The sequence below is a fragment of the Zingiber officinale genome, chromosome 9B (genome assembly GCF_018446385.1).
Source record: "Zingiber officinale cultivar Zhangliang chromosome 9B, Zo_v1.1, whole genome shotgun sequence".
Lineage (NCBI taxonomy): Eukaryota > Viridiplantae > Streptophyta > Magnoliopsida > Zingiberales > Zingiberaceae > Zingiber > Zingiber officinale.
The window spans coordinates 2,609,011-2,679,582 of NC_056003.1; the positions used below are offsets into that span (position 1 = coordinate 2,609,011).

Genomic DNA, 70,572 nt, shown 5'->3' on the forward strand with positions numbered 1-70,572 from the left:
CACGAAGATCCACTTAGGGAGAGAGAGGAGACTCCCGTAGAAGTGGGCGAAGGCGCGGCCAGCCATGCACCGACCGGTGGGGCCACCTCGAGCTCACAGCCTTAGGCGGAGCGACGCCCCCTCCTTCCTGTCGAATAACCCTTGGGCTCGGCCTCTTCCGACGTGCCGCTGACCCGACGCAAAAGGCGCCGAGCGGATCCATCTTCGCGCTCCGCCACCTCGAGTGCTCAACCGGTCGAGAGGGTCGAAACTTCGACTCTGGCCGCTCTCCCAGCGACTGTGGAGGCATCCTCGTCCAATCAGACATCCTCTTTGGCCGAGCTACCGGAAGGGGTCATGGTCGCATCACCCGTGGCCTTCTTGCCGCCTCCAAGGCCAGTAGTCGTCCAATGGTCCGAGATCTCACCGACATCCGGTCGGGCGACCTCATCCCACTCGGGCCCGAGCGGCCGACGATCTATTATGGCGATCCTCCATCTGCCGACAGAGGACTACAGTGAGCCGAGCGCCCAATCCCGGATCCTCGAGCACCAGAACCTCATCCGGGGGTCGCTTACCGATGTCTGGGAGGATGCCCGGGCTCGTGCGGCGATGCTAACTCCGGATGCCCTGGTCGACAGTGACACCCAAATGGCCACCGGGGTAAGTTTGTTAAAGTAAACTCTTGGCTTACCTCCATTTGGCTATAACATTTTCCCCTTTTACTTGCAGTATTGGGTGGAGAGCTTGGCCATGTGCCACAGGCTCGCCTTCTTGGGGGACGAGTTCAAGAAACTCCAGGTCTCGTGCAGCATCTCTTCCTCCCAGGGGCTATCGATTTCTGAGGTTGAGAAGCTGAGGGTCGACTTGGAGAAGAGTAATAAGCTTCTGAAGGTCGAGCAAAAAAAGTCTGCCAACCAGGAGGTGATGCTGGCTTAGTACAAAAAATAGGTCGTGACCTTCGATAAGAAGATAGAGTCGGCCACTGTTCGGAAGCAACGGGCCATCAATGACCTCAAGTTGAAGAACCAGGAGGCCAGGAAGCTCGCCCAAAAGCTCAAGGAGGCCGAAGATTTTATGGTGGCGGAGCGGAGCAACCGCTCAGTCGAAGAAAAGTCCCTCCAGGATCAGATGGCCTCCAAAGATGCCACGATAGCCGCCGCTAAGGATGAGCTGGAGGGCTCCCGCGCAGAGCTACGTATCTACCAGGACGCCAAAGGGAGCATGTTTAAAACCATGAAGCAAGCCTACCTCCGTTCGGATGCATTCTGCGATAGATTCACCGATCGGGCCCTTCGCCTGTTTGACTTGGCGATCGAAGGGACGATCAGCCAGCTTCGTGAGGGGGGCCACTTGCCGACCGCTGTGACGAGCAAAGTCATAAGTCGGGATAAACTTACAGCCGCTCTGCCCGACGACATATTAGACTACTTAGAGTGAGGCTGAGAGCTTGATCTTTGTACTCCTTTTTTTGTAAGCTTTTCCAAGTATTAATGCATGCCCAGCCGTTCGGCGAGACTTTTTCTTATTGTATTCGTATTCCGATCTTCCTTTAGTCATATTGTAGTCCCATAATTCCTCTGTTCGGCCGTAATTTTTATGCGCGTCTGCTCGATTCTAGTGTGTTCTCTCGAACGAGCCTTTCATTTGCCATTTTGGGGGCTTTCGGGCAACCCTCATCTGCAGTCAGCCGTTCGACCACCTGCGTAGTCTTGGGGCTGTCGTTGCCACTTGTCTAGTTGATGAAGCTTCGGACATGCCATCGCCGCTTGACGGTTCAAAGTAGGCTCTCATTTAACGTCGTCGCTCGACGATTCGAAGCAAGCTCGCGTTTAACGTCATCACTCGACGATTTATTGGAGACTCAAGTTTAACGTCGTCGTTCAACGATTTGAAGCAGACTCGTGTTTAACGTCGTCATTCGACGATTTATTGGAGACTCGAGTTTAACGTCGCCGCTTGAGGATTTGGTGGAGACGAGGGTTTAAGGTCGACGCTCGACCGTTAGTGGAGACAAGGGTTTAAGGTCGCCGCTCGATCGTTGCTGGAGAAACGTTTAAGGTCGCCGCTCGACCGTTGGTGGAGACAAGCATTTAAGGTCGCCGCTCGACCGTTGAGGGAGACGAGCGTATAATGTCGCCGCTCGATCGTTGACAAAGATGCGCTTGGAGGCCTTAGTTTTCTTTTATTCAAACTTTGCCTTGTGTTCGACAAACATACAATAGATATTAAATACAAAATTTACTCGCGCACCTCTCACCCAGCCCTGTAGGGTTGAAGATGGTTCGCACTCCAAGGTCTGTCGAGTTGCCTTCCTTCCTCATCCTCCAAATAGTAGGCGCTCGAATAGAGCTTCCGCACGACCTTGAATGGTCCTGCCCATGGTGCCTCGAGCTTGGCGATGTTGTCGACCGACTTCATTTTTTTCCATACGAGGTCGCCGACCTGGAAGGACCTCGGGATTACTCGTCAATTGTAATTCTGCTTCATGCGTTATCGGTAAGCCGTTATCCGAGCGACAGCTTTTGCTCTTTCTAAGTCCACCAGGTCGAGCTCCATTAAACTCCGTTCGACGTTTCCTTCGTCGTAGTGCTGCACCCGGTCGGACTCTACCCCGACCTCTACAGGGATAACCGCTTCTCTACCATATACCAACTGAAACGGGGTTACGTCGGTCGCCTCTTTCGGAGTCGTGCGGAGAGACCATAGCACGTTGGGGAGCTCGTCGACCCAGTTACCTCCCATGTGGTCGAGCCGAGCGCGCAAGACCTTGAGGATCTCCCGATTAGTAATTTCCGCTTGCCCATTGCCTTGGGGGTAGGCCACCAAAGTGAAAGATTGTTGGATGTCATAGCCTTCACACCATTCCTTAAGCTTCCGATCGATGAACTGCCTTCCGTTGTCAGACACGAGTCGGTGCGGGATCCCGAACCGGCAGACAATGTTCTGCCAGATAAACTTGGTAAATATACGCTCGGTGATTCTGGCAAGTGGCTCGACCTCAACCCATTCTGAGAATGTGGATGCTGTCCGAAAGTCGAGGAGGTGGATGCTAGGGACGTGACGCTCCTGTTGACCTCCGAGGGACTTTGCTCCTGCCTGCAACACAAACAGCGTCAGTGCCGAGCCAGGGAATGACCCCCCGCGATGGCCCTCCGACGCTCAAGTCAGTCTTCGGTGAAGCAAGAAGCAAAGGTAACTGTAGCGCAACTTTAGAGATCGCGAGAAAATCATACCTCCGTCGATGCTTGGACCCCCCTTTATATAGGGCTCCTATAGCATATGTTCTCGCTTCTTAAAGCGGGCACATTTTCCCAAGCTTTCCCTGAGGGACATATCCGTAAAGTGTCCCTAACATAGTACCTTAACGGGCCGAGCATATCTTTGAAGTGACAGTGGAAGCTTCCATCGTACGATCTTTTGTCTGACCATGCCACCTATCGGCGGCACTAACTCCCAAAAGGATGTCGAAAGATATCCCGCTGCATTTGTTGCTTGGTCGAATGGAATGACCGCTTGGCTGAGAGCCCCCCATGGTGTCGTTCATTGCGAGGCGAGCGGGGATGACCGCTCGGTAGGAAGCCCTTTGTCTCCCCGAGAGGGAGACCCGCTCGGCTAATTGGCCTTAATCCATGTTGTCTGCCATAGTGCCGAGTAGAAGAGCCACTCGGCTCGGCTTCTGTGTGTCCTTTGAGCGTCGGTTTTAGTCCATGCCAGGGATGATGGGTCGGTGCTTAACTCCCGGTCGGGCTATGTCCCACCCGACCGGCAAAGACCCCTCCGTCCGTCGACTATCTTGACTCTGACCTTCGTTGACCTCCATCGTGAAAGCGGGGCGAGGCCCCTCCGTATCACTACATCATTATACATTGATACTGTACGAAAGTCGATGAGATGGATGCTAGGGATGTGACGCTCCTGTTGACATCCTGTGGACTCCACTCCTGCCTGCAACATAAGCAACGTCAGTACCGAGTCAGGGAAGGGGTCCCCGACGATGATCCTCCGACACTCAAGTTAGTCTTCGACGAAGCAAGAAGAAGTAAAGAGAACTGTAGCGCAACAGTAGAAATCACGAGAGAAGCATACCTCTGCCGATACTTGGACCCCTTTTATATAGAGCCCTGGAAGCGCGCGTGCATGCTTTCCAAGGTGAGCACGCATCTCAAAGCTTTCTCTGAAAAGACATGTCAGTAAAGTGTTCCTGACACAGTACGTTAACGGGTCGAGCATATATCTGAAGTGACAGTGGAAGCTTTCGCTGTATGATCTCCTGTCTGATCGTCCTGCCTGTCAGCGACATTAGCTCCCAAAAGGATGTCACAAGATATCCTTCTGTGTCTATTGCTTGGTCTAGCGGAATGGGCACTCGGTCGGAATTCTACTATCCTTGCGTTGTCTGCTGTCACGCCGAGCGGGATAGCCGCTTGACTGAGAGCCCACTGTCCAAGTGTCGTCTGTTGTCGGGCCGAGCGGGATAGCCGTTCGGCCGGAAGCCCACGTCCACATGCTCGATTGCTGGGCCAAGTGGGATAGTCGCTCGGTGGGTAGTTTACCGTTTGCGCGCTCAGCTGACGTTGAGTCTGCTGCTAGACCGATCGGGGAAGCCGCTCGGCTCAGCTTCTGTACGTCCTTTGAGCGTCGGTCTGATTGCTCCCTGTACCGAAGATGGTGGGTCGGTGTTTAATTCCCGATCGACGTATGACTTGCTTGACTGGTTAACACCGTACACCTGTTGACCGTCTTGACTTTGACTTCCACCGTGACAATACGGTGGGGTCCCTCCTAATCACCGCATCATATATTTATATTTATAAAATTATATTATTATTAAAAAAAATTAATTTAAAAATTTTAAATACAAGAAGGATATGAGTTATAAGAATAGAGGTGAAAGAGAGACAAATGGGAGGTAGTGATATGATCACCTCTTCACAACATAAATATATATATTTTTCCCTCTTAATATTTTCGACTCCATCCTTAAATTTTATTATTTTCTTTTGATCAAAGAAATCCTTACTGACTAGCTCGCTGACCAACTAGTTGTTGGTTGATCCATAGTTCTTTAGTGGGAGTAGTTTAGTTAAACTGTAGGCGGCTTTTGCTTTCATAATGTCTCTTGCTAACCGTGCTGGACGCGTCGAGCTTGCCTTCATTAATTTACCAAAGACAAAAACAAATGTCCACATATATAATTCAGTATATAAATGTAATTATGTGTTTTACCGTATGGTAATTAACTGACTGTTACAAATATCAGGATGCATGTGCTCTGGAATAGCTAGCTGATAGATCATAGAACTGAAATCGACGCATATATACGATATACTTAATTAATGCTTGCTGGCCCTAAGAGAAAAACACTACTTTATTAATTTTGATTGTCTTTTCGTTGGAGTTATCAGCGTTAATTTTGTCATTAATCGTCATGCTAATGAATTTATAAGCAATATTACACAAGTCAAATGCACTCATAATTGCGTCGACTGGGAGTAAGCTGGAATACATGCAAACTAATGGTCAATTCAGAAAACTTAATGCGAGCAGCAATGTTTCAACGCACCATGTAAGCATTTTTCGGTGTAGCTCGTTCACATTCTCATTAAGAAGAAGGAAATTAATGCAATGGTCGGTTGGAGAGTCGGATAAAGTTTAATTACCAGTTAATTTCCCAAGATAAAGACATGCTCCTACTAAGATTAAGAATATTCTTAATAGAATAATAGAAACAGTTATCCTTCGTGTTTAGATTTTAGAATTCAATGCAAACTTCCTTTCTTTCTTGTCTGTCCAACTACTAGCTAATTAGATTGTCCGGTTCTGTGGTATAGGGATGATGGCAAAATATGAATATGTTTACCCCTAGTATTTCCGTCAAGTCATCCCAGGATCAATACGGAAGAGGTAAAGCATGGATGACTATTAACTTTTGAAATAGTGACTAATAAATAAGAGAAGTATTTATCTCGACTTTGTCGATATTCGAACTTCAAATTTTATGATGATAATATTTCATGCGTCGTCCTGGAAACTAGTGAGAAGGAGATTTGAGCGTGCCGCTCTATTAATTGCACCACAACAACCATCTGTCACAATTAATGCATGCATCCATCCACGACCCATGCAACAATCCGTAGAATAACAGCAGCGAAATCGTTGTGACTTGCTCATGCCAATTCCATCATCGATCGATCGTTTGCTAGCTCCTCCTGATCGATCATCACATTATTTATACCTGCTCTGTTTGGCCATCGATCCTCGTGATGGTTGGGCACGCCGTTTTGATCTCCGAGTCGATCACACCTTTTCCGGCACGCCGATCGACTAGTTTATGAGCAGTGCGAGAACAGGCTCGAGTGATCGAGAGATGAAGGCGGCGGCCGAGGTGATGATGGAGATCGAGGCGAACAAGCCGGCGGGGAACGGGTTGGCGGTCGGCCGGGGGCTGAGCCCGCTGAGCGAGACGCTGTGGAAGGAGAAGACGAACGTGGAGCTGATCGACGACGTGTCGGCGAGGCTGACGTGGAAGGACCTGACGGTGACGGTGACGGTCGCCGGCGGAGAGACGCACCGGGTGTTGGAGGGGCTCACCGGCTTCGCCGAGCCCGGGGCGCTGACGGCGCTCATGGGCCCCTCGGGGTCCGGCAAGTCGACGCTGCTCGACGCCCTCGCCGGCCGCCTCGCCGCCAACGCCTTCCTCTCAGGCGCCATCCTCCTCAACGGCCGCAAGGCCAAGCTCTCCTTCGGGACCGCCGTACGTCGAAATCAATCAACAGCACGAACTACTCCAAACGTTGATTGCTCTGTTTTTCAAAATTTTTCCGATTAACACTCTGCCATCACAGGCCTATGTGACGCAGGACGACACCTTGATCGGAACTCTGACGGTGAGGGAGATGATCTCCTACTCCGCCCGCCTCCGGCTGCCGGACAAGATGCCCAAGGAGGAGAAGCGGGCTCTGGTGGAAGGCACCATCATGGAGATGGGCCTCCAGGATTGCGCAGACACAGTGATCGGCAATTGGCACCTCCGGGGGATCAGCGGCGGCGAGAAGAGGAGGGTCAGCATCGGCCTCGAAATCCTCATGAGGCCGAGGTTGCTCTTCCTCGACGAACCCACCAGCGGCCTCGACAGGTAACAGATAAAGCTCTGGCTTCATCATCTAGCTACTTACTAATTTGCAATTGCAGCGCTTCCGCCTTCTTCGTCACCCAAACGCTGCGAGGTTTGTCGAGAGACGGCAGGACTGTGATCGCTTCGATTCACCAGCCCAGCAGCGAGGTCTTCGAGCTATTCGATCGCCTCTATTTGCTCTCCGGCGGCAAAACCGTCTACTTTGGCCAGACTTCAGACGCTTGCGAGGTACAACTAGCTAGCTAGCTAGCTAGATTCTCTGCACATCTTCAACAGATTAACCGCCATCTACTTTCATTTACATGGCAGTTCTTTGCTCAAGCTGGATTTCCCTGCCCGCCTTTGCGGAATCCGTCGGACCATTTCTTAAGGTGCATAAACTCAGATTTCGACAAAGTGAAGGCCACTCTGAAGGGATCTCTAAAGACAAGAGTACCATGCTTCACCCGCCGCCAAAATTCTATTTAGATCCATAGAGAAATCAAACTCACTACGTTCGTGCTTCGATTCTTCAGGTGGAAAGGAGCGACGACCCGCTCGAAAGAATGACGACGTCCGAAGCGATTAGAACGATGATCGAGTTCTACAGTCACTCCCAGCAGTACTACCACGCGAGGGAGAAAGTGGATGAGATTTCGAGAGTTGTACGTGCCATTAATTCTCATCGAAAGAATTAAACTCGTAATAAATTACTAACGCAAAGAGTTGATCGACTGTGGCAGAAAGGAACGGTGTTGGATTCCGGAGGCAGTCAAGCGAGCTTCTTGATGCAAGCTTTCACCTTGACGAAGCGATCTTTCGTGAACATGTCCAGGGATTTTGGCTACTACTGGCTAAGGCTGCTCATCTACATTGTCGTGACCATCTGCATTGGGACAATCTACTTGAACGTTGGAACCGGATACACCTCCATATTGGTGCTCTCCTCTCTTCAGATCACTAGCTTCACTAAACTTTGAGCTTAACATCTATCTCAACATAAGATAATTAAATCTTCTTTAATATCTTGTCCTACGACGACAGGCTCGGGGGGCATGCGCTTCGTTTGTGTTCGGCTTCGTCACGTTCATGTCCATCGGCGGATTCCCGTCCTTCGTGGAGGATATGAAGGTGCATTTAAAATCCGACCTAGCTGTTGATGTAGCATGAAACTGAACAAAATTAATTGCCTCTTTTCTCATCCTCGTGCAGGTTTTTCAGAGAGAGAGGCTGAATGGGCATTACGGTGTCTTAGCGTTTGTCATCAGCAACACCATTTCTGCAATGCCTTTCTTGATCGTGATCACCTTGGTCTCGGGAACTCTCTGCTATTTCATGGTACGCCTTCACTCGGGCTTCACACATTACCTGTTCTTCGTGCTGGCTCTCTATGCCAGTGTCACAGTGGTGGAGAGCTTGATGATGGCCATTGCCAGCGTAGTCCCTAATTTTCTCATGGGGATCATCATCGGAGCTGGGATTCAGGTAACAAACACTTTGTTTTAATTTGGAAACTTAATTAAAAAATTTCTGAGGTGTCTTGCAATTTTGATTCGATAAACAGGGGATATTCATGCTTGTTTCTGGATACTTCAGACTCCCTAATGACATCCCAAAGCCCTTTTGGAGGTACCCAATGACATATATCAGCTTCCACTACTGGGCATTGCAGGTATGATACACAAGTAAACGATGCAATTCATTCATTCTTTCTTTCTGATTTATTTATTTATTTATTTACCATAATTGCAGGGTCAGTATCAAAATGACTTGAGAGGTTTAGTATTCGACAACCAGACACCAGACCTGCCAAAGATTCCGGGAGAATACATACTCGAAAACATCTTTCAGATTGACGTCGACCGGTCTAAATGGCTTGATCTTTCGGTTCTCTTCAGCATGATTGTCATTTACAGGATGTTCTTCTTCTTGATGATCAAGATTAGTGAGGATGTGACCCCATGGATAAGAGGATACATTGCCAGAAGAAGGTTACAGAAGAAGCAAAGTTCTTCCACTGATCTCGCCACTCGGGCACCTTCTCTTAGGAGCTACGTAGTCGAATTGGAATCCAGTTCGACCAGCAGTAGTTAGATAACTAAAGCTGAGCTTATCACATACAATTAAGAGATTATAGATGGAGTTATCAAAGTGTTACTTCTTGTTCATGAGAATACATACAAAAGTTTGTTTATATAAGAATGATATTTGATACTTCATGTCATGACCTAACAATTTATATACAGACAGTAAAAACGCTGAAATTATATGTATGTCAGAAGATTTAAAGCGGCACGGGTGAGATGATGATCTTGAGGAGATCAAATCAATGAAGCCATATGGAAGTTAATGCACTGAAGCTTCAGGTACTCTGATTTAGCATATGTCCCGACAGACTTGCAAGATGCCAGAATTGCAATGGCTAGTTTGATCTTCAATCACGGCGACTACACAGAAGGAAAGGAGCGCGAACTCGAGCAAGTCAAAGATCTAGTAGGCAACAATTCTTGTGCAGTGTGTTTATCCAATTCTCTGAAAAGCATTCATTGCTCATCAACAACTCTCTCAAAGAATTTATGCATGCCTTTACTTCAGTGGACTAGTTACCATCCTTTTTTTCCACTAATTGTGTTATCCTTTTGATTTTGTTTAACTAGTTGCTAAGTTCTTTTTCCCCTAAAAATCTTGAGCTTCTAGACAACAAAACTCCATTTCAACTTCACAAAATTGTTAGTTGGAGAAATGCTTTAATGTTAAGCTGCTCCTTGCTCAAATCATATGACCAAGAATAATAAATATGTTGATGTTAAATCAGCTAATAAAGTCAAACTAACCAAAAGAATTATATGGCTTGGTTGAATCAAACCTTCAGCAAGATGCTATCAAATTTAAGGCTGATTGAAGAAAGATAAGACTCCATTTTTGTTTTCCTTTTATTTTGTAATTTAAAATAGTTGCAAGACATAACAAGCATTTGAATGCATCTACACTCTGCGTGCCACAGATTACCTTCAGAGCAGTTACTTTCTTTAGGTGTAGGAAAAACGGCTAGCTGGAGCAAGAGGAGCAGCTACAACAGCTTAAATGCACCAATAGTTTCAGTAGTTCAGAAGAATTGATTTGCAATCAATACTCATAAATTGAGAAGAGATTCATTGATGGCCATTCTTAAAGGATTGGCAGCATTTTTACCCACACAATGCCCATTCGCTTGAAATAATTTCTGAATCAAAGCCACATATAATGCTTGCATGTGTACCTGTCTCCACTTGATGGCATATAACTAACAAAGACGGCATCACCCATTTCTAATCCAAGTTTACAGATAAGAATGGATCTTACGGTTTTATGGCATGCTCAAAGAGGCAGGACAATCGGCATTTAGAGAAGAAAGCATCGCGACTAACACACCGAAATCATTGTTGCCGAGTTAAATGTTCTTAAGAAATGGTGGGGAAAGGAAATGTTGGCATGAAAGTGTTACATCATGAAAGCTGAACATCAGTCAGGTCCACAAGCAACTCATCAGTTTGAATTGCCTACTCAGTTTCAGAAAATAAAAGGAGAATGAGGTCTTTAAATTGTATCAAACTCATGCAATTTCATATATTTTAATATCAAGCATTAGGTTGGAGAGCTTAGAACAATTTGATATAACAACTGCAAGTCCATTAAGATTATAGGATCTGGGAATAGTGTAGTGGATGAAGGAATGGAAAGGTTCACAACTAGATGTCTTCAATCTTCATCCAGGAATTTTGTGGCAAAACTTACTGAGAAATCATCCATCGTCTGAACAAAAATAGACAGGCAATAAACAAGAACATGCTGAGTTATTGCTGTCCTAATAAATGGCCAAATTTTATTTCTTCACTTTCGGTGGTGCATGCCAACTCTTTAACGGATTCTTTATGGTCCATTTACCATTGGATCCTATTCCAAATCATCAAAATTATGGATAAGGCTGTAAACGAGCCGAGTTGAGCCAAGTTTTAGGATGTTCAAGCTTGTTTGATAAGATAATCAAGTCGAGTTGAGCCGAACTTAAAATGAACCAAGCTTTTGAAATGAGTGTTCAAGTTTGGCTTGGTTTATTGTTTATGAGCTTGAGCTTGTTTGAAGCTTGGCTTGAGCTTGGTTCGTTTAAATGTTATCAAGCTCTCAATTCAAGTTTGGCTTGAGCTTGGTTTGAGCTTGGTTCGAGCTTGATTTGAGCTTGGTTCGAGTTTGATTTGAGCTTGGTTTGTTTAGATGTTATCAGGCTCTCAATTCAAGCTTGTTTGATTGTTTGAAACTTTTAGTTATTTGATTGGTTATTGAGCTTGATAATTTTTATTTATTTTTTATTTTATTTTATTGTTTATTTAGTATATTGAAAAGAATTTTATTAATGAATATGGTTCGTAAACATTATTCATGAACGTTGTTCACAAATATTGTTCACGAACATTAACGAGCTGAACACATATGTGTTCAGCTTGTTTATTTAGCTTAACGAGCTGTTAAGCTTGTTTGTTTAATTAATCTTATGTATATTAAATGAATAAAAACAAACTCTTATCAAGTCGAACACTAAATTTACTCACGAATGCTTAATTTATTTACGACCCTAATTATGGACCATATATTTTTTTTCCTTCTCTTACGAATTATGACATGCTTTGAATCCGAATACGAAAAGTCTTCGGGTCAAACTTGGCCCGATCCATTTAATCTTTTGTGGGTGTGGTGACGGGTGGAGATCATGGGGTCGTTGCCGGTCCAAATGAGCTCCGCTGCCGCTCCCGCCAATTCTATGCCCAACGGTCACCAACCGTCGCACTTCCCGCCGCCGTTTCCCTCCTCCCTGCTCGCTCGCTGCTCCTCCCTCCGCGATCTCCAGCAGCTCCACGCCCTCGCCATCAAGTACCAGCTCCACCATCGCCCTCCCTTCGTCGCCCGCCTCATCGCTTCCTGCCCCCCTTCCGCCTCCGACTACGCCCGCAGCCTGTTCGACCAAATCCCCCACCCCGACTCCGTCCTCTTCAACGTCCTCTCTCGCGGCTACGCCCGCTCCCACCACCCCCTCCGCTCCGTCTCCCTCTTCGCCCAAATGCTCCTCTCCGGAGTTGCCCCCGACGCGTACTCCTTCCCTGCCCTCCTCAAGGCCTGCGCCACCGCCAGAGCCCTGCCGGAGGGCCGCCAGGCCCACGCTGCCGCCCTCAAGCTCGGCTTAGCCGACAACGCCTACGTCCTCCCCACTCTCATCAGCATGTACGCCGAGTGCAGCGACCTCGACGCCGCGCGCGGAGTCTTTTGCCGGGAAGGTGCTCGATGCGTGGTCTCCTACAACTCCTTAATCACCGCCTGCGTCCGAAGCAGCCGCCCCGGGGAGGCGCTAGCCCTTTTCCGCGAGATGCAGGCGAAGGCTCTCCGGCCGACCGATGTCACTGTGCTCAGCGTCCTCTCCGCCTGCGCCCTCCTCGGCGCGCTCGAATTGGGGAAGTGGATCCACGAGTACGCCAAAAAGAACGGGTTTTGTTCGTTCGTGAAGGTCAACACGGCGTTGATCGATATGTATGCGAAATGTGGGAGCTTGGACGATGCCGTCGCCGTGTTCGACGAAATGAGCTCCAAGGACACGCAAGCTTGGTCCACCATGATCGTGGCCTACGCGATCCATGGCCACGGCGGCCAAGCCCTCGACCTGTTCGATGGAATGCTGAAGCAGGGAATAGAGCCGGACGGAATCACATTCCTCGGGGTGTTGTATGCCTGCAGCCACTCCGGGAAGGTGGAGCAAGGGCTCAGCTACTTCCACAGCATGAGGAGTCGCCATGGCATTGCTCCGAGCATCAAGCACTACGGGTGCATGGTGGATCTGTTGGCCCGTGCTGGCCGGCTCATCGAGGCCTATGAGTTCATCGACGGAATGCCGATGAGGCCCACAGTGATCTTGTGGCGTGCATTGCTGTCAGCTTGTGGATGCCATGGGGATGTGGAGCTTGGCCAACAGGTGTTTGAGAGGATACTAGAACTCGACGACACTCATGGTGGTGACTATGTCATTATATCCAACATGTGTTCGTCTCACGGAAGATGGGAGGATGCAAACCGAATAAGGAAGTTGATGGGTGAGAAAGGGGTGGTGAAGGTTCCCGGTTGTAGCTCAATCGAGGTCAAAAATACTGTGCATGAGTTTTTCTCCGGTGATGGTAAGCACCCCCAATCAAGAATGGCACACAGGATGGTGGATGAAGTGGTGGAGCAGTTGAAGTCAGTAGGCTATGTCCCCGATACCTCGCGGGTGTTTCATGCAGACATGGGAGAGGAGGCGAAGGCAGCAAGCCTTAGATATCACAGCGAGAAGTTAGCGATCGCATTCGGGCTTACGACGACGCCACCAGGGACGACATTGCGCATTGTCAAGAACCTACGGGTTTGCGGGGACTGCCACTCCATGGCGAAGTTAGTATCGCTGGTGTTTGACAGGGAGATTGTTCTCCGAGATCTCAATCGATTCCACCACTTCAAGAATGGATCATGTTCTTGTGGAGATTTCTGGTAGTGAAGGAAAATTACATTCTCATCTTGGATCCTTTTGTATCCGACATAATCAACAACTTTACCACTTGCTAAGAAATGGTAGTAATAAATAACGTACTTAATTGACAACAACAATTTAGACGACTAAATAAAACCAAAGTTTTAAAGCAATATGAAACTCAATATATGCAATAAGAATACATTGTAAATCAGATTTATACATACACACTACCACACAAAATAACACTGATCGATCAATAGGATCATGTCTCAAACAAATAAAGAGTTGCCTCCATGAAATACTGATATGTTCTTGGTTGCGTTATTTACAGGCCATTCACTCTCGGTGGACACACCCTGAAATCACTGGAAATTTCAATACATACTACTAGTTTCAGAATTATGAAGGCGAAAGCTTACCTACCCTGCAAAAGATTGGTTTACGTTGCTTAAACTTAACATAGACTGGGATTAGAGTCGGTAATCTACGACATGTCTGTATCTAAAGAATTTGCAAACTGAACTCATGGTTGAAACTGATAAGTATTACTTACATTCCAAGGCTCACTTTTGTATGGAACATGAAGATCAGTGGCATATGTTGCTCCTTGCTGAACCTGGTTCCTTAAGAGGGGAAGCCTTGCATTCACAGAATCATCATCGCTGTCGTAGTTGCTTCCGCTGTTTGAACCAACAGCTTTGAGAATCATGCCCAAGAAGATGGAGATCGCCTAGCATCATGAAACCTCATACTTAGAACAAATGACATAATCCAAACGTTCAATTATCATGCAAAGGGCGAGTAGTATATGGCAACTTCTATATGTAAGATTGTTCAATTTGTGAGTAGGTGGGACAAAGAGAAGTGATCCAGGTATCTTATGTCTATCGAATTTGTGGGTCCAACCATGGTGCAAAATGGAAAACACCAAGAGAAACTGGATTCCATGCTGCCTCCAGCTACAGAAAGTTCAATCTAACCATGATTTCAAATTACAGTTGGTAAATCAACAGTTCTAATTTTTCACCATCCCTAGCAATGATCCACCTAATTTTAATTAAGTCTGGTAAAAACCAAAATAATCCGATAGATTAGGTTGCACATAAACAATTTTCCCAATTAGATAGTAGTTCATTTCGAATATTGCCACCGCTAAAGTTAATCAGCTTTTAGTTAGCTAGGAGTTTAAGTTGATTAAAATAAAAATAATAACCATTAGGTTTGCCATCATTTTTTTTTCATTCTGTAAAGTTTCCTTCAAGCCCTGTCAAAAAAATCTTGACCTATTTTCTAAGGCACTGGAGACATGCTACCTAAGATTGAAGCAAGATATAAGAGAAAATAATTAATTGGCCTGAAAAAAAAAGTAGCTCACTGCTTTAGGGCACTGAGTATAACGCGTATCTAAGTAACTTGTGAAAATTTAGTTTTTCAGTCAAATCTAAAGATAGTTTCAGAGTTAAAGAAAAATGAGATAAACCACAGTTTAAAAGTAAGTTTTCCAATATTCAGTAAACTGTAAAAGAACCATACCTGTGCAGCTACAACAACCAAACCAACCCATTTGCACAACTCAAAGTTTGATCTAATGAAATTCTTAAACTCATTAAATCTCCCAGTTGTGTCTTCGGGAAAATCCTGTAAGTGATAAATCATATAGGTAACAAAAACTTCAAACTATGATCACAATAAAAAGCACAATCTTGATAGAGGTACCTCCTCCCAATCTTTATTCTGAATTACATCTGCAGTTATTGCAGCTTCCAACATAATAAGCAAGAAAATTAAAATCATGTACTGTTACATTTTAAGGATAACAGATATTGAGTCGAATCTTAGATCATGGCCCCCAAATGGTTGGGACTCATGATATTGATTAAACTAAAACAGTTTTATTGGTGATTGCTGCCCAAAAAAGGTAACTTAAGAGGAATTAGGAGCAAAACAAAAGAATTGGTCATAAATAATTCAAATTAGGGAGTATGCTCATGCTTTTCCTTGTTTTTGTCTGAGTCCATAAGAATATTGCCACTAGAATGGAAACAATTATACTTAAAATAGACTTAGCTATTTCCATCAATCAACAGAGGAGTTGTTTCAATATGAGGTACACCATATGCCGACTTCGATAAGTGTTTCAATCTTGTGCATTCACCAATTTTCTGATGCTAGTGATGGAAAATTGACCTGGACGCCCAATGCAATCATTTTCTAGTTAATTTTATTCCTTTTTCTTCTCCATTCTATCTCCTCGTTTCTTCAGTCTCACTCTTCCTTTCCATTTTCCCTTGACTATTTGCCAGTTAATGGAACAGAACAAATTATGTAACAAATTAAACTTTATTGATAGTTTACATCTAGTTTATATAAATTGCAAATAAGTTCATTGTTCAACATTTATAAGAATGTCTTTAGTTGCATTCTAAACTTAGCAGGAAGCAAATCCCTATTCCAGAACAAATATCAGCAATCTAAATATGCTCTCTGTACAGAAGACATGAGAAAATGCACACAGAGCTGAACTCATTAACCAAAAATACCAAGATTTATGTATCTGAAAAAAATGAAATATCAGTCAGCATCAGCAACAATCTGTACTCATTAGTGCCACATAAATATCAACGCAAACCTAAACTATTTTCTCCCTTCAATAGTTGAAATATTATGATGTATAAGGCAGGAGCCATTAAGCGCTAATTTTAAAACTATTCAGAATAAGAATATGACCATGTCTTTTTTGATTCATGGTCAAACATAGAACTAAAAGAACTTTAATTATAATTTGCAAGTAGGATACGAAAGAAATGCAGTGGGCATTAGATGTTTCTGCAGCAATATGACCAAAGCATGTTATCAAGCATAATGAAACTCCTAGGCCAAGAGAGGTGTAAATGAACCTGCAAGTGCATGAAAAAAGCTGAGAAAATAAGGATGTAAACAATTTGTTGAAACTACCTAAATGCAACATGAATGAAGAAGCAGGATTATATTAATTGTCTGTTCACAATATAACATATTCTTAACAAATAACCATATAAGCAAGAAATCCCATTGTATAGTCAGCAAAACTGAGAAGAATAAAACCTTATCTTTGCCTAGTCTTGTTGGATTGATTAATCAGATTCTGGTTCATTAGTTATCAGTTCATTAAATATAATTTAATCATTGTATTCCTAAATTAAACTCAATTCATAATCTTCAAAAACATGGCCAATTAGTGATTAAAGCAACTGCCAACAAATTGATGAACAAATTTGAAGCCAATGCATTAGTTGACAAGGATGACTATAGATATTTTTATTTTTTTTCTAAGACGTTTGTTGGTTATGACATCAAGGGGTTGTTGTGCTATTTTTGAATGTAAAGATGGATATTATAGTGGGGATATTTGTCCAATTAGACAAAATACTTTTTTTCGCATGCTCAATAGTAGACGATCAAAAAATTATTGTTAGAAAATTTGTTTCAACTTGCATGAGACTAGGACGGTACAAAAGCACAGTTAATATGGCAAAGTAGAGAACCGCAGTATTATCAGTATGAATAAGAGAGATGCACAAAGTGTTGTAGCCAACAATCTCTTATACTATAAACCCCTAATGTGCAGTTGCATAATTGCATTTCTCTAGATGGAGGAGCAACTATACCATTTTTTATTTGTATCCCTGTAACCACATTTCAATCATTTAAAGGTAATTTATAAACAGAAAGATTTTTCATTCTACATAATGCCTTAAATCAAATGTGATAGCTGAAATTACATCTTCAACTGAAGGATTAAGAAGTTACTATTTCTTCATGGTATGTAACGACTAAAACTCTGACCACAGCACCAAACGAACCAACGATCTTCCTGTTCTGTCACTCTGTTGAATTCTAGTAAAATCGCAGATTAAAGAAGAAAAAGAGGGATAGAGAGATAAAGAGACAGTTCTCTAGTAAAGAGAGAAAGGCCTAAAGCTCTATTTCCAAAACAAAATGGAAAGGAAAAGGAACAAAAATCAATTTTTCTTATGAAAATTTAAGTTCTAGGTTAAGCGCACAAAAAATGACTTTGAATTCTGAGCTAGACACGTGCAAGAGGACATGTCTCAGATCCCCAGTCGATCGTTCGACTATCAGAAACTCTTTCTACCGAAGAACATCTAATTCTTCAAATGAATCTCAAACAGATCGAACATCAAAAACTCCATTTGTAGTGTTATTTGTAAAAGCCCCGATTCTTCCCCGGACTACATTTAAAACACCAAAGAAAGAGAGAACAAACGGCCAAGTAAGTCTCTAGGAAACCAAAAGCTTCTAAGCGATGTCCAAACATAAAGAATTGAAGCTTAAACAAAATATGGCGAAGGACAAAACGAACCAGGGCAGCGTGGGATCGGCATGGGTTTCGCGGTGCCATACCCTCACCATCCAGAGGCCATAGAGGATGCACGCCACCCCAACAAGTCCCGCCACCGAGTTGACCATCTTCAGCATCGACTGCAGACAGCTTCGGAGGATCCTCCCCATCTCCGACGGAATACTCCCACGAACAATGCTATAGGAATTGAGGAAAGACGACGAAATAAAGGGGGACAAGGTTGTTGTTCATTTCAGGGATAAATTCCTTTCAGCCCTTTATTTTTTCATATTTGTAAAATCAGTCTCATAGTTCAAAATTATTTCTAAGAATTCATTTTTTTATTTTGTTTTTGAGAGTAATTCTAATCTATTATTTCCAAAATGTTGCCGTTCCGAAAGTTTAGAGAATCGACCAGGACAAGATGAAATGAATGCAATTAAGTGCGCGCCATCTGCCCACGTGGCACGGTTGACTGCCATGTGGACAGTGCCATTAGGCACGTAGGCAGACGCATACTCGTGCCGCATTTATTAAAGAATCTACAATGCATCATGGTCATAACCTTCATCATCTCATTATAAAATGTATATATATATATATATATATATATATACACACACGATCCATTAGTACAACATCATTATAACAATATATATCTTTCATTCATATTCCTTTTAACATTAACATTCATTATTTATTATTTATGAATTCCACATTTCACTAATCATCTTAAAATTATAACATATTAAATAAATATATTTTAAATATGTTTAAAAATTTTAAATTATTATTATTATTTTTAATAATAATCTTACTTAAAAAAATAATTTTACTGTTTTTTTTAAAAAAATAAATGTGGGTGAGAAAATGAAATTACAAAATTAGGAAAACGAAATTATAACTAATAACTAAAATTACAAAGTTGGGAAAATAAAATTTATTTAAAATTACCATAAAATTTTAATGTGGGTATTGATAATTTGGTGGAATTTATGATTTTGAGAAGATGAATATTTTTACGAGTTGTTTATAGAATTTAAGAAATTTATAAAAAAAATGTTCTATTATTTTCATCCATTTCGAATAGAAAATAAAATAGATGGAACTAAAAAAATATTGGTAGGTAATTATAAATGAAATTTCGAACTTGCTGTTAAAAAATAATCGTTAAAAAATTAACCATTTATTTAATTTTAAAATTTAAAATTTATGACTTTTTAATAAATAAAATTAAACATGGGTGGGCCCACCCTACCTGACTTTGAACGCGTTCAAGTAAAGGGGTGCTATAACACCATTTTGCAATGCTTTGAATAGCAAAGGGGTGTTATAACACTCCAATAACAGCTGCATTGCAGAAGATAAACACAATGCGTGACAAGTGAGATACACGTTCAATTTTTTTTTTACTATTTTTTATATAAAGAAGGCAATTGAACGCGTTCAATGCCACATTGGCATTAACGTCGACCTGCATTCAATGCCGCGTTGGCATTGACGTCAACTTGCAGTGATTTTAACACCAAAAACTAATTATAACACCGGTTAAAAACAACCACCTTTAACTGTACTACTAATGCTTTGTTTATTCTGAGACATGGATTGAGGAAGGAAAGAAAGAAAGAAACGAAGGAAAAAAAATCCCTATAGGAAGGGAAGAGAAAAGAAAATGAAGAAGAGGGAAAAGAAAAGAATCCCTCGAATAGAAGATAATAAGGAAGAGATCACTTGCCTGCTCGTGGGGATAAGAGTTGAGCACCTGGAAGTGATTCGGGCCCCCTCACTTGGGGTATCCATATCACTTTCGGACATCCCAACTCACTCAATCTATATATATATATATATATATATATATTACGCACCGCACGATGCGCAACTGCACAGTGTGCAACTTTTTAGATTTTTTTAAGCTTACAATTATATTATTTAGGGTTTTACCTTTAGCCTTTAGGGATGAGATTATAATATTAAGAACAAAGAAATTTTCAAGACAACAAAAAAAATTAAGGTGCTCATGAGATGTGCGCCCCCTCAAATATGGATGATCAGGAGGGGCCATGCAAGGAATCAAATCCTTATATATCGGTGGGGATTTGTTGGGCATCCCGCGTGGATGCCTGAGTACATGTGGAGAGTCGGAAAGTGATCCAAACGTCAACTACATAGATGTTCATGGGGTGTGCAGCGCAACACCCCCTATATATAGGGATGATTACCAAGTGCAGAGCCACCCTTGGGTTAGGGTGGGCTCCAGCACCACCTCCTCAAAAATAAAAAATAGCTTTGACTTTTTTATGTGTTAGCCCCATGAAACTTATTAATGGGTCATTCCTAGGTCATTCCGAAGATGATAGATTTTAAAATGTCAAATTAATATTAATTAATTTTTTTAAAAATATATCAAATTAGAATGATAAATTTTATAAAAGTCATTATATTTATAAGTTAATAAATATATTAATTTTACCTTGTTTAATTTTTTTACCCTAAATTTGCAGGCAGCATGATCTCTTTTCCTCTCCACGGTACTGTCTCAATTCACTGCTCAAAGATAACCTAAATTTTTTTATTTCTTATTCAACAAAATAAAATTTCATCATCAACAAAGAGCCAACGAGCATTGGTAGCTCAAGAGGTGGTCGGCGAGGCAACGAGCGACGATCGTTCATGAGTAGGAGGCTGCATCACTAGGCAACCAGCAACCGCTTTACGTGTGGTCACTTGCAAAGCAACCGCACGCGAGGCGGACGCTGCCTCATGCAACCACTTTGCGAATGGTCGCACGTGAGGTGGCCACTGTCTTGCCAGGCAATGAGCGATACAAGTCTGATTATGTAAATATAGGTTATGTCTCATACTTTTATTTAACATATATTAATATGATGTAAAATTTATTTTTTTTCATCCTCTAAAAAATCTTATATAATGATGGCCAATTACTTAATTTTATATGTTTACTCATAATTCTTGATACTTCAACTCTCAAGATTTGTGATTGTGTACTCTTGGTTTGATTGAAAGTTAATTATTTGTATTGTAGTTTTATATAATATGTTTTTAGCAGATTTTATAATCATCTATATTGAATGAGAGTTGGTTGAAAAAATTAATAACAATGTAATAATTAATAAGTTTGATTCTAAAAAAAAATCAAAGAGTACAATTTTAATAGTATTCTTTAATTATAGTCAATGATCAGCCTCACGTAATTTTAAATTCTAACTACGCTCCTAAATGATATCTTACATACCTTAAGCTGCACACCTCATGCATAAGAAAAAAAAAATTCTAATTTGAATTTTTATTCTTAATACTATAACTAAACTCTGAAATCCTAAAGGTAATACCTTAAATGACATACCCGCATGTAAAAAAAAATTTGAAATGAGCGATCGTAGACGATGGCCCGTAGCAAAAAATTTCTATATATACATATAGAAATGATATGGTACTTATCTCTCTTATCCAACATAGGGTCAATCTACGCAAGACGCTCGAAAATGATCTAGACATCTAACCGACATCTAAAAGTATTGAGAGTCAATCTACACAATACGCTCGAAAGTGATGCACACATAAAAGTACATGCATGAATCGTTTGCGGGGAGGTGATGATCGTATTGGGTGGTCACCCCAGACGATACAGAGCAACTGCCCAAGTGGCAGTGCTCGATCATCGCTGCCACGTGGGCAGCTGTTTTCAAAACTCAGCGGTTCCACTATTTGATGGCTCCAACTTTGCCTATTCTGAAGGACAGATGGTAAATGACAAGGAATCAGGATTCAAAATCCATATTCGGCATTTGAGTAACTAGTAATGTTAGGATGCCACTTCTGTTTTTTGAATTTACTTGATGATCAAAATATGAGATTGCACAGACTGTTGTTCATTTTACATTATGCCCAGCAAGGAGTTTCACTTTATATACAAAGAACAAAGGTGCAAATTGCCTAAATATGACGGCTGTTCTCAAAATAAGTAAACAAGTTTAACATAAATCTGAAAACATTTATGGTTAATCAAAGACGATAAATTACTGATGGAAAATAATGGCTAGCTAGAAAAGATCATAACAAACAGGTAAAATATTGTCAAATTTGAAATTATTTATCAACAGATATTATCATGGCAGAAAATCTTGTGGGAAGCACTCTTGATGAAGCATATCCTTTCCCCCGATCCCTCAAGAAGTACAAGTTTGTGGGCTGGAAGTCCATCTGCCCAAGATATTCATTCTTTTTTGGAATTTGGTCAAACAGTTAATGAAGTTGGAGCTTTAGAAATCGAGTTCTTGCTAGTGGTCTTGTTGCTCCAGTTGCTCAAAAATATTGTTGAACCATGTCAGTATCCTCAAAATCTGGAACATCACTTGTAAGCATCTTGATAGCAAACTTGAGGCATGGGTCTGACTGATAGTTGTCAAATTCTGATGCATGGGTCTCAAACTGTTCTGAAGAAGATTCCATGCTGCAATATGTGTTTCTTTCAAGCTCATCCCATGGTGCAGGTTCTACAGATGGTGTGTCATTTTGTTGGTAGATACTTCCTGTATCCAAATTTGATTGAGCTGGTTGATCCAAAACAGCATCTCCTTTTTCCTGATCTGCAGTAGATTCTGCACTATTATGCACGCTTCTTTCAAGCTCATACAGTGGTACAAGATTTACAAATGGTGTGTCTTTTTGCCCATAGAAACTTCCAATCACTAAATCAGATTGTTCTGGTTGATCCAAAATAGGAGCTGTTTTTTCCTGCAGCTGACAAAAAACATCTGATTTTGCCCCATGAGACTGTTCAACTGCTCCAGAATGAATCGTTTGATAGCACTTAAGTGCAGCCGCTTGTTTGGATTCCTGATATTGCTCCTTGATTGCTTCAACAACCATGGAAGTCGCGGATCCCAACTCATGTATTTTTCTACGCTTTATGGGCTGAGATACTTCTTCATTCGTCTTAAAAAATTTCAAAAATGCCAAGTTACCATCTAAAGCTGACAGGTCTTCATTCTGTTGTTGGAGAGATACTGAATGTGCTAACTCTGATGCTGTCATATGTACTTGCCGCATTTGAACAGGAATATCAATCAAGCGATCGTCGTTGACAAGTTCAGAAAACTTCTGCACAGTCTTCTTCTGTTCATTTTCTGTGTCAGGTACCACAGTGCCAACAGAGTGTGATAGATTTTCTGTTGCTAAATTTGATGGCCTTTCCTCACCCAAGTCTATTGCCTGAATTGGCAATGCACCTGCAGAGCAAGCTGGACTAAGCTCATTGACCAATCTAAGCTGCTCTGAATTTTCTCCATCAGAGCAATTGTAATGTGGTGAACTAGCACAACTAGTCGTATCAATTGCTACACCTGCAAAGATCAGAGGAAAAATGTCAAAAAGTTTTGAAATTTGCAATATAAATATGCTACCTGATTGTCGAACTCAGAAATAAATATTGATATATGGAGTTGGATCTGTCGACCCAAATTAAACAGATATAAAATTTGTTATTTGTGTAAATAAAGCTCCCTAATCTTCCAAGGATTACTGAATCTTACAGATAGGGAATCCCAAACTTATTATTGTGTTCATACTAAACCAATACTGTAATAATATTTAGTCAATTTTCTTCCCTCTTGTAAATTTCCTTTAATAACTATGCCTCACAGAGCTAATGATACCAAGCACAATCTAACGGACTAAAACATGCATGAGAAGTGGATCATTGCGATCATGAATTGTTTATCATGAAAGACAAAAAGCTGAATCCTTTGTAGAAACGCTTATTTTCTTATAGTTGTAAAAATCATGTTGAAAATTTCCTACAATTTCCATTTGGTTCTCTCTAGTAATACACAAATTCATGACAATAAGAAAGAATCCCCTCGGTTATAAATATTTGAGGGATCAACTTTACATGATTGGAACAAAAAGTCTCTTTTAGATGGGGGAGAAACGAAACTTTCTAGCCTGAGACTTAACTAATTGTGCATTAGAAATTCAGTTGAGCTTCAATAAATTAATTAAGAACTCGGATCATTTTGATTTGAGAAAGGCTTGTAATCCTTTCTATTGAAACATTCTTTTAAGTTAAAAAGGATAGCTTTCATTCTATTGATGTTCACCTTTAGAAGACAAGCTTGATGAATGGTCTGATTTTCTCATATCTGCCATTGTCTTCACATCCAAGCCAGGACTATTATCTGAGAAATGGCATATTTGTGGACCACTGTTTTCCTTTTCAAATATTTTGGATGACGGAACCTACAAACAAAAATCAATGAGAACACGCCACACAATCAAAACAACTTCAAGGAAAATGCAATATTACTAATAGCTTAACAATAGGATTGCGAATTATAATACATGCACACGCAAAGTTCACAATGTGCATTTAATAGTCCACATTAAATTTTAAAACTTTCACCTATTAAAATTCTCTTAGATCATCTTTTTTAATCTTAGTCTCCAATCAATTTAAAAATCATGTTCTACTATTGTCCTAACAAATGTATCATTGTACATATTATTTATAATTTTGTTTCAAATGATTCTTCATAATGGAGTTTTAACAAACCAATTATTCTCTCTTTTCCATGCAAAGAATGGGCATTTACTAGTGTTAAAAGAATATCAGATTGATTATACACGTTACCCTCACTAAACTAGAATACCTTGTATTCTGAGGTACCTTCTGTTGAATTGTTGATCTCCATTCTCCATTCATTCGGCAAGCTCTTTGAAGAACTTGGAACCTGCACCATGTTGCAAGTTGAATTTTGTTATGACTTAGTTTTCCATGCTAACTAAATAGAATTTGTCTTTGAAAATCGAGCAGTTAAAAAAGAAGTTTAAGAAAGGAGCAAAAGTCACTGAAGGTGGTGCCATTCATTTGACTATGTTGATTAGTTGAACCAGTTTCGTTGATGTAACTTGTTTTAATGCTGCTAACCTTTGGAGCGTTAAGATGCTGAAACAATTTGACTTTTGAATAGAATCTCAATCCAGCAGATGGATTATAATAGCTCTACAAGAGAAAAGTGAAATGTTACTTACGGATAGAAACAAAGCATTTGCAGACCATAAAAGTGTTCAACTTTTTTTCACATAATATTAAACTATGCTAGACCTGTTACTGTTATCATCTTCTTTATCATCATCAAGAGGTGGATGAATTACAATAATAGCTCTACAAGAAGAAATAGAAATATTAATTATGGATATTATTGTTGCTAAAAACAGAGCATTTCTAGACTGGAACTTAATTCGACCTATTTTTCACAAAAATTATCCTAGATGAGTTCCTGTTATCATCTTCCTTTTCGTTACAAAAAGGTGCTATTATTGTTGCTAAAAACAGAGCATTTCTAGACTGGAACTTAATTCGACCTATTTTTCACAAAAATTATCCTAGATGAGTTCCTGCTATCATCTTCCTTTTCGTTACAAAGAGGTGCTACTCCTACCCTTTCTGAATCAACTATATGGATCTCAAAGGGGAAGGTTCTAATACTAGTAATATTCAATAAGAAACCATTACAAGAACAGGAATGGATTAGACAAGAATTAATAATGTTACAGTTCTTTGAGCATAGTCAAAATAAAAGTGACTAAAAATAACATGCATAAATTATCCAACAGCTATTTAAATGAGGGAATAATCATTAACAGTATTGGAATCAAAGTAAAATAATAATTTGAAACCTAACTATCTATAGCACTTAAATATAATACCTTTTTCTTCATTCCATGACACTTCCCGCCCGTTTGTGTTCTGATGTCCACAACCCAGCCAGAAGGCAACCAATCAGGTGTACCTTTCTTTGTTACATTTTGGCTCTATATATGAATAAAGTTTGTAAGAATCTATCATCAAATAACAAAACTCAACTTAGCTTATATTTCATTGTGTTCTAAAAATGTGGGTTACAAACACAGTAAGTTTGTAAGAATCTATCATCAAATAACAAAACTCAACTTAGCTTATATTTCATTGTGTTCTAAAAATGTGGGTTACAAACACAGTAAGTGCCAACATCCAAGTCAGAATTGACTTTGAATGTTGTTGGTAAGATCTGAGTTCAAACGACTAAAACTGCATTGATTGATATTCAATGTCATAATACAAACACAAAACCAGGAAGTAAACACAAATATATTTAAGTTTATGATTAGCATATATACTCATTTTTCATTGTTGATGTACATGTAGGCATCTCTATTATTTTTTCATACTATTTTTAAGAATTATGATTATCATATATGACATCTGCACATCCCATGGTTGAATATCTAGGTTTTTCCGATAAAGAGTAAACTATCCTAGATGTGTTCTTCCTTTTCATTACCACAAGGCGATGAACTCACCTATTTGAGGTTCGGAATATGGATATTATTCCTCCATTGAAGTATAATATATAATAAGAAATCGTTGTGCGGACTACAACAATGGATGAGACAAGTATAACCAATGTTATATTTCTTCAAGAATAGTCAAAAAGAAACTTGCCACATCTTCAATTGACATCTTACAAATGTTTGCTGAATTTTATTATCCACACTTGCATATTAATAAATGAAACACTGACAATTAGATTATCTTTGTTTCAAAAAAAAAAAAATAACAACCTTATAGTCAATCTTTTAGTTACCTACTACGTTTTAGTTTACAATAGCAGCGAACAAAAGCAAAATGTTCAGTTAGCAAACAACAATATTAAGTTCACATGTCCATATTCTGTCCTATTCAGCCAGATAATCAATATATGCAGTTGAAATAGATCATGGTATAAACATATATGAAAAAATGTACCTTGAACCTTGATTAGGCTAGGAAGACAGAATATAGAAGAATCTAACTCCATTCTATTCTTTAAGATAATCTTCCTTATGTAAATATTAGATTGGGATAAGGTTTCTAACTTGCGGACAAATTCAATTTCAATAAAAAAAAATGGGCTTTGAAATACCAGTAGCCTTCCATTTTAGCTAAGCTTTGTTGTTCATGGCTAAACAGGTTAAGCCATGCAAATACAATTATTCTATTTCCATGTTTATCTTGTTGCATTTCCATGAAACATCATGCATTCAACTAAAACAACAAACTATAAATTGTCAAGTTGGTTATAATTTTTTTTTCATATTAATTTACCATATAGCTGATCATAGTTCAGTTTTCAGCATAGAAAATGATTATGAAAAAACCACTCTGACTCAATTGTTCAAGAATAGTAGAGAAATGGCTTGAAAGAAACAACCAACAAGAGGCTCTTGCTAAGTATTTATAATAAAATATCAATGAGAGAGAAAATTTGCCCTCCTCCACCTCTTTTAGTAAAAGAGAATGAGTTAGGTATATATATATATATATATATAATAGTTGAAAGTGATCTAAACAAATTTTGAGAAATTATTTTCAAACGAGTATACAATAGATGGAACCCTACCTATCAGCTTTCCTTCTAACACATGCAAATTTTTGAATGAATTTTCTGAGAGAAGACAACACCTATCCTAGGACTAGTTGGCTTTTAAATATACATCTTTTGGTTCATTAATCATCTTTCAAGTTGTTGAAGCAGCATCAATTAAGTTAATGTGTTATTTTATCAGTCTTGGACTTTGCATTTTCTTAATTGGTGCATGTAATCATTTGCTAAACCAAATAAGTTTAATTATCAGTTGACTTAGTTTCCAGGTTTTCATTGCTCCCAAAATTTGTATCTACGTGTCTGCAGCTTAATGGCACATTCATGAATATTTCTGGTCAATAAATAACGATAAGAATCCTTCTTGGACAGAATTTCATATCCCCATTGGTTGAGTCGATGTACAACTATAGGAAAATTTGAAGTAGAAAGATAACAATATCACACTACAGAAATATTATTCAATAGCTACATAAAGGTGCAGGGGAAAAAGAAAATAATAGCATCTCGGGAAGAACTCTGAAACTGGTAATAAAATGAGGAAAGGAAAATGTATGCGGAAGAAGAAATCTTAATGTAGACATATGTGTACAGGATTAACAGGAAGATTTCTTCAGCATTTTGAATTTAATATTGATTGTTCATCCAAGAGGGAAACAGTTTGATTAAAGTATGGTAACTTATATTCCGTAACATTAAGTCTTGGGTTTCTCATATTTTCATTCCATCCATTAGGCAAGCCTCTTGGATGAGATTCAGCCAGGTCAACCTGCATCATGATGCAAGTTAATAGATGGTTGTCATTTTTTATCCATGCATAACAAAATTTGTCATTGAAAATTTAAGTTGTAATGTAAACATATTAATCACTATAAGAGAAGTTTATAAAGGAGTAAATGCAGAGAAAAGTGTTGCCAGTGATGAATATGTGAGCTCACATGTAATTCCCTTCCATTGGTTTTTGTCTCTGATGAATTTCTTTTATTGGGTTTAACAACACACTGGTGGGTATCTTCAGTTAGTATATAACGATGAACATCCATCAAGGATCGAAACTCATATCCACTTTTTGGATCAATGTGCACCTGTAATAAAAAGTACAAAAATGAAACTCCTATCCAACAATGAGATTATCCAAATCAAACTATCTAGCAATTTGAATAAGATAAGGATAAACTTATTATGAAAGCACAAAATGGCTAAACAAGACAGATAGATATACCTACACAATGGTGCATGAGAAAAAAATTAATACCAACATCACTATGTAAGGAGAAGAAATAGAAGAAAAACAAACAGTATTTGGGTACATGAATGGATCTTTTCTCCATGTAAGGAGAAGAAGAGATGAAAAATGTGAGAGTAGAGAATTGGGAATGAAATCTTAGTTCAAATATAGTATGATATTTTCACATTTTACTATCAACTATTCATTCAGCATAAGAAATAGATATGACCAAACACATTAACCATGGGTGCCAAGATATATATACTACCTTGTAGCATGAGCGACCTATCTTTGAGTATCTGATTTCAGTAACCCATCCATTAGGCAAGCCTTTTGAATGTGATTCAATTAGATCCTGCACAATGATGAATGTTAAATTACAGTGTCACTTACATAACAAGATTTGTTTTTAAAATTTCGGCTGCAATATGAATAGAGATAGCTATTATAGATCAGTTTGAAAGGAGAAAACAAACATTAAGGAAGGTGCTGTCTTCAGTGCTTCTCTTATGGGCGGTTGACGCAATAGTGCTCTTGATGTCAGTTGCAAGTGTATTCCCCACCTCTCCAATCATAGGAATTTTTAACCTTGAAGCAGCAAGATTAACTTCTGGAGAGAGGTTTGGTAAGGATGAGGCATTGAGAGATGTGTTGTGATTGATGCTTCTCTCTTGATTTGTTGGGAAGCTGGCATTATCAATGTAGCTTGAAGTGATAGTCCCCCTCTCTTCAATTGCAAGAATTTGTGGGTCTTGAGCATCAAGATGCTGAAGTAATTCTACTTCTGGATAAAATTCAGCTCCAGCGAATGGATTCAAATAACACTGCTCGAGGAGAAAAATCAATGAATGTCTTATTTTCATATGTAACTTGATATGACAATAGCAAATTCAAAATGTCAACATAACCCAGTCAAACTATTCAACTCAGCCAACAATTTGTCCATTATCAGGATGATTTTTAAAATTTTCCCTTATCATTTACTACTTAAATAAAATATCCGAATTTTAATTTTAGAATATCAAAATCAACTCAATTTAACTTGGATAAATTAAAATGACAAAAACTTAACAAAATCTAAATTTAATTTTTCAGATGAATTAATAGAAGAGAGAAATCTATCATTGAATTGTTCAACAACAATGCTCGAATGATTGAAAAAATAAGAGGCCACAACAAAAGTTAGCGAGTCTATTCCAGGCAACAAGGATCAGGGCAGGTCACGCAAACTCATATTTAAAAATATCAGAATTTTTTTCTAATACACGTAATTACGAAATAACTTGCAGAAATGATTTCATATTTGTCAATCATGCTTAAATCTGATATCTATTTTCTGCCTTCAATGACATTTTCAACTGATTTGAGTGAGCTCTCCACAATCAAACCAGAAGACAAATATCAGTTTGCATTTCCCCCCATCTTTTACAAACTAGTGCAACGGTAAAGTATGTTATGATCTATAAATGTATATCTAAGGTAAAGATATTGCTTTGTGCTCGTTCGACAGGAGATGTAATGTAAAGACTAATATAAAATATAGTTAACGTGCAAGAAAAAAGGAATACAGTTCATGAATAAAACTCTATAAAACATCAATTCAGTTTTCTATTTGTTCATGATTAAATGTATTACTACATTACTAGAAACAATAGAAAATTTTACAGCCGTAGATGCAACTGAAATTGAATGTTTGGCCCTACTCATTATAATCAGCAGCTGATAATTGTTTTACAGGCCGTGAATCCTGTTCCTAGCAAAAACTTGTCATTAAATCGTGGCACTTCACCTGTTTCTTGAAACAAAAAAAAAAACTGCAATTTCTACCTTTGTGTAACATAAAAAGAGGCTCCAAACATAATGAGAGAGGAATCGGAACGAAATCAGCATTCCAAATTTTGAAAACCAAACTAATACTAGGGCAAGGAAAAGGATCTAAGAAACCAAGAAAGCAAAAAATCCAGCGGCGGAAACTACTGAATCCAATAAATAAACCAAGAAAGAGAGCACTCAAACAAGAAAAAACGATAGGAAATACAGAGAGACGAGACGAACTCGATCTGCCGATTGTTTCTCTCCTTCCCGCATCGTCCCGGCCTGCCGCACAAACCCTCCCTCAACCAGCGAAAGCTGCCGCCTCATCCCGTTCGTCATTCTCGGAATAAAGCGGCAGCCTCTCAGCTTAGCCGTCCTGCCTCTCCGTTTCCTATCTCCGTCACGCACGGAGCCGTCGTGGTAGGGTGAGAGAGTTCGTAACTCCAGGGCTTATATACGGCCTTTTAGGAGAAGAGGCCGAGAACGCGATCCATCAAATCTGCATCAAGAGTCGTGCTTAAAAGAGATCCAACGGCTACGAAGAATTGGCGGATTGGCGCCTTACGAATCGGACGTTATTTGGCGGATTCCGAAAACGATCCATTACAGTTTTTATTTCCTTTTTTAACTTCTCAATTTTAACATGTAATCTCGGATGGAAATATTTTGTCAATTTTAAAAACGGTATTTTATGTCTAATTAAATCTCAATTATTTTGAATGTAAAAGGAAACCAATGGGGAAATTTTATGGTATGAAATTTTATTAGAAAGAAAATATCTGCGTTTATTTGGATACAAATAAGAGAAGAAAAAAAACAGAAATTATAGGGAAAATAATTATTCTATTTATTTCCTTAATTTATGTAGAGAGACTTCTATCATGATTCATGTAAATTATTGTGCTTCATCTCAATCATGATGATTTTATTATGTAAAAACAAATTGTGTATTTTAGAATCACACGACATCTCTCTTAAAAAAAATATTATTTTAATAATTTTTTTCTAAAATATCCCTATATAATTTTATAAATCCTCATCTTAATATCTTTCTATCTCCCCCGACTTCTCTTCTAGCGTTATATCATCTTCTCCGCCAACGCCTCTTTCTAATTTTCTCTGTTCGGTATAGAAATTCGTCCAAAATCCTCTATTAATAAAAAGTCAAAACCCTCTATTAATAGTATTATACACTTTTTTGATAATTTTATTAATAAAAAGATCTTATAATACCAAACACATCAATATCTTTAAGTTGATTGTAATAAGTTCACCCAAATATTTTAACAACTTATTTTTAAAATAAAACCTAACAACTTATAAATTTTTAAAATAACTTATAAGTTGTACGAACTTATAAGCTGTTTTTAATAAGTTTAGCCAAACACTCTCTAAAAGAAGAAAATAAATAAAAATTATAGGGAAAACAATTATTCTATTTATTTCCTTAATTTAGGTAGAGAGACTTCTATCCCGATTCATGTAAATTATTGTGCCTTCATCTCAATCATGATGATTTTATCATGTAAAAACAAATTGTGTATTTTAGAACCACACAACATCTCTCTTTATGCTTTTGGAAGCATTGTTTGGCAGGAGAATCATTCATAGATGATAACAACTAGTGGATGTTTTTCTTCCTGAAAGCATTCATTGCTTGATTCAGTCAGGTTAAGCTTCTGGAATGCAATTTCCTTCAACTACAACAGAGATTCCTAGACTGTAATGTAACTACATTTGAAAAGAAAAAAAAAATGAACTGGACTAAAATTACCCTAAGTGACACAATTAACAGTTGACAATGTCTGGCAAAGATTATTTCATGACCAGCATCGAGCAGTCCCCTTCTTCCTAAGTCAAACGGACGGCATGAATGGAGCATGCAGAAACAATAATTAGCCCTGCTCTCAGAATGGGTTGCTTATTTTGAGCTTGAGATTATTGAATCATCGAATCAGCAATTCAGTGCCAGCATCTCCAAATGGATGGTTGGTCCTGGTGTTAGTGAGGTGTTGTTACAGCAGTTAATGAGATCAAAATGGATTCAGTCTGATTGTGATTGGTCTCAGTCGCCGTCTTTCCTGGTGGCTTACTCTTTCCCGGTGGCTTACTTTGATCTTTGCTGTTTCTCTGTGTCTTGCTTGCTGCAATGTGCAATCTGGCATAGAGAGGCCTTGGTGCCCTTGTTTTTCTGTCAAAACCTCTCACACAAACAAATCCTGCACAAAATTTGCATTCCATTAGAAGGTAAAGGTAGTCTGTAGCTTTTGGACATTTTCAGAATTTAACATGTAGTATTGATACAATGGAGGGAAATAATAACGCTTCGTCCATCTACCATTTCTTAGTTAAGGATTGAAATATAAGAAAAAGAATCCTCGTTACTACTATATGGATAACTATGCTGCCTTTCTTCTGGCACGAGTTCAAGGTAAGTGGTGGTAGAGGAATGAATTCATTCTGATAGGACGTGAACTATAATGAATGTGTGAAGATTAGGTTGAGACAACATAGAACAATTTGTTTCGCAATTAGTCTGGAACACTGCTACAGATCACCAAATACAGTTAGCATAATAATGGAAATCTAGGACCAATGCTTCAAATCTCAGAGATTGGATGTGTAAGTGCTAAAATATGATGATAAAGACTTCCAAATGTTGTAAATCAATGTTCAAATTACAATTTACCGCATATTCCATGGAAATCCTTGTATCAGTAATAGCTACTTAGAAAGTGTTAGTGTCAGCTCTAAGAGTCAATCATGAAATGATGGATATGAGATTATTGTATCATATTAAAAGGCAACATTTTGTGTTTATTATATTTGCTTTAAATGTGTATAAATTTGATTAAATATAATAATGTCATAGAGTGGTAGATTCTTTTCTATAGCATATCAATTATTTGAATTTATTGTGAAAGACTATAGATATCTAAAACACTATTCTCAATTATTCGTAATCAAATATTAATATACAATGACAATATTAATATATTGAGACTAATATGTAGGTTAATTAATGACTCCATAAAATATTAATATTAATATATACTCCATAAAATATGTAGGTTAATTATTCTAAAATATTCTCGAATTTGCAAACGTGATCTTTGGGATTTGTAGTACCATTATATTATTCGATCTGCAGCACCCGAAAGTGTCTCAGCAACTCATCCTGAAAGATATCTCTTAAAAACGAAGGGTCTCAAAGAGTTTTTGTTCCACCAGATTCGAGGCTCTTTTCCCTAGGAAAATCCCGATAAGGGGTTTCACTAGAAGATTCTACAGAATGTTCTCTCGCAACGGACTTACCGAACAGTAAGGGAATGCAATCTGTGGCATTTTTGTAGGCCAAGGTACCCTCTGGTACATCGACACTGCTTCAACTAACCGAGGTGGCGGTTCGGTTGAGGGATTGATCGTTGGTGGAAGATGTGAGGGTTGCCCTTTTAACACTGTTTGCACCGACGCCACTATCAATTTGTCAAAATCCTCTATTGCCATAGCAATGACTTTAGGTCTTCCGACATCATCCATTTTAACATCCTGATCTGGTATTTAATTTAATGTTCCCACAAACAATATCAATTTGATCCTACCCGCGAACATCGACGAGTGAATCGCTGATGAGTTGGCTTTGTTGCCAACTTAATCGTCAATCATTGGATAACAATGAGGATGATGTTGTTCTGCGAGCCTAGATGACAGCAAAATATGAGGAAGAGATGTTAGAATGATGGCAAGGGGTTCCCCGGCATAGCCACTCCTACGCTTAAATTAGAGGATGAATGAGGATAAGAACAATATTAGGGTTTTGATATACGTAGATGTGTATATATACCTTAGATGTCGGAAAGGGCTACCTTTTACAGAGAGACATCAAAGTTTTTCCTTCCGTTCCGATCTTCACATTATCATTATTTAATTCCTTAAATAATGCAAAACTTATTCATGTCGCTACCTTTTTCCCGAAATAATCCGAGATTTGTATGATGATTATCCTTTTTTTTTTTAAATAATCTGATATTTATGCGATGGTTATCCTTTCCTAAAATGGTTCTACATTCCGATGCGTGTCACTAAGGAGCCAGGAAGCCCGGAAGACGGGAGGCCAAGGAGACGAGAGGCCCAGTTGCCGGGAGGCCCGAGAGTCGAGAGGACAAGGAGCCAAGAGGCTTGGAAGCCGGAAAGCCAAGGAGTCGGGAGTTTTGGAGCCGGGAGTCTCAGAAATCGGGAGGCTAAGGAATTGGGAGGCTCAGGGAGGCCAAGGAGCATGGAGCAGGGAGTTGGGTGCCGGGAGGCCTGGAAGCCAAGAGGCCAAGGAGCTGGGAGCAAGGAGGCCCCAAAGCCGGGAGGCGAGCCGAGAAACGGGAGCCAAGAGGCCAAGGAACCAGGAGGCCCAAAAGTCGGGAGGCCAAAGAGTTGGAAGCCGAAAGGCCAAGGATCCGGGAGGTCCGAGAGCCAGGAAGTTCGGGAGCTGGGAGACCAAGGATCTAAGAGCTGGGAGGCCAAGGAGCCAAGAGGCGAAGGAGCCGGGACGCGAGAGGCAAAGGAGCCGGCAGTTGAAGGAGTCGGGAGACCCAGGAGTTGGGAGGCCAAGGAGCCGAGCGTCAACTCGACTTCCCTTTGTTAGAACCACCTTAGCAGGTTTCGTTAATCTTCCCTCATCCACGTGATGCCCACTGATCATCCTCCGGATCAACCATGTTATTAGATAACGTCTTTTTAGATAAGACTTGGCCATGTTTTATTTGTCTTATTAGATAAGACTTGGTGGTTGCGTAGGCTAAGAACATGTCTTATTTAATGAGATTGGGATAACCCTAAAAGTTAGGGTTTAATCTCAACTTATATATATGCAGATAGCCAGCACTACGCGTATGATTACGTGAGACTCCAATTGTGCTCATGAGACGAACGACAACTATACTCGTGTGGATACCAAAGAGACACAAACACTTTGATTGTGCTTAGATCGGCTTGACTCTCTAGATTCACAAAGGTTCTGCGAATCTAAAGGTATCTTTCTGCACCAACGATTTAATCTGAATTCGGATGAATCTCTGGTAGGTTCCTTTTTCCACTATGTGTTTTTCTTGTTTAATTTTCACACAAATCCCAAAAAAAAATCACTCATATGGATGAAGTATCAAAATGGTTATATCCGATGACTTAGTGGTGTCAATTTGGGTCGATCAGATGGATTAAGATCAGGTTGAAGTAAAGGTATTGCAAAAAGTTCCCAACCTGAACTCATCCCGAACCAAACTCGAAAACTATAAACCCGGACCAACCCGAATAGCCCGCCAACTTGACCAACCCGATATTATTCTTTTATTTTTTAATAAAATAATTAAATAAAAATTCAAAACACATAATAATAATAATATTTAAATTAAAAAATATTAGTAAAATACATAACTTTAAACATGAAAATAAAAAGACAAACCACCTACCTTTCTCTCCAAATGGGCTCCAAACAACTCAATCTGAGTCAACTCAAACCAGACCCAAAAAAAATTCAAGTCAGATTTCGGCTCTAACTCGACTTGACCAAACCCTAGAACCCCCAACCCTAACCAAATATTTTTAGGGTTGACTCGGGTCGGGTTGGCGGATCGAATTCATTTTTAACACCGCTAGATGACTCTAGTAGCCACCCAATTGTCAAGCACAAAAATACTTTAGGATTGCATTAAGGGCATCTACAGTCGCGAAACCTCTCCATAAGCTCCTTCGTTGCCACATCCACGTCACGCCAAAAGTAAAAAAGCTCACACATCTCTCCACTATCAAAAAACTTCTCAACAACTTCTTCATGGGTCCCACAATTTTCATTATATATTTCTCATCTCTCCTTCATATTATACATTATATATAATTAAATTTTTATAAAATTTAAATTCATAAATTTTTATAAAATTGTATAATATTCTCTCCCTCATATTTCTCATCATTTTTGTTTTTGATATTTTATTATTTTTTTAAAACATAAATAAAAAAAAATATTTAATAAAAAATGAAAACATGGCTCAGTGTTCACGGCGTCGCTTCCTCGAAATCAACAAAGGAGCTCTCTCATGGCATCCACGTCACAGTGGGAGCTCCGATGCTCGAAGTGTCTATTTGGTTCACATAAATTAAAAAAAATCAAAGAAAACTTTTACAACAAAATTAATTATTTTTCCTTGTTTGACTATACTACAACTACAGCCAAGCCGTAGTCAGATATATGAATCGTTCTAGGACATTTGACTCTATCTCCTACTATATCATCATCTATATTTAAAAATATTTTATTTTATTTTATCGTTGCTGACTAAGTCTTCTTTTGTCTTCCTCTTTCTCATTTAATGTGCATGTTTATCATAGTTTCACATCGTCTTACTGAAGTAATTATTGATCGTCTACGTACATGTCCATACCATTTTAAATGTGTCTCCTAAAGTTTTTCTCATTAGGTGCAATTCTGACTTTCAATCGAATGTTTTCTATCCATCCTTGTATGTTCGCATATTCATCTTAACATTATCATCTTTGTAACTCGCAACTTCTACTCATGTGCTTGAGTCATAGCCTAATATTCAGTTTTATATAATATAGCAAGTCTAATCGTCATTTCATAGAACTTTCTTGTTTGATAAAAATATTTTCGTTTCTTTTCTTTCCATATCAATCTTGTCGAGTTGAACCTACCTCAACCCACACCTCATTAGCTGGATGAAGTTGTGCCTATTCAATTTGCAGCTACCCCACCAGATCAATCTTTGCCTTGATTGTCACCTCCACTGCATTGAGAAACAGGGCAACTTGATCCCTGCTGCTTTGCCTAGAAGGGACTCACAAGAGGGCACCAAGAACTGCATCTCAAGGGTGCCTTACCGGACGAGCAAAGGGGTAGCTCAGTATGCACCTAACCCCCTTCGAGGAAGCTCGCAAAAGAGTGTCTAGAGCTCCACCTCAGTATCCGCCTTATCAAGCTCAGCCTGAAGAGGGCATTAGGAACTAACAAAGGGGCCAAAGCAAAGAGGATTGTCGAAGGCATTAGAGGGTGCAGAGAGTTGTATAAGGAGGCATAGTAGTAGCCGAGTGAAGGACTACTGAAGGGGGCTATCAGAAGGGGGGTCAGAGGGAGCAGCGCTGATGGCTTGAGTGGGAGAAAATGACTTTGCTAAAAATATTGTTTCCTCCCAAATTTTGTGAACCATGATTTTGCATTGCACCAAACACTGAAAAATTCAAAAAAGATTTTCCAGATTTAACTACTAATTCCTAGCTCTTTTTTTTAGTTCATAAAAATCTATTCACTAATATTTAGAAGTTGTGCATAGTAATTATTATCATGGTAAAAGTATCATTAAGTTTATCCTAGTTACATTTCTGTTATATGTGCTTGCTTGTCCTGTTGTCTTCAGTATGCTGTGCAGAAACTTAGCAGTCACTTCAAAACTCAAATTATTATCAAAGCAATGAACATGGCAATTAATTATTATCACTGCATACCTCTCCAAAAGCAAAGTTGTATCTCCTCAGTGGTTAGTCCTGAAAAGCATGGGTGAATATGAGAAACTGTCAGAACGCTTCTAGTTAGTTTCAAGACCACGAAATAGATTCTACATTTATACCCTTAAATATTGATGGTACTGATGTTCCAAAGTATACTGTCCTCCTTGGCAGATTCCATATCCAGTCCCTGGGTACATCAATTGGGTTCCGGCTTGTTTCATGATCTGCAAAGACCTACATTGATGCAAACAGTGATGGTAAAAAAAACAAAGGCGGGCCACCAGTTTCTAGGGACAATACTATTTTCATATAATAGTTTTATTCCTAAAGGACATCTACCAATAGCCAATACCATAATCTGATAAGTTAAATCACCTCATTGACTTGAAAATAGGTTCCATTGAGTGGAAAAGATCCTCTCATAGCTGTTCGGCATGGAATCTGTTTGTGGAAAAAATTTAAGAGGAACAATCTGATGTCAGTATTGAAAATTTACACATTCTCCTTTATTTCCTTGATTTATTTATTTTTTTAATTCTGTGTACACTCTCGAGAAAGGAAAAAGCAATGGTATAGATTGAGAAAGTAGTAATCAGAGGAAATGGAGGGAAGAAAAGTGCATGAGGGAAGTTTGTCCCAAACTTCCTAAACTGCTCAATTTCCTTAACTCCAACTTCCCTCCAAATATTTGTTTTTATTCCTTCAATCAAAACTCTTCTCTCCAAGAAGGCACACAGTATTAGTGTTAGTGTTTGTCAATAATTCCTTTGAAAATAATTCAAAATTGAAAAATAGTTAAAAAAAAAATCCTACCAAAATTGTTCCTCTGACAATATGTGCTTGTGATTCTTGCCTACTACTGCAGGTAAAGCATGTAGCCATGTTGCAGAATACACCTGTTTCTTGTGTGTTACAAGATGCTTGTGGTGGTTCTGTAGATTGTGAAGTTTCACCTAACCAGATTCCCAACAATTTCAAAAGGATCAAGCTAATTTCAGATTAGAGCTGACAATCAGTAGAGTAGAATGAATTCTTGCCTGGAGTCCATATAGCCAGAAGATACGAAGAAGGATCATCAGTCTCTCTTGCATCCAACTATAACACGTCACGTACATAATATTAATAGCTGAAGATCACCATAAAAGATTGTTATAAATATTGTTTACAAGGGAACTAACCCCTTCTAAGAGAGGATGTGAATCTGGAAGTTCGTATCTGTATTGAAGACAACTAGATAAGTTTGCTTCACTTGAAATAAACATATAATTTCATATAAGCAAGTTTTACTATGGAAATCAAGACTATCTTTTGATAACTCTGGACAAATTCTGCCTTGAAGTTCTTACACATGATGCTCTGTTCGTAGGCGACTCACATTCTTGAGCTTGGGCATGGGAATTGAAGCAACCTCTGGACTGATAGAGACCAAAGCCTTTGACATGTCAACATCTTGAATCTCCATGTTTTTTGCTTGCATATAATTTTGTAAGTTGTGCGTGAATTCTTCAATATTTAATTTAATTGCAGGAATTTCATCTGGATCCTCATAAAATGCATCCTCAATTGCACGTTCTTCTATTTGAACACATTCAGCTTCTGGTGTTGCAGGTTCCTCAATGATAGGTATGCAGTTTTCTGGAACAGTTATGGAGTGTAAGCCATCAATTCCCTCAATCTGATATACAGGTCTTGGACTGAAAATTTGTTCATTGTTGGTTTCAGAGGCAATGGGCATAGATATGTGCACTAAGCTTTTTTCTTCTGGTCCAGGGAGTGCCAATCTAGCACTGTAACAAGGATCATACATCATTCGTGTCGAGTTATGAAAATTGTAAATTTGATCTTATGTAAAAGGAGTATTCATATATTAATGTATATATAGAGCGTTGATAATGTTATTTTAATAATATATCTTATGTTTTGTTATTCTGATAATTAATTTTGATTAACAGATTGTGTTTTATTTATCCTACTGAACTTCAAATTTTAGCTAACAATGATTCTTCAAACTGCATGCATTAGTTCTTAATGAAACTCTATTTTCCAATTTTTACATGTATTGATGCTTGCATATAATGTGGAACCACCACATCAGTGGCCCCCTTAGAGTCGGTCCCACAGATATGGAGGGAGGTAAATTCAGATACATATGTGAAGGTGCATAGCAGGGACTACCACAGGCAGTGACACCCTGGGGATTGTCCCCTGCCCAATTCGGACACACTACCATACGCCCACCATTTGTGCTACACCTTGGGGACAGATGCTTGCATATAATGCACCACTATATCATGTCCTCTTACTCCATCCTTACTCTTAATTACTTGTATTTTTAAGTGATCCCTACAATTTATTATCCAACTACTTTGACCATGACTCAGAAAACTTATTCAGATGTAGCAATGACCGTAGTTGCATTAATGTTGTTTCCAAAATTTAATGATTGTCACAGCAAGTCAATTGCAAAGGACAGCAAGTTTGCATTGAGACGGTTATTCCCCACTATTAGCTTTGGTTTATGCAATAAATGTTATGATGACTTATGTTTAGATTTTGTTAAGGTATTTTAGGTGCTATTTCATTTCATTCCCAAATGGCTAGGAACCTAGGATAGCCTATTAAAATACATCTTAGGGGTGGCATATTAATATGCTTGTTTCTTTGTTGTGCGTATCAGCTATTTAGTTAAAAATATAAATCTCTCTTATAGGTGTTTGTGCACCACTATCTTAAGCAGTAGATGTTATTCCAGTCGCAAACCTAGCAAATGCACTCGCAAAATGTTTGCATTCTCCTCTCATTGGGCATGCATTGCAGTTCGGCTTGGTTTTTGTGCAAAAAACCTGCACAAAACTTGTTGTATTATTACACATATCTGAAATAATAAATCTGAATAACGGTAAATATGTAGTTCCTCCAAACTAATTCACCAGTATTACCTTTCCAAAAGTAATCATTTGGTAATGTAACTCGTATCTGCACATTCATGTACACAGATTTTATTAAGAAACTTTAATAATGAATTTGGGACTTCTACTGATGCAAATATGGAAAATGGAGCTTGTAAAATTCCAGAATATAAATTTGTTTGATAGTTTCTGGTGAAAATTACTTTGTTTGGAATAAGGTTTATGAACTTACAGAGTCCGCTGGTCAAGTTTACAGAGTCGCGGCCAAATGTACTTTTGAACTGTCTCTAGTATGGGGTAGCTTTCAAAAAAAAAGGGGGGGTAAGAACTCTCTTGATATGTCAAATAACTGCCATGAAAAATAAACATAAACATACAGCTCTAGCAGATGCAACTGGAGGGACTCAGGCAAAGGTTGTAGTGGTACCCATCCCAATCTGACAGCTATGCGACCAACATTTGTATCAACCTATAAAAATGGAGAGTTTAAGAAGACATTTATCTACTAAACACTAACCAGCACATGAAATTAGAAAACTTACAGGAAAAGCTAGATGATGAAGTGTCAAAAGTCGCACACACTCAACACTCTTTAGTCCTAATCCTCGTATGCTTAAGAGGTAGTCCCTGATAGTAGCAAAAGGTTATGGAAACAAGACTTGGTGTATAAAATAATGCACTATCCTAACAAGATCCACAAAGTTGTAAAGTAATAGGCATAATGCTATTGACCAATTATTCTTAATTCATTTATATAAAGTTATTTAGCAGACAAAGCAACCAATTTTAGCTTCCAGGTCATGGATTTTAGCAAACTGCTTGCTTAGCCTAATACTTGACTTCATCCAGACACTTAGTACTCTTCTCACCCATTAACCATTGTCAAAATTTAGGTTCTTCGTTAAAATAGCACTACTCATGGATTGGACTTAAGATAATCAGATAAATCATTGTAGACTCTCTAATTTCTCTCATCGATCACTAGTATTCATCTGAACACTGAAAATTATCAAAATTGAAGGTAAAGCATTATGAAATAAATGAATCCGTGTTGTCTAGAAACTGACAAATATTAGCATGTTTCAGATGGTAATGTGGCAGTATGGTAGAACAAGCACCATCATTTTCTACTATTCTTACTTGGCTTTGTCAGGTTCAGTTTGCCTTAACCACTCAAGGTCAATGCTTCCGTGATCTCTGACCAGTCTATTTAGAAATTCCTACATACAAGACAAAGCAACATTAATAAGCATGTGTTATCTGGTGGTAAATAAGAAATATCTCATTAGTTATTTTGTTTGACATGCCTTTATCCTCTCAGCCAGTATGTTGTTCATTCCCCTCTCTCTAATGGTCTCTGATATTTTCCTCACATCAGCAGACCTTACTGCTTCCCAGTCGACTGAATCCATTTTATCCAGGTCTCTCTCCTCTTTACTTCCAACACGGTATACCTCTTCCCGCAAACTTTCCCAGTCATAGGCCTTCTTTCTTTCATTATCAATCTTCCTTTTAGCTTTATTTTTTGCTGTTTCATCTGATGCCTTATTTGAAATGAGAGCATCATCATCCTTCAAGTCTAATTGGAGACTCTTAGACATTTCCAATGGATCCTTGTTATCATGCCAAACTTGGGATTTTTGCAGGGTTTCATAATGTTTCTTTTGAAGTTCCAATTCAATAGCTTGTTTGGTACTCCAATTTTCACATATTTTTATATCCTCTGGCTGGAGTTTGATTGAACAATTTTCAGATACAAGTGAGCATCCCTGGGAAATGGATTGACCTAGCAAACCTTCATTTAGTTCTTTTTGGACGCTGGTAGGGTAGTAATATAGCTTTCTAAGGCAAGATTCTGCTTCTGCACCAGAGAGAGGTTGTAGAGAATTTTTGCATGCATCTGGAAATAAACCAATTGCAGTTCGAGTCCCAGGAACAGCTTCCGAATTCTGCAAGTATATCACTCCAGTAATTTTGTCTGCTGAATGCTCATTGGGTGAACTTAACTCAATTGTGTTTGCCTTTTTCATTTCTGACAGATCTGAATCAGGCTGAGACATGCTTCTCTTAGTTTGTTCATTGAGATGCTCCATGACTGTTAATCCTGAACTTGAACAATCGTCGAATAGATGTGGCAATGGAAGTGCAGCAGAACTTGTTTCAGCACGCTTTGTATCTTGAGCATTAATATTAGGTGTTAAAATGGATGGACTATTATTACTGAGATTGCCTGATACATCCAAGACATAGTTCAAAAGCCCAGTAAATGAAGTTGATTTGTCAAAACCATGACACAAACTTTGTATTGTTAAATCTTCTTCTCTAATGTTTGACAAGGAATTTATCCCAAAGTGATCAATTATCTGAACTGCATTTTCGGAAGAGTCTTGGGATGAAACAACAGAGTCTTGGTATGAACCAACATCCTCGATTGCCCATCTGCCTTCAGCCTCTGCTACACATTCACATCCTATCTGAGTGTCTGGGGTGCCTGACTCTCTATCTGGTGAATCATTACTGACACCCATTACATTTTCCTTTGAACCTGTATAGTTAACTTTTGCACAGTCATTTACCATGTAAGTAGTATTATCAATAATAAATAATTCATTATTATTTGTAGTTTCATTCCCACCAGCTACCAAAGATCTTGTGCCTTGCAATTGTCTATCCACTGTCTGTCCGTGCATCTTGCTTATGCCATCAAGGCATATTATGCTGGTATCTTCATGCTTGGCACATATATCACTGTATTCTGAATTTGTGCATCGTGACTTTGGAGGGAATTTTGCAGCAAGTGACATGAAGGCAGAGCTGTGAAGATTAATATGATCATCAAAGTGCAAGAAGTTGAGCTTTAGAGAAAACAGGTTTCATTCTCTAATTTCATTTGTGTATTAGATTTACCATCACCTATAGATATTTTCTGGGATTTCATTTTGCCCTACTTCAGTCGGTTTTGGAGGTTTGGTTACCAAGACTAATTTTGTTAGATTAACTAATAAATTGGATCTTCGGGGCAAATTAAACAGGAAAATAGAAAGCTATTTTGCAATTAAGATTTGCCTTGTGGCTAAAGTACAGCTACCACATGATGATCACTGTTAGTGGTGCTAATAGCATACGGGCTGGGTCACAAACCAAAAAGGATCCAGAAAGCGAAGGGAATAGACTAACATCTTCAGCAATATATGGTGTCAGTGGTGTGTGTGTGTGGTTTTGGTGGGGTGGGGAGGGGCGGTTGATTTTTCAATACGTACTGGTCACAAAATCCCAGAATGAAATTATTCTATTTTGTTTTACCTTGAAAGATGATCTGAAACATTTTGAGTCAGAAAAACACCAACAACCGAGTCCACAACTGAACCTTTCCACTTAGTGAAACGTCTGTCCCCTATAAAAGAAATATTAGAAGTAAAAAATAAACAAATATAGGAAATAAAGTATTGAAGGAGTCATGATTAGATTATGGTACAAACATGATAAATAAAGAGAACATTTGACATTATTGACTGTTTGATATGGCACAAATATGATAGATAAAGAGTACAAGTTATTGACTATATGATCTGCTCTGCACAATGTCTCCTTTTCATTTTTCACATATTTATGATGTCGATGTTCGCTGTCATACCCAAGAAAATGAGAAGAGAAGGCACAGATTTTCACCAAATAATTCAATTAATGTTGGAAAAAGCTTGCATTTTTGTCACAAAGATACAATAGCACATCCTAGGCATCATATGAGAAGCCTCGACTGATGATTAGGGACTAAAATAATGAATATTAGTCCATGTAAAAATAATCATATTACAGTTTTGTTTTATTCAAATTGCTAATTTTGTTGTTAGAAATTAAATAAACTTTAAACCATATATCATGTGGAACACTCTAAATCCAAAGAATTTCAATGTTTAATAAACTTTAACAATTTGTCTATCATTGTGCTCCACAATTTAATATTCATTATATTATCTTTGTAATTCAGCAATACACCTATGTCAATATGTCAAACAACCAATATACCAGGACAAGATGTATATATATATATATATAACCCCACAGTATTGAATAGTTAATGAGAGAAAGTTACCTTGGACAAGATGCATTCGAGCAATGAATGAATCTACACGCCCACGAAAAACTTGCCTTTCTACTTCCCACCATTTTTCTTTTTCAGCATTTGTACCCTGATCAGTGTCACCCCTTTCCTTTCCCATTAGAAGATTCCAGACCCTATTTGTCTCATGATCTAGATCAACCTTAGGGCGAGGGCGTCGTTTCTTGGTGAGATCAAATGGGCCCTCATATGGAATAATTACACCATCTCCAACATAAGGAACAATAGCATTTTGTATATTAGTAGGAACAATAGCATTTTGTATATTAGTTGGATCAAACTCAAAAACTCTAAGATCTCTCAACCTACAAGTGACATCATCCAACAAATTGGCATATGGTAATATCACATCTGAACTTAAACTATCTATACTCACAAGATTGGAACCTTGCTTACTGAAGTCCCCTGTAGAAAATATGGGTAGTTCCATAGTCTTTTGATCTGGACAACACCCAAAAGGTATCAACACTCCAGAAGTCACCCTTTGGCCTTGCAAATCCACATTATTTGTGTCTGTTATGTGAATTGCATTCTGAGCATCTTTATTCTTCCTGCTTCGTTTTCTTTTCGTTTCAACTTGATTTTCCGTGTATGTTCTAAGGTCAGGATTGTCACTAAGTCTCTCCTTAGGTCCAAGTATTTGTTGAGGAGTTGAGGAGTTGTTATGCACCAAAGCATTCAATCTTCCATGCCCTTTTCCAGGTTTCATCATATTGTTATGCTCCACCACAGAAGATGCATAAGTTACATTGTCTGGATTGAAATTCAGTTCTGATCTTGTAACCGTGTTGCCTTCAGAGTTTAGCTGGTTTTTAAGGTGAAATAAGTTTCTCACATAAGCCACAGATAAATTTATAGATGCATCCAAAGTCATACATGGCAAGGAAGAAGCAGCAGATGATGTGAATTTGTTCCCATTCTCTGCTCTCTGGTTATTAAAATTATGAGATAGATCTGAAGCATTGTGACTTAGACCCTTAAATTCAACAAGTTTCTCACCACCATTGGAGGCATGAGCATGTTCCTCAAGCATATCGCCAGTTCTTTTCTTCTGCTGCTGCAAATTTGATGCTAGCTGTGAATCCAAGTTTGGAGTGATGTTAAGGAACTTTTTCCTAGCTAGCTTTTTCAAATTTTCCCTAGTAGTAGGCTGAGGAGGTGTAGGCGGATTTAGTGTTGTACACCTATTGTGAATTTGGTCAATTCTAGTTGTTTCAACTCCACCAGGTTGAGGACTTGTCGTTAAAGTCAAACTCATGTGATCATTTGGCAGATAATCTATAGAGCTGTTGAGGCTAAATGGACTTACTGATGCTAAGTTGTCCATCACCTCCAGTGAGCCAGAATGAAGCATACTTACAGCTATATTTCTGTTAGAACTGTTGCCTGAAGGGCATGCAACTTGAACTAGAGGTTCTAGATTGCATGCAGATGCCACTGTTGATAATTTATCTGCATTTCTAGCTTCAGGAGGCCCTGATTCAAACACCAACCTTCTTCTAACTGATTTAGTCCCACATATATACTCTGGATCAGCAGTTCCACCTGGATTGCTGATTGAATAAAGTGAAGAGTTCTCATCCGTCATTACATGATTCCTCTTATGACATGAGTTGTTTCCTATATTATTTGAAGACCCTAAATCAGCATTACAGTGTGGTGCAGGAGTTTCACATTGTTTATTGCACAGGATCTCTGAAGAGGCTTGGGCATTCTTCCTTCTTACGTACTTCCGCTTCTGAGAGGGAGTTTTGGGCATGGGAGTGGCTGGTTTCGGTGTTCTGGCTGGTTTGCCTTCTTTAATGACCTTGGGTCTGTGTTTTTTTCTTTTAGGCTTCTGTTGTGGCATCTTGTTCAAGTCAAAATCACTGTTGTGCATCTTTCCTTCTGTCACTTGGTTCAGTCTTTGATCATAGCCTTCTTCAGATCTAACAACAGCCTCAAGTTCTGTCGATTGTTGAAGAGAGAGTAGTAACTCAGGTGGCATTTCCATTCCTGAATTTATTATAACTGGTAATGAAGTAGGTGGTGAGACAAACTCTGAAATGCCAAACTCCACTTGCTCTGCAGCTGGGGCTTGTGACATCCATGTATTGTTCCATTTATTTTGTACATTTGAACTATCATCTACCAGGTCGATGAATTGGAAGGGTGAATAATCTTGCACGAGTTTATTTTTCTCCAAACATACTGGTGTGCATGGATATGTTGTCCCGTTGTTTACACCCATGCTTATTGTTTTCCCCATCAACAAATTAGTAATGGGTGTCAAACTGTTAGCCAATCCATCTGCAAACACCCAACAAAATAAGTTCAATTTAAACATGAAAAATGGATTATCATCAAGGGTAAGAATTACTCACAGTTATGATGGTCTAGTTTCAGGAGAAAATCTTCATCAGGTGACGATGTGCTTGGAGTAGCAGCAACTTCAAAGTTGTTGCCTGAATGGAAAAATGGTGAATTGTTAGAGATGGCTGCTGCGTTTGCCAAGGCCATCAGATTTGTGTGAGGCGTCTGCTGCCATCCAACCGAAGATTCACCTATGGTCGCCATGCTTGGCGTCATACAGTAACTGCTGGTTCGGGGAACATAGACCTGGCTGGAATAACCCAATGCAGTTACTGAGGAACTCGATCCCGAAAAAGAGCTATGGCTGATGTCGCTGCCACCGCTGCCGCTCCCATTCCATATATCGAAGCAGGCCCTCTCCGACTTGCCGGGCACATGCTTTTCCGGCGTGATTGGAGCCCAAGGATTAGGGATCTCGTAACTAAGTGACTCCCAGAATGGACATCCTTGATTCAAGTCCATCCCTTTTCCAGGAGACAAACTCGGACCTTTCGCCTCAGTCTTCCGCGAGAGCTTCAGATCCCATGGCCTGAAACCTCGACGCAACAAATCTCAGACCTTATTACCCTCTCCACTGCAAGAGATATGAAGCCCCTGAATAAAGACAAAAGGAATCACGAAGTGAAAGATGGGATTTGGGGGGGTTTCTCGCTGTTGCTTCTCAGCCAGGCAAAGGCAAAAGAAGAGAAAGAAATGGGAATAGTAAATACAAGATCACACCTGTATCTCCGCACTTAAATTCCAAAGAATCTAACACCACGGCTACAGCCCCATTTCCATCTCCCTCAGGGATTTCATGGCATAACGAGGAAATCTGCATCAATTTGACATCCAACAATAAAAACAGCCAACAGCGGAAAAAATCAACAAAAGGAAAAGGGAAAATAATAGAAAGGGAGGAACAGGCAGTCCTCGTCACGCACTGTCAATGCATGAAGGTGATGATTTTACCGCTCGCGCGGGGAGAACCAAGCCGGCTCTGCCCGCCGGCATAGTGCTGCTTGACCATTGATGCTGAGGGACGATCTTGGAGGCGCACCGGCTGACGCTGCTTCGCTTCGATTGTGCTCCACAGAGGAAAGAGACGGAGGAAAAGAGGAAGAGAGAGAGAGATTCCCTTGCGCAGATAAAAGAGTACCGACGGGGTCGCATGCGCGAGGAAGTGCCGGATTAATATCAATGTAAAATTGGAATACAATTAACTATAATATTTTATGTGTATAAATATATTATTTATATGAATGTAAAAGGTATATAATTAATTATTATACATATATAGGCAGGTTTTGTTGCGTACCAGAGGAAGCGATGATGTGGCAAGGCCACCTCTATTGCCACGTCAGTGCGCCCTTTTGGGGCGCACGCAGGCGTGTAGAAGACCGCATACATCCGTGAGCATTTAAAATTATTTAGGTTAAATATTATAATCGAAAATATGAACTGTTAAGACATCTATAACGCTACATTATTATAATATTCATCATCTCATCAAAAAAAATATATATATATATAAAATTCATTGTCACATACTCATTATAATAATATATTTCTTTCACTCATATTTCTTTTAACATTAACACTCATTATGGGTCCCACAATTCACTCAAGTATCTTAAAATTACATTATATTAAATAAATATATTTTAAATATGTTTTAAAATATTTAAATTATTATTATTTTTTAATAATAATTTTACTTTTAAAAATATATTTTTATTATTTTGTAAAAATAATATTAATTTATTTAATATATTTATTAAATAAAATAGATGTTTGTGAGAAAACAAAATTATAATGTTGGAAAAACGAAATTATAAAAATTAGGAAAATGAAATTATAACTGAGCAGCTAAAATTATAAAGTTGGAAAAATGAAATTACAACTTACCGCTAAAATTACAAAGTTGGGAAAACGAAATATATTTTAAATTACCATCTAATTATGAAATTGAAATGTAACAATAACTTAAATAAATCATAATTAAAAATAATAGATGAAATACTAATTCACTAATTGTTATTGTATTGCCCCCAGATATGCTCAACTAAGTTGGCGCGAAATTGATGATAAACTTGAGTGTCACGTAACTCAAAATTTGTTCGAAGATAATCCTGAAATCCTCGGTTTGAGCCATAGATAGGTTGTGTGAGTTCGTCACCTTCATCGTTGTACCAATTTGTCACGTGACCTCCCTCATCTTCAACAATCATATTATGCAAAATAATACATGCTAACATTATTTGTTTTAACTTTTTTCTATACCGATAACGAGCTGGACCTTTGACAATCGCCCATCGAGATTGAAGCACCCCAAATGCCCGTTCAACACCTTTTCTTGTAGACTTCTGTCTTTCCTTAAACAACTTTCTCTTGGGATCCTCCGGACAAGGAAAAGCCTTAACAAAAGTAGTCTACTCGGGATATATTCTATCTGTTAGATAATAGTCCTTTGTATATGCAGTGTTGTTCACTGTGAAATTAATCTCCAGCATATTTCCTTATAAGACGTTGTTGAATATGGGAGATTCATATAACACGTTAATATCGTTACGTGAACCGGCGACCCATAAGAATGCATGTCATATCCACAAGTCATGAGACACGACCGCTTCAACTACGATTGTTGGTGACTCATGTCCCCTTGTAAATTGACATTTCCAATCAACTGGACAATTTTTCCATTTCTAGTGTATACAATCAAGGCTGCCTAACATGCCAGGGAAGTCATGTCTCTCATCATGCATTTGAAGAAGACGTTGAACATCATCAGCATTTGACCTTCTCAAATACCTATCACCAAATTTTTCAACCACGTATTCGCAGAACTTGAAAAGACACCTGATGGCAGTTGATTCACCCATACATAGGTACTCGTCAAGATAATCGGCGGGGACTCCGTAAGCCAGTTGACGAATCACAGCGGTGCATTTTTGTAGTAGTGACAACCCCTTTTTTCGCACAGCATCGTCCCTATGTTGAAAAAATGCTGAATGATTCTCTAATGCATTTACTATACGGAAGAATAACTCTCTTCGCATTCGAAATCATCTTCGAAATATTTCAACGTGATACACCATGTTTATAGAGAAATAATCATTAACGAGCCTCTTATGCCCGACTTCGCGATTTCTTTAGACGAACCTTATTTTGCGTGTGTCCCTCCTCTGATATGCTTCCATAAGTTGTTGGTGTTGTTGATGAATCAATAACATCAATTCTTCACCCAGATCATAAGTTTGCTCATTGATTTCAACATGAACTTCGTCTTCGCTTGTCGAGCTGGAACTTAAGCTAGAGTTGCTTGTAGAATGAGACATTTTTGGAGGAAACATGTTTTAGTATATGTGTTTGAGAAATGGTATGATAATCGAATGAAAATCTCGTAGCACAATGTGTCTATATATATTGTTTTTCTCATGCAACGGCTAATTTGCAATGACTAGCTTGCAACGTCGCATTGCAACAGTTAGTTTATAACACCTAGTTTGCAATGGCTAGTTTCCAACGGCTAGTTGTAACAGCTAGTTCCAAGGCTTGTTTATAACGACTATTTTATAAAATTATAATAATTAAAAATCAGATTAATCGAAATGAGAAATACAATAATTAAAAATTACAATTATTTGAAAATATAATAATACTAGAAAATGAACGTTAAGTAAACAATTTAGATATTCCATCTCAACCTAATATCCTGGCATAGGCATTCATGTATGATAAGTTGTTCCTTTGTCATCTGTGAGGTGTCTTTGTTCAATATTTTGTACTCCTTCAACTTCAAGCGACTATTCTTAGCTTCATATTTGGACAAGGCAGCTTTTGCCTTAATCTCCTCTACTTCGAGTTGTTTTTGTTTCAAATCGACTTTGGACTTCTTCACGGTTGTGTATTCAGTGAACTTTGTGATAATATTGTTGTAGTTTACTGTCAGATCCTCCATGGTCGATTTTACTTTGTCCTTTCCCTTTCTTTTTGCCGCCTTTTGTCCCATTGGACGAGTATCTTCATCATCCAGGTCTATACTTACATCTTGGTTGGAGGAGGTGTTGCTTGCTCCCGACTCTGAGGTCCTCGTCTTCTTTATGGCCACAAAGTGAGCAGCGGACTGTGGAGTAAACATTGGACGACCTTTGACAATTCTCCACACATGTTCGAGATTGAATGCAACGCCATTATTTTCGGATTGATATTTTTCGTACGCAAACCTCAATATATCTTTGTCACTGTGACCACTTCGATATGAACTATAAACACTATTGTAATTTACGTTGAATCGATATACCTTCTTTTGGATTCTATTGTGTTAATATGACTGTATAACATTTGTACTTCTGGTATTTGAACCAATGCTTGATCGGTATGATCATGGTTTTGATGTGTGTGTCAAAGAGTTTAAGTTAGGTTTTCATATGTGTTTGATATGTGTGTTTGGGTCTTGCAGGACTTGGTGAAACATACATAAGAAACTTGGTGCAGCTAAGCTTGGGAAGCTCATCCTAGGGCTCAGATCCTTGAGTCGGTGAAGGATGGTGTGGAAGACATCCGAGGGACAGCCGAACGAGGAGCAACGAAGTGGAGCCAAGGGAAGCGGACTTCAAGGCAACGTGAAGGATGACACGGAGAAGAGCCGCGGGTTCGGGTGCATTTGAGGGACGAAGGCCGAGGAAGAGGACTTCAAGGGCGACTTCGGAGAGGATGAGTGTGAGTGTGTAACAAGGTGTAGTCCAGTCGGTTGCAACTTTTAGCAGTCGACTGCACCAGTCGACTACATGTTTTAGCAGTCGACTGGCAGTGAACAGAACCATTCTGTTCGCTCAGTCGGCAGCGACCAGTCGACTGCTAAAACTAGCAGTCAACTAGTAAATGACCGTTGGCCAACCGTTAGTACTACGAAGTAGTCGTTGGATACCTCCAACGGTAGCACTAGTCGACTGATGGTTTTGCCAGTCGACTGGTGCCGAGATGAGTTGATATGATGATCAACTCTCTCCTCTTATTTATAGGAAGCTTTAGGGCTTGAAGGATGTTACTCATGTTTGTTGAATAACTCCTTAGCAATTGTCCAAAGCTTCCAAGTCATTCTCTTCCTCCTAATCTAAGTCTTCATCTTGTAAGAGGAAGAGAGCTTTGTGAGAGGTTGTACTCCACCGAGAAGGAGTAAGCTCTAGCCGGAGATTGGCGGGGATTGATCCACCGAAGGATCAAGGGTTCGTCCACCTCAAGGATACGCCGTGGAGTAGGAGCAAGCAATCTCTGAACCATGTAAAGGAATTGTGTTAGCGTTTGTATTCTTGTTTATCTTTATTCCTTTAGTTTTTGTATTTCCGCTTGCGTAAACTAACCTTGTAGAAAAGCAATCGAGTTGGGGGTGACCTAGCTATCCAACTCCCCTTCAAGCCGGCCACCGATCCCTTACACATGTCCCCAAAAAGTATCCGCCTTTTGATCATTGTCGATTATTAGATCATCACTGATAGTGATAAAACTTCTCGCTAAGACCTCGTCTTCAACCTTTGTCCAACTTGAACACTTTCTTGTACCCTTAGCATTTGAAACCGCCTTTTCTAAATTGATCATCTCAATTGGGGATTCACGGTCGGAAAGTTGAGTCTCAGAGACAAAAGTCAGAGTTACAGGTTCATTCGACATCGAATGACATACCAGTTGTGTGCAGGGTACCATTTCCATGAACAACCGACGACGTGAAATACGGATGGCTCATGTTTTGCAAATATTCAGCTGGAAGTTGTTGATATGGACCTCGAGAGGTATAATTCGGATGATTCATAGAATTTTCAAAACCTTGGAAATTTTGAAGATTTTGTGGAGGAAACGACATATTTGGAAATGGATGTGAGTATTGATAATTTAGTGGAATTTGTGGATTTGAGGAAGATGAATATTCTTGCGAGTTGTTTGTAGAATTCAAGAAATTTGTAAAAAATGTCCTATTATTTTCATCTATTTCGGATAGAAAATAAGATGGTAGGAACTTAAAAAAATAGATGGGGAGAATATTTAGAGAGTATAATTGAAAGAATAATGAGTTGGAATGAAAATATGTGTACATATTGGTGGATATTTATAGATGAAATTTCGAACTAGTCGTTCAAAAACTAACCATTTTATTTAATTTTTAATTTTAGTTTTAAATTTTTTAATTTTTTTAATAAATAAAATTAAAAAACAATTATACACATGGGTTGGGTCAGCCCTGGCCCACCCCATGCGTGCTTGAACGCATATAAGACATTGAACGCGTTCAAGCGGATGAACGCGGAGGGGAGTTTCCACAATGCCAAATTAAATCTATAGTGTCGTTATAATGCATCATTAACGTGCGCAATAAAAATATATCAATATGAGATATAGATGAAATGAAAATATTTGTACATATTGGTGGATATTTATAGATGAAATTTCGAACTAGCCGTTAAAAAAAAGTCGTTCAAAAACTAACCGTTTTATTTAATTTTTAATTTTAGTTTTTAAAATTTTAATTTTTTTAATAAATAAAATTAAAAAACAATTATACACATGGGGTGCGTCAGCCCTGACCCACCCCATACGTGCTTGAACGCATTCAAGACATTGAACGTGTTCAAACGGATGAACGCGGAAGGGAGTTTCCACAATGCCAAATTAAATCTACAGTGTAGTTATAATGCATCATTAACGTGGCATTGTAGATGACCTTATAATTCAACCCTTAAATTTTAAAATTTTAAAATTTTAAAATCTAAATATATATAATATATTTAAAATAAAATATAAATAAATAAAAATAAAAAATAATACTAAAGGAGTCCAGGTATCTGGATCCATTCCAGACGTCTGAATTATTTTACTCACGTATGTCTAGATTAATTTTAGACACCCGAATTCAGTTAGGACAGATCTGCAGCGCAAGATTTGCTGGAATATACATCTGGAAAAAATATATATATTTAATACCATGATTCACACAATGGAAAACTTTAAAAAAAAAATACATAAATGTAAAAAAAAAATCGAATCTGCTCTGTTTTATTTCTCATTTTGAAAACTTCATGAATCCTTGTTTAAGTACATTAATGAAAACAATAATGGTAGAAGAAATAATTATAATGTATAAGTCTTGTCCAGGTTAAATAAAAAAGATATTCAGCCTAAACATTTTGAAGATAATCAAGGTAATGATTGACTGTGCTGTACGTGACGCTCAATGGAAATAAATAAGTTAATATTAGGATAAAAGACCAAGGTATCCCCTCTTTTGACCTAAATTCATCCTAAATTAAATAAGTTATGATTCACAATTACTATTCACTAGATACGGTTTATATTTAATATTTACAATTATTATTCGCAATTATCATTTGCAAGTAAAAACACTAAAAAAAATTCATAATATAACTCCGAACCAACTTTCTACTTCTAGAAACAATCTAGCTAAAATAACCCAATTTCTAAAAATAACTCTAAAAATGATTCAACATCTACCAGAAGCTAATAATATTATGCTACTTACCTTATAATACTCACTCTGTGAGCATAAAGTATATTTTTTTAGCTTAGAATTTAGGGTTTAGTTTTTAAGATTAGTATTTAGGTTATAGTCTTAAAGCTAATTTTTTTTAAAAAAAATTACACATGGTGAGCATCATATGATAAGTAGGGTATTAAGTTTATATAGAGAGAACTATTATGTTACATACTGCCCTGTGCGCAATGCAATTGAGAGGAGAGATCCTACTACCACTTTAGCTGCCCCCTTTGTTGTGCAATGCGTCGCGCAAAGCACAACAATCCTATATATATATTAAAGTGATAAAAATAAATATTACATTTAATCTTAGCCAAAAGATTATTCGTAAATTTTGTAAGGGTGCGCCAGATTCATGCAATGTTAGGAGGCACTCGAGAATTTCAACAGTAAAATATTGTAATAGACTCCCCCTTATAAAAAAATAATTTAATATTATATTTGATCTTAGCCAAAAAAATTAAGAAAATTATGTTTTTTAATATTGCTTCTCTACTGTAGTATTGTCATGCGTCCATCCGTCTGCGCTATATATATATATATATATATATATATATGAGGGTATAATTGATTAAAAAAATTAAAAAATAACGTTAGGAATGACAATTTACTATATAAGTTTGTAAAATACTCAAATTAAAACAATCTTATAGAGTTTAAAATAAAAAAAAAATATCTGATATATCAAAACCTCTAGAATGATAAACATAGTGTTAAATATTGTTGACTAAAAATATTTAATATTTTATGGGATTAAAAATAAAAAAAAATGAAACATAAATAAATCTCGGATATATATTAAAGATATTCATTTAAAATAAAGTTGAGATTGTAATTGTTCAATACTCTTAGTTAAATAAAATGAAATATAAATAAACTCATGATGGATTAGGAATGCACTTCTTATTAGTGAATTGACAATTTAGGATAAAATATTTTTAAAAGATATATTTTTAATAAATTTTTAACTTTTAGTTCTCCTAAAACTTGAATCTACGTTTTAATAAATTGCAGTTAAAAATTGATATAAACTTATTTTAAAATATAAAATAACAAATTAAGAAAATAGTCTATACAAAAGATTTGATTGTGCGCATTAAATCTGAAAAGGAAAATACTATAGTACCACACGTGAATTTTTTATTTAAATGTGCAGGTTGAAATGATATCTTTCATCATTATTGAATCATTCGTGTCTTCCTAATGTCCCGATCAACTGTCTCAATCCCATAAAAAGATAAATCATGGATAATTATTAATTATTTTTTTATCTAACAAGAAGGAATAAGGGTATCTTTGGAACTTTGTGTGAGCTCTTAATTGTTTTTTGTTTGCTGACGTGTCAAAAAAAATTAAGGAACTTTTAATATCTTTTTTATGAGAATAAATTACGGACCAAAGGATGATTCATTACACAATCCTTGATTTGGATGGACTTCATTTTTAAATAAATAGAATTCATTTAAATTAAGGGACTATATCAATGGACCATTTTCTGATCTATAATTTACAGACCAAAGATTCTATTGCTCTTTTCTTTATTTTTTTGGTGGGGACCACAAAAATCCTCAAAAAAAAAAAAAAAAAAAAAAAAAAAAACATTGGAGAATGTAGATGCTGTAAAGCATCCTGATTTAAATGCGCAAGTAACTTTTTTTTTTAAAGAAATTAGTTAACTTGGGTTTTAAAAAAAAGAGTCCATTATCGTTATCTCTAAAGCAATATTTACAAGGAACTCTCAGATATCTGGTCTGGTCCAATACGGCAACAGAGGAAGAAGAACAGATGCCGCCGCTTTCCGTCCGCCGACCGGCATCGATGGAAATAGCAGGAGGTGAGGGAGAATTTGAAGGCATGGTGGCGATGGTGATGGTGCTGCTCACGGTGCAAAGCCACCTAACGCATGCAGTTAACCTTTCCCTCCCCTATAGACATAGGAACGGATAGAGAGATAAAGAAAGAGAAAATAATTATTTGTTTATTATTAATCAATAATTATCATAAATTAATTATCTATTTATATATATTATATATGGAAATATAGTTTGGATTATAATCCAAACATGATAAATCATCAGTAATTGAAATTAATTTTTGAATCTCGTCAACACCCTCAATAGAAGATTTTTGAACGTTAAGTTTGGTTGTCAATAATTAATCATATCTTTTAGAACAAAGTCCACCAATACGATCAACGAAACGACAGATTTGATGAACTTTGCCTTTAATGAAAGAGGACGATAACTGGAAGGAGATAAGGAGTTGTTGTCTGAAGGATGAAATTTGATCTATTGTTGGAATAAGAGCAGCAGAGAGAGAAGACTACATTTTGGTAGCTGAATGTATTGGAGCAGAGGAAGAAAATATGTTATTGTGTGCTAAGCAAAACTTGGAAAAAGCTTGCTATTGGGTCTATCAGAAGATGCCTAAAAAGAAACAATACTCATGGAGGAAAGGCAACTATAATATGATTGCTGCCGTAGAAAACAAGAGGAGGAAGAAAAAGAGAAAAAAGGAAGATCAAGAGGAGAGATAATGAAATTTGATGTCTTTGAAATTAAGATGAAGGACAACAATACTACTATTGCTACGAGGAAAAACAAGAAGAGAAAGAATCAAGATGAGGAATTGAACATCACTAAAAAGAATATAGGAAGGAGAAGAAAAGAGAGCTCTAAGAGTAAGAGGGAAGAGCTTTAGAGTAACTTGTTGCTTTTGGGATAAAAAGATTAAGAGGAAGAAATTTGCTAGTAGAAGATTTTTATCGAAACTGGAAGGAAGAAGAAGGGGCGGTGAAGGCAAGAAGAAGGCTAATAAGAAAAATAAAGATGCAACTAACATGAAAAAGCTATTATATGGTAGAAAGGGGGAAAACTAAAAAAGGGTGAGATGGTGAATGCGGCTAAAGAAAGAATTCGAAAGAATTCTGTTGATGTATGCAGGAGGTCTTCTAGTTGTTGCTGCAGAGGAGAGGAGGGTTGATGCAAGTGTCTTGTTGGAAGATCAAAAGGAACAAGAAATAAGAAACAAGAAATAGGTACGAAGGATTATGGCTATGTTACCATGATGAAAAATATAATGTGAAAGCCTATAGACAGGAAAGAATATAGAGACAAAGAAAGAGAAAATAATTACTTCTTTATTATTAATTGATAATTGTCATAGGCTAAAATTTAATGATAAACATAAAAATATATTATCATGAATATGGTAATATATTATCATAAATATGATAATAATAAATATGGAAATAATGATATGATAATAATAAATATGGAAATATGGTTTGGATTGTAATCCAAACATGATAAATCATCAGTAATTGAAATCAATTTTTGAATCTCCTGAACTGCTATCTTTGTCGTCATTACTCCTAACCTACCCTCACCGTCCACTACGCCTCCACTGCCACCCATGTCTGTCAGGCCATATCTCGACCTCCTGGTCCTCTTGCAGAAGTGTCATCTCCTTCCACAAGCTACCCATTCCCCCTTCTGCAGTCTGCCTTTCGATCCCTTAGCCATCGAATTCCCTACCACTTGGGGGAGGAGCCACTCTTAGGCGTGGACTCCAGCCCCACCTATTTTTGTCACGTCTTTAATTATTTTTTATTTTTAACCCTCACAAACCATTCTTGTCAATGTTGGTATAGCTGATTTTTTACTTGTCAGATCATAGAGATATTCATAGCACCGTTAATGGGTTGATGTATACACATGACCGCCAACATTTATCACTGTCAAACACATTCACAAACCCAATACAATCACATAACATGATCACAATCGTACATCACTCATTACCGCACATTGTCATCATCCACGTGGTTGTTAGTCTATTGGTTAATAGATTGTGAGCCCAAGGAGGTCCCTAAGGCACACCTCATTTGTAATTGAATCCACCAATTTTGATGGGGAATTTGAATTTCCCTCTTCCCCTAAGCCAGTTGAGCACGCTATCCCAGGTGACCTCAAAGATTGCACCAGTAAGTCCTCGTCGGAGCCTCCTGTCAATCGGTTGCGCACAGCTCTGCTATAACAACCAGACACTAGCTCATTACTGTTGGAATCCAGTGACAGCGCTTGAAATCCCTCTTCCTCTCCCTCTGGTGAGCTCCATAGCCACCACACTGAGAACGTTGGTGCCATGACAAGTTTTATCCTAGACCAATAGGAAACCATAATAGCTTTTTGAAAATGTAGCCCCCCTCTCTGTTAACCCCTAGTTTGAGCTTGCTCCTTCTTCTGATAGTCACCAACACTTGGAAACCACTCTCTCCAACTTACCACCTCCCTCAACCACTCTATATAATGTGCTCATAGATCTTACTCGGTTGGATTGAAAGCTTTACAAGACTGAAAAAACCCAGCTTTCCCAGGCTTATCCTCCATTCGTTGACGTCAGAATTGTGCTCCCACAGCTCCTACTCCCACCCACAGTTGTCACAATGGTGTCCAAGCCCAACCGATGCGGGAGGGGAAGCCCCTCCTCCACCGAGACCTTCACTCCAAGAAGGGGAGCTTCGACCGATCGATTTCAATGCCCCTCCCCTTATTCTTGTCACCTTCTCCCTAGAGAGAGAGCTTCTCTCTCTAAATAGATGGTAAAGGAGGCGATGACTAAGCTCTGTCACCCTTCCAATTTCTAGTTGATTGTCACAGAAAAACTACTGGAAAAGGACATTTGATCTCAATCCAAGCCCTATTACATCAATTTGTGGCTTGAATCAAAATATTTGAGCATGAAATGGTGAAAAATAAATCCTAATTTATGCAAGTCGTACGCGAGTTGTTCTCCTTCGATTTCTTCCATTTTGCCGATGATTTCCTAGAGTTTAAGTCGTGGGTTGTGTGTATTCGAACTATAAGAAGATTTTTGAACAAACTCAGTTGTGACCGTCACCTCCCTTCGAGTTTTCAATAGAAATTTGGGCAAAACCACCACATGACCACCTTACTTTAATCAAAATCAAATTTGCTTTATGTTTAAGGAGTTTTCAATTGGATTTCAAATCCTTGGTTTGTGTTTTTTAGACAGTTGATCTTTAGAAATTTTGCTCGCCCGATTTAGTTGTGATTTTGAGAGTTCTAAAGCCCAATTCTAACTTGTATTGGTTGATTTACATGTTACCTTGAGTGAGAATTTTACTCATTTTATTTAGTTTGAATTCGACTCATATATCACACTAATATTGTTTATTGTTGTAGGCTCTAAAATTGTACAACTTTGAGGTAAAATTCGACAACTCTAAAATTATGTTGAACATTTAGTTATGATTATTTGACTTGTGATAATATTATGTGATGATGTTTATAAAATTTTCAAATTTGGATTTTAATTAACCTAAAAATTTATTGTTATAAATTGTAGAAAAATAATCCATCGGTTGCGATATATATATATATATATATATATATATATATATATATATATATATATATATTTATTTATTTATTTATTGAGTCTAATATATTTATTTAATTAGCAGGTTGATTCGTCTATGACGACAACAAAACGAGTATTTTTAACTACGAAATTTATTAAATAGTTCTTCATAATAAGATGTAAGAAGAGTTTTCAATAAATTCTATAGTCATCTACGTTGAACAAAAATTAATTGAAAAAATTGATCATGATAATTAATGACTTTGATTTTAAAAATAACACAATTTTAATAGTATTTTTACTCCATGTATTAAATATTAAATAATTTTATTATATATATATATTAACAACAAGATTTACATACTTTATTATTTTATCTATATAATTTTTAAATTAATTAATTTATTGTATTACTTATAGTCGGTGCCTCGGCGATTAGCCCTAGGTTATTTTTTAGGGTTTAAGTTAGGAAATTCTCCATGTTCACAGGGGAGATTGTGAAACCTTTGTGGTAAGGGGGAAAATGAAGAAAACCTTCATTCATACTTTGGTATGAAAAAAAAGTTGAAGCTATGAAATTAGCCTAACTTAAATATATTGTCAAATATCAAAAAGGAGGGAGATTGTTGGTGTAATTTTCCTAGGTCAAGATAAACCAGTTTGACTAAGCTTTAGTTGACTTAATCTTGAGTCTTAATGTTTAAGTTTTTATGTTTGACAATATATGAACATTACAGGTGCAATTGTCTATTTAAGGAGAAAAGTCCAGTTCGATGTGAAGAAGAGTCAAGTAGGTCAAGGTTGACCGGATACTTGACTGGGAAGTCCTGACTAGAGGTTAGGCAAGGACAAGACCAACGGGAAGATTGACAGAAGAAGAAAATCTAAGTGGATCAATGTTGACCGGACACTTGGTGTGAAAGTCCTAGTAAGTGATACTAGGCAATGAGGAAGTCCTGATAAGTGAAGCTAAGTAAAAAGTTCTAGTGAGTGAAGTTAGGTAGTGAGGAAATTTTGATACATGAAGACAGGCAATTAAAATCTAGGTGGGTCAAAGGTTAACCAAATACTTGATAATTGGAAGTCCAAGTGGGTCAAAACTGATCATACACTTGGCATAAGATGGTAAGTCCAAGTCAGTCAAAGCTAACCAGACACTTGGCACGAGATGATAAATCTAAGTGGTCAAAGTTAACCAGACACTTGGCTCGAGGAAAAAAGTCCAAGTGGATCAAAGGATTGAACGAACACTTTGTACAAGGAAAAAAGTTTAAGTGGATCAAATGATTGATCGAATGTTGGGTGAAGAGGACCCTAGACTTAGGTTTGGAAGTTAGGACTTGGTAATCGATTACACTGTGTGTTAAGCGATTAAGTTATTGTCTTAATTAGGGGTGTAAATGAGCCAAGCCGCTCGTGAGCTATTCGAAGCTCGATTCGATAAAAGTTCATTTGAGCTCGTTTAATGAGATCCGTTAAGATAAACAAACCAAGCTCAAGCTTCACAATATTCGACTCGTTAGCTCGTGAACATGTTCGTTAAGCTCATAAATCAATTTTTAAATAAAAAATAATAATTTTGATATTGAATTTATAGATTTTACACTCTACGTATGAAAACCATAGACAAATATATTAAATTTATTTATTAGAATAAAATTATAAATTTTAACAAAAATATTATAATTTTTTAAAAATATATAATTTAGTTTTTAATGAATATTTAAATTTCTAATTTATATTTATTAAGCTCGTTTAGGCTCGATAAAAGCTCGAATAAGCTCGTGAGCCATGAATATATTCGTTAAATAAAGCTCGAGCTCAGCTCGATTATAAACATCCAAGAGTTCGGCTCGGCTCGGCTCGATTACACCCCTAGTCTTAATCGCTTAAAACTCGGTATCACGAGAAACGGAAGGGAGTTAAATCGCTTACCTTAAACAATTTAGCAAGGCTTAATCGATCAAGCTCTATTATGTGAGAAAACGAAATGTTTGGTAAGCGATTAAGCAGGGAGACTTGATCACTTATGAGATTTCTCGCGATCAAACAAAAAGGTTCTTAATTGATTCAGCTAATCGATTAAGAACCTTTAAGTGATTAAAGAAGTCACTTAAGGTAGAAAAACTAGCCGTTATCTGCCCGATTAAGTAGGATTTGGAGTGCACTATTCATCATATCTCTCCTTCCACTATCTTCACCGAGCTCATTTTCACTGTCAGCTTTTGAAGCTTCTTAGAGACAAGTGCTGCTGTACTTCCAAGGCCAAGAGTGTAAGTACCCCGTTGTGATTTTGGTGTGATTAACCAAGTAAAGTTAGGTCCTATGTTAGTTTGATGTCTTGTGTTTAAGTGTGCAGGAATTTAGGAGCACAGGAAGTTGAGCGAAAGATGCAGCTAGCGAAAAGGATGACACGAGAGAGAGTTGACAGGCTCGGTGCATCTGAGAGACGAAGTACTGCGGAAGAGTACGTTGGCGGATGAGAAGGAAACATGCACATTTCTGAGGGATGAGAAGCTGGAGAAGAAACTTGCTCGAGGAGAATGTCAAAAAATGGATTTAGGTGAGCCCTATTTCGGATTGTCGAAATCATCTAAGCGAACGAAATCGGAATGGAGGAGAAATGGACAGTCAATAGGTCGTTGACTGTCCAGGCGATTGGACCAAGTCCAGGCACCCGAACCGCCCTGGGCAGCTCAAGGCGCCTCCGTAGGATCCTGCTTGAGCGCAGGCGTCCAAGCTCCCGAACCAGATAAATTTTATCTTTATCGAGCCATTTGTGACATGGATAAAATTTTATCCATACCCAAGCGTTTAGACCCCTTCCAAGTGCTCGGAGCTATCACGTCAATAAATGGTCAAATTCGACCAACAGGTTATAAATAGAGCACTGGTCTTAGTAGTTTACAACAACGCTTGTAAATGAATTCTGTGCTTTAACTTCTAGTTCTGTTATTTATTTTTCTACGCTTTCAACGTTATAAGAGACTACTCCACCATTGGAAGAAGAAGATTTTAGTGAGCCACATTTACCTTGGATTAGCAGTCCTCTAATTGCAAACCAAGTAAATATTTCTTTCTTTTGTCTTTATTTTATGCATTTACTTTCAGTTTATAAATAAGTGTTTGCCTAACTTAGTCCAAAGATCGAGAAAGAGTTTATTTGCAATTTCAGACAATTCCCCCTCCCCCCTCCCCTTCACTTTCCGACCGGGGACCTACAAAGAGGCGTTCCCAAATAATTAGAAGAAGCTAGCTAGGGTTTTATTTGTGTATTTCTATTATATTTTCTTCTCTTATCTTCTTATTGTATTGAGAGCTTGTACGCGGCTTCTCCGCCTTCGAAGTGTTTCTGAGTAGGAGTGTTTTGATAGTGGATGTGTGAGAGAGGGTCAAATAATCCTTGGATTAGTCACCTAGTTTAAGGTGGATATCAAATAAATCTATCTTGTTAGCATTGGAAGAGCTTGTTTTGAGTTTTCTGCTGCAACATCTATGAAACTAGCAACTGAGGGAGATGAGCTATTTACCACCCCTCCTCTAGCTCCCAAAGTGACCCAAGAAGTGGTATCAAAGCGAGGTCGCTTTTCACCGGACTAACCGTTGGAAGAAGCACGAGCTAAAGCTATGATCCAGATCGAACCATGTGGGTGGAACCTTAAACGAAGTAGGGGAAGTCCTGAGCAGGTCAGTGACCTAATGCTTGAGTGCAGATCAAAAGTAATCCGATCCTTGAGAGGAGATCCTAAGCAGGTCAAGAGTGACCTGATACTCGAGGAGAGACCTTGATCTGATGCTTGAGGGGAGGCCCGAACTATGAGAATAATGGTGGTTCTTTGTTTGAGGAGAGGATTGTTATGAATACAATCAAAGGCCCACATTGAAAAAACATGGAAAATATCATGGGTTTTTAAGGTGAAGATATCTCCATTGGTAAAAGCCTTTCAGATAGATCCCCAAAAATCTTATACAATGAAGATATCTTCATCTTATAAATTCATGATCTTTTCCATGAATTTCAATGCAGGACTTTGATTATATTCCCAACAATTTTGAACTTTGGCTACGCCCTTGTCCAACATGAATAGTTCAATGCCTCGGAGAACCTCCATACCCCCATCGACGCCCTCCTCCGCTCCCTCTCAGCTTCCTCCCACCACGTTGTTGTCATCCATGACATCCTCACCCCTTCGCTGCCAAGGAGGTCGCCGCCCTCCCCAACATCGAGTCCTCCCATGTTTCAGATCCTTTACAACTGCCCTCAGCTGCCCTCAAGCTCAGCTGTGAGCACGACTTCCACATCCCGACTGAGGAGAGCAACATCACTGACAAGTTCAAGGCCATCATCCGAAGGAACTGGAACACTTCCAAGACCGTTCACACCGTCGACATGATCCTCAATATGTGTAACGCTCTCGAGGGTGAGTTCCTTGACATGGTCACACACGAACCCCATTAGACCATTACTATGGCAAGAATCTGTTTGATGTCGGTCCATTGAGTTCGTTAGTCGGCACTCGAGGGCAACAATGTCGCCAATGGCGATAAGCGTATGTAAGTGATTTTCGCTATTATGTTGTCTGAATCTGATCAGGGAGTATCAGAAGCTAAACATGCACTAGAAAGGTCAATAACCATATGAGAAGGGAATCAAATTCGATCAATGGTAACCACTTTTACTCGGACCATGGTGGCTCCGAAACAAGAAACTTCATCATCCCCTTCGGCTCGGTTGACCCAAGACAAAAAGCCTTCGTCGACTCGACGCTCTTGCTCATTCATTCCTGCTCACCCGACACCTCGAGCCCAATTGGCTTGACCCTATTGAGACGACACCTCTTGCCCTCTAGATTTCACTGACCCAACGCTCCTGCTCATTCATTCCAGTTCACCTGAAGCCTCTAGCCCATTTGTCTCAGCCCTTCCAAGTCAACACCTTCTACTCTCTTGGCTTCACATTCCCGACACTCTTGCTTGTTTGTTCTGACCCCTCCAACACCTCTGGCTCAACCCTCTAGCCCAATCACCCTGCCTGGTAGGGGTACAAATTAGTCAAGCACTCGGTCAAAACTCGACTTGAGCTTGAAGTTGATCGTGCTCGAGCGGAGCTCATGCCTAAATATTACTAGCATGGTGGCTCGTCGAGCTAAACGAGTTAATAATGATATATATTTTTATAATATATAACATATTAATTTATTTATTTAAATAATAATAATAAAAAATTCATGCTCAAGCTCAACTCTACAGGTTCGAGCAAGCTCGAGTTCGAGTGAAGCCAATATAAATCAAGTCGAGTTGAGCTTGAGCCTAGGCTGAATCAAGCTCGGTTCGGCTCATTTACAGCTCTACAGACTGGGTCAATAACACGTGAGATGACATGTGGACTGACATAACACGTGGAACATCATGGCCACCATAGTGTGGGGTAACTTGATCTAAGAACAATCCTTGACAATGCAAAACAAGTGTGACATGACCCCTGGGTACGACGACATGATATTTTTGTTAGGGTCTTAATTTGTAGCTATAGGGGGAGGGGAGGGGTCAATAGCTCGTCGCGCTTCGTTTGCTTGCTTCGGTGTGGTTGATATGCAGCAGATAGACCTCGAAGTAACACTTATCTGTAGGATCGAAAAGAATTTAGATATCTCCACAATAGCATGATATTGTCCACTTTGGGCCTAGACCCTCATGGCTTTGCTCTTGGGCTCTCCCCAAAAGGCCTCATGCCAATGGAGATATCTTTTCTCTTATAAACCCATGATCTTTCCCATGTGTTTCCAATATGGGACTATGTTTGCAACCTTGCAACCCCAACAATCCCCCCCTCAAACAAAGGACCATAGGCTTCCCACGTCCGATCCTCGACCCACCAGGTCTTCCTGCCCCTCGGTTCACCCGACCTACTAGGACTTCCTTGCCTAGTCGCAACTAGGACTTCCTGCCTGGTGTCTGGTCCTCTTGATCAGAACATAGAAGCCCCCACTTTCTTTGTTCGAGGTCAATATTGTACCCACATGGCTCAATCAGACCATAGCTCTTGTGCACAGTCGGCGGTTAAACCTTCTGGCAGTCCGGACTCTGATACCACTTGTAGGATCGAAAAGAATTTAGATATCTCCACAATTGCATGATATTGTCCACTTTGGGCCTAAGCCCTCATGGTTTTACTCTTGGGCTCTACCCAAAAGGCCTCATGCCAATGGAGATATCTTTTCTCTTATAAACCCATGATCTTTCCCATGTGTTTCCAATATGGGACTATGTTTGCAACCTTGCAACCCCAACATTATCATGCTAACACAAGGATTTACTTGGAATCCACCTCAAGAAGAGGTGACTAATCCAAGGTCCACACATGACATGCTCTTCACTATGAAAAATACTCCTTCTTGGTAACTACCGGAGGTGGAGAAATCTCGTATAACACTCACACAACAAGATACAAAACAAGCAAGAAGGAAATACAAGTATACAAAAGAAAAACCTCTTCTTACTTGACTTTATTGTTGAAAAACACCTCTTGAACCTTAGAAGTGCAGCAACACTTATCCCCAATAGCTTCCAAGAACTGGCGAAAAGTGTCAGAGAAAATCGTGTGCACTGGAAGAAGGCTCGAGCGAAAAACTAGAAGAAAGCTCGCCACAGCTTTATACACTACGCCTTTAGGGCTCCCAATCGATTGGACTTGCTCCCAATTGATTGTCACGTATGATACGCACCATCCTAGCCGTCCAAAGCTCGCTACCTGTGCAACAGTCATATCCTAATCGATTGGGGAGACGTGAATCGATCGACTGATCGATTTAGAGCACCTTTGTGCTCTCATTGGAAAAGGCCTGAATCGATCTCCCAATCGATCCAGCCTTTCTCGCGTAGCGTGAGATTTCCAGCCCCAATTAATCGACCGATCGATTGGCAGTACCCAATCGATTGGGGATGCTTCTATGCTCGCGATTCAGCCTCTCAATTGATCGATCGATCTATTGGCCTGTTGTTTATTGCAGCACTCTCCCAATCGATCAGCTGATCCATTGGACTTTGATTCAATCGATCGGTTGATTAATTGATCACCCTTGACTTGCTTAACTCAATCTCAAGGGTTCCCAAATCCATTATCCGATCAACTGTAATATGTTAGAACTCCTCATGCCTAGCATCCGGTCAACCTTGACCTACTCGGACTTCTTCACCAAGTGTCCTGTCAATCCTTTGACCCACTTGGACTTTTCTCCTCGTGTCAAGTGACCGGTCAACCTTGACTCACTTGGACTTATCGTCTCGTGCAAAGTGTTCGATCCTCTATGACCCACTTGGACTTCCTTCCACCAGATGTCCGGTCACCCTTGATCCATCTGGATTTCCTTGTGGCAAGTATCCGGTCACTCCTTTGATCTACTTATACTTCCTAACACCAAGTGTCTAGTCAACCTTGATCCATCTGAATTTGCACGTGACTGGCTTCACTCACCAGGTCTTTCCATCTGCCTGACTTCACTCACCAGGACTTTCCCACTTCTCGACTTTACTCACTGGGACTTTTCCACTGCCCAACCTTACTCACCAGGACTTTCACCTGCCTGCCTTCACCCACCAGGACTTTTCCAATTAAGTATCCAGTCAACCTTGACCTACTTGACTCTTCTTCATATCAAACTGATCAAACCTTGACCAGAGGGGAATTGCACAAACAATCTCCCCAATCGGACGATTGCACTTGCAATCTCCATATATTGTCAAACATCGAAACTCAAACATCAAGACTCAAGCTTGTTGCAGCTCAAGCTTAGTTAACTTGGTCAACACTGACCCAGGGATATTGCACCAATAATTTTTCCTATTGGAATATGACATTCCATCAATGAGGAGAGAGGTAGCATTTCTTCTACAGTAGTAATATAAAAGAAGTTCACTCCTATGGGCAAAAGTATATGCACAAACACACTTACAAGCCACCCGCATCTTCTCATTTATTGTTTTTCTTCTCCATCTCCCTTGTCGGAAATTAACTTGAGCATCAGAGTGGTTGAGCTAGAGCACCCTTGGCCTCAATTCTATCTCTCTCTCAAACTTCGCAGGTGTTCTTGGTGGCCTGACTCTCTTATGGTGTTTGGCAACTTTGTCAACATAGAAGACAATTGTCTGGTGACTCATTCATTGACCGTCTCAAGCATGAACAAATTAACACCGTTTGTGGGAACACTGAATTGAGATATTGAACTGAGACATTTTGATGAATTACATTAGAAAATCTACTACCATCACCATGACGCACTACTAAAAAAGTGGTCTTTCGCGTCGGCGTCCTTTGGTCGTAAAAAGTAGCATTTTCGACGTAAATCATCATTAGCGACGGTCTTACGACAGAAAAGAGGTTGACGCATACGTGAGGGTAGCAAATACTCCACGACGGTTACCATGCCGTCACAAATGTATTCGCATCGAGAATAAGGGGTTCTTGCGATGTGGATGTTGTCATCGCAAACAATTCAAATTTGTGACGATATTGTCAGGTCGTCGCAATTGTGACGCAAATAAAGGTTATTTGCAACTAACATATCAAAGACGTGAGGTCATCGCAAATCTAATAATATCTGTGACAGACAAATATAATCTTCCTCCCGCAGTAAAAATTCATTTTACAATTAACCAGAATTTTAGATTTATTTTATTTTTTTACACAATTATTAGATAAATATATACACAACCTATACACAATTATTAGATAAATATATACACAACCTATACACAATTAACCAAAATTTTAGATTCATTTTGCAATTAATCCTCCTCCCGCCGTATTTTTTTTTTTTGTAATTCAACAACCTATATATACATAATTATTAGATAAATATATTTTAGCCATTCAGAACTTTCACCAAATACAAATTATAATTAAAATCCAAAACCCAACAATACATGGCATATCCGGCTCATATACACTATTGGCTAATAAGTAGTCCAAATTCACTAACCTAGCTAATACCATAGAAGATCATCTCAAATAAATCCCAAGTCAACGTGAAGAGTCGTTTGGCTTATGGACGCTCGATGCATCAGCAACCTATTTATAAAAGGTAGTTTAATAACAAAGTAATTATAAGAAAGAACTTAAAATTGTTTAAGTCACCTAAAATCTAATACCTGTGTACTTGCATTTCCTTCTGCTCTCACAGATGATCTATTCGGATCATTATTTGCTCCAGCAACAATGGTTTGAAAGAAATTCTCTAAGGCAACAGCAACTTCATCTCGTGCTTCAGCCCGTGCCTTTTCAAGCACGTACTCCCCTACTTTATCAATTATCATTTGCATCAATCCTTCTGGGATTGACTCCAAAGAAATAGGAGTTGCATTAGATGAACTCGGAGCTAAATGAGATGAACCGGGAGCTGCATTTGGTGCTGAAATTGTACCCAAACAGCGCATACGAGGCCGCCCCTCTCCACCAACAAGGCTACCCAACAGCTTCTCCTTGAATGTGGTTGTGACGTCTGACTCAGGAACTCGAGAAATGGCATCTCTTATAGCGTCCTACACCATTCAAGAAATTAGATTATAAAAGAACCATTTTTTATTTATAACTCTAAAAACTAGCAAGTTTTTATACTTACAACCATTGTCTTCGTATCCGCATCAAGACTTTTACCCGCTTTCGGCATGCGAGTCATAAGGAAAACATCGAGGCGAGAAGTGTCCATGCTAGTAGCCCGCATCTATAATATAAAAAGTTACCAACTCATTGCCACCGAAAATTTGACAATATCATCATATTGAAGGAATCAAATTATACAGAATTTACCTTTTCAATGATCTCATCAAAACATATTCTTCCAGTCCGATGTGGATACCTCAACAAAGCCCTATTTTTCTTGTTTCGTTCAGAAATTTCCTTCCAAAAGATGTTACAAAGCATTAGACGCATAAAATATTAGTATAGTCATACGAAATGTTGATAAATAAAGAGTAAGAACCATGATGTTTTGGTCCTTCCAATAAGCAACTAGGGTCTTCCATTGATCATTTGAAACACGACTATCTGGACTATCCATAGGTACATTATCAGTGGCCACAAAAGGAGCAAAATACTTTGTCTTCAAACGACTCTTGAAGTCCTTCCACTTCACTGCCACATCCATTAATACTCTTACTTTTGCCTCCAGATGCAAAGTAGTATTGTCCTAAAATAATAATATTTCATGAATATTTAAAATAATAGATTATTATAATAGTCTATCAATAACCATTTAAACAAAATTATCTTAACTTGAACTTCCTCCCAAATATCATCAGTCAAGGATGGTGGTATATCTGAGAATGATGGATATGTGAGGGGGAGC

General features: G+C 38.6%; 6 protein-coding genes across 12 annotated transcripts in view; 2 read left to right on the forward strand and 4 right to left on the reverse strand.

The window, feature by feature from the left end:
• Positions 1-6,104: 6,104 nt before the first annotated feature.
• LOC122024769 (ABC transporter G family member 11-like) lies at positions 6,105-9,315 on the forward strand. The gene is made up of 10 exons (XM_042583463.1): positions 6,105-6,736; positions 6,828-7,117; positions 7,174-7,345; positions 7,427-7,549; positions 7,633-7,761; positions 7,840-8,034; positions 8,141-8,227; positions 8,309-8,581; positions 8,661-8,768; positions 8,849-9,315. Exons 1-10 carry the CDS (start codon positions 6,314-6,316, stop codon positions 9,188-9,190), a joined length of 2,142 nt encoding a protein of 713 aa, XP_042439397.1. The 5' UTR covers positions 6,105-6,313; the 3' UTR covers positions 9,191-9,315.
• Positions 9,316-11,778: 2,463 nt separating this feature from the next.
• Positions 11,779-13,664, forward strand: LOC122022687 (pentatricopeptide repeat-containing protein At2g02980, chloroplastic). The gene has a single exon (XM_042580742.1). The coding sequence runs from the start codon at positions 11,841-11,843 to the stop codon at positions 13,641-13,643; it is 1,803 nt and encodes a 600-aa protein (XP_042436676.1). The 5' UTR covers positions 11,779-11,840; the 3' UTR covers positions 13,644-13,664.
• A 117-nt stretch (positions 13,665-13,781) lies between these two features.
• LOC122022688 (tetraspanin-19-like) lies at positions 13,782-18,201 on the reverse strand. 3 transcript variants are annotated; one of them, XM_042580744.1, is made up of 7 exons: positions 17,986-18,200; positions 16,420-16,519; positions 15,339-15,419; positions 15,156-15,260; positions 14,176-14,352; positions 14,042-14,046; positions 13,782-13,978 (listed from the first exon to the last, which is right to left on the reverse strand). In XM_042580744.1, exons 1-7 carry the CDS (start codon positions 18,132-18,134, stop codon positions 13,948-13,950), a joined length of 648 nt encoding a protein of 215 aa, XP_042436678.1. In that variant the 5' UTR covers positions 18,135-18,200; the 3' UTR covers positions 13,782-13,947. The 3 variants fall into 3 exon arrangements, with proteins under 3 accessions (XP_042436678.1, XP_042436677.1, XP_042436679.1); XM_042580743.1 differs by lacking the exon at positions 14,042-14,046 and having other exon boundaries at positions 17,986-18,201; XM_042580745.1 differs by lacking the exon at positions 14,042-14,046 and having other exon boundaries at positions 13,782-13,987; positions 17,986-18,199.
• Positions 18,202-21,914: 3,713 nt separating this feature from the next.
• On the reverse strand, positions 21,915-30,845 carry LOC122024600. Its single transcript, XM_042583257.1, has 9 exons — positions 30,670-30,845; positions 29,091-29,438; positions 28,883-28,969; positions 28,325-28,471; positions 25,693-25,797; positions 24,911-24,985; positions 24,633-24,713; positions 24,084-24,222; positions 21,915-23,327 (listed from the first exon to the last, which is right to left on the reverse strand). The coding sequence occupies exons 1-9, from the start codon at positions 30,766-30,768 to the stop codon at positions 22,288-22,290; spliced, it is 2,121 nt and encodes a 706-aa protein (XP_042439191.1). The 5' UTR covers positions 30,769-30,845; the 3' UTR covers positions 21,915-22,287.
• Positions 30,846-32,039: 1,194 nt separating this feature from the next.
• Positions 32,040-48,476, reverse strand: LOC122022661 (protein ROS1A-like). 4 transcript variants are annotated; one of them, XM_042580713.1, is made up of 21 exons: positions 48,271-48,475; positions 48,040-48,133; positions 47,331-47,913; positions 44,941-47,256; positions 44,151-44,241; positions 43,483-43,661; positions 42,155-43,392; positions 41,988-42,067; positions 41,390-41,474; positions 41,225-41,316; positions 41,080-41,148; positions 40,878-40,914; positions 40,699-40,781; positions 39,285-39,725; positions 39,117-39,153; positions 38,976-39,033; positions 38,752-38,891; positions 38,314-38,379; positions 38,058-38,172; positions 37,936-37,974; positions 32,040-32,648 (listed from the first exon to the last, which is right to left on the reverse strand). In XM_042580713.1, exons 3-21 carry the CDS (start codon positions 47,779-47,781, stop codon positions 32,431-32,433), a joined length of 5,835 nt encoding a protein of 1,944 aa, XP_042436647.1. In that variant the 5' UTR covers positions 47,782-47,913; positions 48,040-48,133; positions 48,271-48,475; the 3' UTR covers positions 32,040-32,430. The 4 variants fall into 4 exon arrangements, with proteins under 4 accessions (XP_042436647.1, XP_042436646.1, XP_042436648.1 ...); XM_042580712.1 differs by having other exon boundaries at positions 48,243-48,475; XM_042580714.1 differs by lacking the exons at positions 32,040-32,648; positions 37,936-37,974; positions 38,058-38,172; positions 38,314-38,379 and having other exon boundaries at positions 38,757-38,891; positions 39,314-39,725; positions 48,243-48,476.
• A 20,637-nt stretch (positions 48,477-69,113) lies between these two features.
• Positions 69,114-70,572, reverse strand: part of LOC122024954 — a 6,850-nt gene continuing 5,391 nt past the window's right edge. Inside the window, exons 3-8 of one of the 2 annotated variants that reach the window (XM_042583698.1) lie at positions 70,500-70,572; positions 70,207-70,413; positions 70,035-70,124; positions 69,850-69,948; positions 69,377-69,766; positions 69,114-69,296 (exon numbers count right to left, since the gene is read on the reverse strand). The exon at positions 70,500-70,572 is cut by the window's right edge and continues 181 nt beyond it. In XM_042583698.1, coding sequence (XP_042439632.1) covers positions 69,249-69,296; positions 69,377-69,766; positions 69,850-69,948; positions 70,035-70,124; positions 70,207-70,413; positions 70,500-70,572 — 907 coding nt within the window. In that variant the 3' untranslated portion in view covers positions 69,114-69,248. Of the gene's footprint in view, positions 69,297-69,376; positions 69,767-69,846; positions 69,949-70,034; positions 70,125-70,206; positions 70,414-70,499 lie in introns of both variants that reach the window. The other variant, XM_042583697.1, reaches the window with a different exon arrangement.

What these genes read in the sequence shown, in the direction of transcription:
- LOC122022687 (XM_042580742.1), top strand. Translation starts at nt 11,841, where the DNA reads ATGGGGTCGTTGCCGGTCCAAATGAGCTCCGCTGCCGCTCCCGCCAAT.
- LOC122022661 (XM_042580713.1), bottom strand. Translation starts at nt 47,781, where the DNA reads ATGGACTTGAATCAAGGATGTCCATTCTGGGAGTCACTTAGTTACGAG. An exon ending in CACAAGATCTTTGGTAGCTG is followed by an intron (nt 43,393 to 43,482) that starts GTGGGAATGAAA and finishes TTAACTATACAG; the next exon opens with GTTCAAAGGAAAATGTAATG. An exon ending in TTTGCGAGTGCATTTGCTAG is followed by an intron (nt 39,726 to 40,698) that starts GTTTGCGACTGG and finishes TCCTTGTTACAG; the next exon opens with TGCTAGATTGGCACTCCCTG.
- LOC122024769 (XM_042583463.1), top strand. Translation starts at nt 6,314, where the DNA reads ATGAGCAGTGCGAGAACAGGCTCGAGTGATCGAGAGATGAAGGCGGCG. An exon ending in AGACTTCAGACGCTTGCGAG is followed by an intron (nt 7,346 to 7,426) that starts GTACAACTAGCT and finishes TTTACATGGCAG; the next exon opens with TTCTTTGCTCAAGCTGGATT. An exon ending in CCTTCGTGGAGGATATGAAG is followed by an intron (nt 8,228 to 8,308) that starts GTGCATTTAAAA and finishes ATCCTCGTGCAG; the next exon opens with GTTTTTCAGAGAGAGAGGCT.
- LOC122024600 (XM_042583257.1), bottom strand. Translation starts at nt 30,768, where the DNA reads ATGACGAACGGGATGAGGCGGCAGCTTTCGCTGGTTGAGGGAGGGTTT. An exon ending in AGAAACAATCGGCAGATCGA is followed by an intron (nt 29,439 to 30,669) that starts GTTCGTCTCGTC and finishes CTCCTCGAGCAG; the next exon opens with TGTTATTTGAATCCATTCGC. An exon ending in ATCAAGCTTGTCTTCTAAAG is followed by an intron (nt 23,328 to 24,083) that starts GTGAACATCAAT and finishes TGATCTTTGCAG; the next exon opens with GTGTAGCAATTGATACGACT.
- LOC122022688 (XM_042580743.1), bottom strand. Translation starts at nt 18,134, where the DNA reads ATGGGGAGGATCCTCCGAAGCTGTCTGCAGTCGATGCTGAAGATGGTC. An exon ending in AGAATAAAGATTGGGAGGAG is followed by an intron (nt 15,261 to 15,338) that starts GTACCTCTATCA and finishes TATCACTTACAG; the next exon opens with GATTTTCCCGAAGACACAAC. An exon ending in TGGTTGTTGTAGCTGCACAG is followed by an intron (nt 14,353 to 15,155) that starts GTATGGTTCTTT and finishes TCATGATGCTAG; the next exon opens with GCGATCTCCATCTTCTTGGG.